General features: G+C 35.5%; 2 protein-coding genes and 3 pseudogenes across 2 annotated transcripts; 4 read left to right on the top strand and 1 right to left on the bottom strand.

The window, feature by feature from the left end:
* Positions 1–7,886: 7,886 nt before the first annotated feature.
* LOC114079350 (olfactory receptor 8B3-like) lies at positions 7,887–8,819 on the top strand. The gene has a single exon (XM_027920589.2). The coding sequence runs from the start codon at positions 7,887–7,889 to the stop codon at positions 8,817–8,819; it is 933 nt and encodes a 310-aa protein (XP_027776390.2).
* An 18,048-nt stretch (positions 8,820–26,867) lies between these two features.
* Positions 26,868–27,910, top strand: LOC139707003 (glyceraldehyde-3-phosphate dehydrogenase-like; annotated as a pseudogene).
* Positions 27,911–30,404: 2,494 nt separating this feature from the next.
* Positions 30,405–33,133, bottom strand: LOC114079351 (olfactory receptor 8D1-like; annotated as a pseudogene).
* A 14,008-nt stretch (positions 33,134–47,141) lies between these two features.
* On the top strand, positions 47,142–48,080 carry LOC139706909 (olfactory receptor 8B3-like). Its single transcript, XM_071616801.1, has one exon. The coding sequence runs from the start codon at positions 47,148–47,150 to the stop codon at positions 48,078–48,080; it is 933 nt and encodes a 310-aa protein (XP_071472902.1). The 5' UTR covers positions 47,142–47,147.
* A 13,210-nt stretch (positions 48,081–61,290) lies between these two features.
* On the top strand, positions 61,291–62,113 carry LOC114083899 (olfactory receptor 8D2-like; annotated as a pseudogene).
* The last annotated feature ends 9,976 nt before the right edge of the window (positions 62,114–72,089 follow it).

Consider the following 72,089-nt stretch of genomic DNA (forward strand, 5'->3'; position numbering starts at 1 on the left):
TTGCTGAGTAAAGTTCCGTTGTGTATATATGCCACATTTTATTTTATCCATTCATCTTTTGAAGGGGCATCTAGGTTGGTTCCACAGTTTTGCTATTGTGAATTATGCTACTATAAACATTGATGTGGCTGTGTCCCTGTAGTATGCTGTTTTTAAGTCCTTTGGCATTAGACGGAGGAGAGGGATAGCTGGGTCCCTAATTTTCCAAGAAATCTCCATACTGCTTTTCATATTGGCTGCACCAATTTTCAGTCCCACCAGCAGTGTATGAGTGTACTTTTCCCCCACATCCTCACCAACACTTATTATTGTTTGTATTCATAATAGCTGCCATTCTGACTGGAGTGAGATGAAATCTTAGCGTAGTTTTGATTTGCATTTGTCTAATTGCTAGAGATGTTGAACATTTTTTCATGTATTTGTTGATTGATTGTACATTATCTCTGAGAGGTGTCTCTTCAGGTCCTTGGCCCATTTATTGATTGGGTTATTTATTTTTAGTGTTTAGATTTTTGAGATTAATGCTCGATCTGATGTGTGAGGGGTAAAGATTTGTGCCCAATATGTAGGTTTTCTATTCACCTCACAGATTGTTTCTTTTGCTGAGAAGAAACTTTTTAGTTTGAGTCCATCCCATTTATTGATTCTTAATTTTAATTCTTGTGCCACAGGAGTAGTATTAAGGAAGTTGGGGCCTAATCCCATGTGATGGAGATTAGGGCCTACTTTTTTTCTATTAGACACAGGGTCTCTGATTGTAATCCTAAGCCCTTGATCTATTTTGAGTTGAGTTTTGTGCATGGTGAGAGATAGGGGTTTAATCTCATTTTGTTGCATATGGATTTCCAGTTTTCCCAGCATCATGTGTGGAAGAGGCTATCTTTTCCCCAATGCATGTTCTTGAAACCTTTGTCTAATATAGGATAATTATAATTTTGTGGGTTAGTCTCTGTGCCCTCTATTATGCACCATTGGTCTACCAGTCTGTTTTCGTGCCAATACCATGTTTTATTTGTTACTATTACTCTGTAGTATAGTTTAAGGTCTAGTATAGTGATGCCACCTGCTTCACTCTTCCTGCTAAGGATGACTTTAGCAATTCTTGGTCTCTCATTTTTCCAGATAAATTTCATGATTGCTTTTTCTATTTCTATCAGGTATGTCATTGGAATTTTGATCAGAATTGCATTAAATCTGCATAGTGCTTTTGGAAGTGTGGTCATTTTGATAATATTAATTCTGCCTATCCATAAGCAAGGTTGATCTTTCATCTTCTAAGGTCTTTTTTGATTTATTTTTTAGGGTTCTGTAATTTTCATTATATAAATCTTTTATCTCTTTTATTAAGTTGATACCCAAGTATTTTATGAAGCTATTGAAAATGGGTTAGTTTTCCTCATTTCCATTTCTGAGAATTTGTCACTGATATACAGAAATGCATTTGATTAATGGGTGTTGATTTTATATCCTTTTAGTAGCTGAATTCTTTTACTAGTTCTATAAGTTTTCTGGTGGAACTTTTAGGGTCTTCTAGGTATAGAATCATATCATAAGCAAATAGTGCCAATTTGCATTCTTCTTTCCTATATACATCCATATGTAAATCCATTTAATTTCTTTCATCTGCCTACTTGCTCTAGCCAGTCTTTCAAGAACTATGTTAAATAGAAGTGGTGAAAGAGGGCATCCCTGTCTTGTTCCAGTTTTTAGAGGGAATGCTTTCAATTTTTCTCCATTTAGAATGATGTTGGCCTGGGGTTTAGCATAGATAGCCTTTATGATGCTGAGGTACAGTCCTGTTATCCCTAATTTTTCTAGTGTTTTGAACATAAAGGGGTGCTGTATTTTGTCAAATACTTTTTCTTCATCTATTGAGATGATCATATGATTTTTATCTTTAAGCCTATTGATGTGATTAATTACATTTATTGATTTCCATGTGTTGATCAACCTTGCATTTCTGGTATGAATCCCACTATATCATGGTGCACGATCTTTTTGATGTTTTTGTAATCGATTTTCCAGAATTGTATTGAGAATTTTTGCATCTATGTTCATTAGAGATATAGGTCTAAAGTTTTCTTTCTTCGATGTGTCTTTGCAAGGTTTTGGAATCAGAGTGATATTGGCCTCATAGAATGAGTTTGGAAGTGCTGCCTCTTTTTGTATTTCCTGAAATAAATTGAAGAGTATTGATATTAGTTCTTCTTTAAAGGTCTTGTAAAACTCGGCTGTGTATCCATCCAGTCCTGGGCTTTTCTTGTTTGGTAGACTTTTGATCGCATCTGCTATTTTGTCACTTGAAATTGATCTGTTTAGATTGTGCATATCCTCTTGATTCAATTTGGGCAAATTATATGATTCTAGAAATTTGTCAATGCCTTCCATATTTCTTATTTTATTGGAGTACAAGTTTTCTAATTATCTTCTGTATTTCTGTAGTGTCTGTTGTGATATTTCCCTTTTCATCATGTATATTAGTTATTTGAGTCTTCTCTCTCCTTCTCTTCATTAGCATGGCTAAGGGCCTGTCAATTTTATTTATTTTTTCAAAGAACCAACTTTTTGTTCTGTCAATTTTTTTCAATTGTTTCTTTTGTTTCAGTTTCATTGTTTTCAGCTCTGATTTTAATTATTTCCTGTCTTCTGCTTTTTTGGGGGTTGATTTGTTCTTATTTTTCTAGTGCTTTGAGATGTAGTATTAAGTCAATTATTTGTTGATTTTTTCTTCTTTTAAGGAATGAACTCCATGTGATGAACTTTCCTTTTAGAACTGCTTTCATATTGTTCCAGAGATTTTGATATGTTGTATCTCTGTTCTCATTCACCTCTAAAATTTTTAATCTTCTCCTTGATGTCTTCTGTAACCCATTGTTAATTCAGTAGCATATTATTAATTTTCAGGTGTAGGAGTTGATTTTATTTATTATTTTATCATTGGTTTCTAGTTTCATTCCATTATGATCTGATAGAATGCAGGGTAGTATGTCCACTATTTTATATTTGCTACGAGTTGCTTTGTGGCATAGTATATGGTCTATTTTAGAGAAGGTATTTGGCATATATATGGTCTATTTAGATCCATGTGCTGCTGAGAAGAAAGTATATTCTCTCGTTGAAGGATGGAATATTCTACGTATGTCAGTTAAGTCTAAATTATTGATTGTATTATTGAGTTCTATAGTTTCTTTGTTCAGCTTTTGTTTGGAAGATCTATCTAATGATGAAAAAGGTGTGTTAAAGTCACCCAAAATTATTTCATTGTGGTCTATTTGACTCTTGAACTTGAGAAGAGTTTGTTTGATGAATGTAGATACTCCATTGTTTGTCTTGTTGGTGTATGGTAACTTTGAGCAGTATGTAGTGTCCTTCTTTATCCTTTTTGATTGACTTTAGATTGAAGTCTACTTTATTTGATGTGAGGATGGAAACCCCTGCTTGCATTCACAGTCCATGTGAGTGGTATAATTTTTCCCAACCCTTCACCTTCAGTCTGTGAATGTCTGTTCCTTTGAGATGATTCTCTTGGAGGCAGCATATTGTTGGATCTTTTTTTTCTGATTCAGTCTGCTAGTCTTTATCTTTTGATTAGTGAGTTTAGGCCATTAACATTCAGGGTTATTATTGAGACATGATTTGTATTCCCAAACATTTTTGTTTATTTTTGGTATTTAATGTGACTTGGTTTCTCCTCTGATTAGATTTTCCTTTAGTGTAATTCCTCCCTCTGTTGATTTTCATCATTGTTTTTTATTTCATCTTTGTGGAATATTTTGCTGAGGATGTTCTGTAGTGCAGGCTTTCTAGTTTCAAATTCTTTTAACTTTTGTTTATTGTGGAAAGTTTTATTTTATCATCAAATCTAAAGCTTAGATTTGCTGGGTATACAATTCTTGGTTGGCATCCATTTTCTTTCAGAGCTTGGTATATGTTGTTTCATGATCTCTTGGTTCTGAGTGTCTGAGTTGAAAAATCTGATGAGATATGAACTGGTCTCCTCCTGTATGTGATCTGATTCCTCTCTTTTGCAGCTTTTAAGATTCTATTCTTATTCTGTATGCTAGGAATCTTCATTATAATGTGACTTGGTATAAATCTGTTCTAGTTTTGTACACTTGGTGTCCTGTAAGCCTCTTATATATGGTTTTCCAATTCATTCTTCATGTTTGGGACATTTTCTGGTATTATTTCATTGAAGAGAGTGTGCATTCCTTTGGTTTGAAACTCTGTGCTTTCCTCTATTCCAATAACTTTTAGATTTGGTCTTTATATGCTATCCCATAATTCTTGGATATTCTGTTCATGATTTCTTACTATCTTCTCTGTGTTATCAACATAATTTTCCAGACTCTATACTTTATCTTCAGTATCTGATGTTCTTTCTTCCAAGTGATCTAGTCTGTTGGTTATGCTTTGTATTGAGGTTTTTATTTGGTTTATTTTATCCTTCATTTCAAAATTTTCTGACTTTTTTTTTGCAGAATCTCTGTCTCTTTCATGAAGTAATCTTTTGCTGCCTGTATTTGCTCTCTCATCTCCTTCTTGGAGTGATCAAATTTTGCCTATATTTGCTCACTTAGGTCATTCTTTAATTCACAGATCAGTTTAGTTATGAATCTTCTGAACTCTTTCGCTGACATTTCATTAACTTCACTGTCCATGGGTTTTTAAATTTAGTTTTAAATTTGTTTGGGGCACTTTCCTTTCTTTTTTTTTTTTTTTTTTCATTTTGTCTATATGTCTTTCTTTCTTGCAGTGTGGATCCTGGACCTGGTTCATTGCAAGCTGCTGAGAGCAGATCTGGTCTGGGCCTGATCCCCTGTGGTATTCTGCTAGTCAAAAGGAGTGGTCCCCTGCTGGAGGCTGTGCTCTGATGGGTGTCTGCCTGTGGCAGAACGGACCAGGGCCTACTATGAGCCTGGATCCCATGCATACAGGTGTGGGCAGATCTGGGCTAGGCCTACACTCCTGCTGTAGTCTGCTAGTTGGAAGGGGCAGTCCAGTGCTAGAGGCTGGGCTTTGGTGGGGGTGTCTACTGGTGATGGGAAAGACTTGGGCCTACTGTGAGCTTGGGTCCCGCGCAGGCTGGTGTGAGCAGATCTGGGCTGCTGAGCCTGCCCTCCCTTGGTAGTCTGATTGTCGAAAGCGTCCTCCTGTGCTAGAGGCTGTGATCTGGCAGGTCTCTGCAGGTGGTGGAATGGAAGGGGCCTAGTGTGAGGTATGATATTCTTGCAATGCCCAACTGTAGGCTAATGTAAGTATTCTGAGCACATTAGGCAGGTGTTATGCCAAACTAGGATGTTTGGCAGGTATGCGTACAAGCCAGTATTTTTGACGTAGGATATTCTAAATTTATGAGAAATTTATCTAGATGTAGCCCTTTAATTATTCAAGAAGGATCTGTATCCACAGTTTCCATTTGACTACTTTTAGATGCAGCATTTTATTTTACCCATTTTTTAACCTAATTATCATAATAATCTAAACAAAGAGATTCGGTTTTTACCATCCTAAACAAAAATGAAACTGTGGCACAAATAAGTCACTTTTCCAAAGTATGACATTTAGGAAGTACAGGGATAGGATTCAAACACAGACACTCTAATTGTTTAGCAAGGGACTTTTCATGAGCAATTTGAATTGCTGGCCTCATTTCTGAACTGTCACATTTAAGAACTCAGCAGAATACTCTGGTAGTAATTCCCAGTAAGTGGTCTGGGGGTGTAGTTGAGTGGTACAGTGCTGGAGAAGCATGTGTGAGGCCCTGGGTTCAATCCCTGGTAAACCTGCACCCATACACCCACAACGAAGACAAAAAGAAAAGAAATTTTCATTAGGCATTGAAAGCTTAAAATTTTAGTAGCAATTTAACACAATAACATTTATTTTGCAGCTATTTCTGGAGAGATAACCCTGAAGTAAACTCCTACAATCCTTGAAAACTTTCTGAAACTTCTTAAAAAAAGGTAAGGTAGCCTGGGGGTAGATTCCGCAGAATATTTACATTGAAGATGTGGGAACAAACAGAGCAAGAACCCAAAGAATAGATTTCTCTTGAGAGATCAAGGTGCTGGGAAGATGGAAATTTTAATTTGGCTCTACCATGGGATATGTTCAGTACTTAAGGAGAAGGAAAAACCCAAGTAAAACATTGAGTCCCTAAGGAACCAAAGGAGTATCATTATTTAATTCCCTCACTTCCTATTTATACCTAAAATTTGTTCCCTAAGAAGAAAGTAAGCTTCTATCCTTCTTATAGTCAGAGCACAGTCTCATTGAGTGCCAGATATAATAATAAGGAGGGTGTTTATTTTTCTCTGATGCTTCGCAGGACCTAGAATTATTATTATAAATTATGACTAGCAGTTCAGAATGATTTCCAGGGAATATGAGAAATTCAGTCTAATACCACCCTTCCAAGACCAGAGGGATAAGTAACAATGATGAGGAAGCACCAAGGTTTTCTCTCCTGTGGAAAATGAGTGGTTTTGTGTGTGTGTGTGTATGTGTGTGTGTGTGTGTGTGTTGGGGTCATCATACTGGGGACTGAGCTTAGGGGCACTCAACCACTGAGCCACATGCCCATCCCTATTTTATATTTATTTAGAGACAGGACTCTCTGAATTGTTTAGTGCCACTCTTTTTGCTGAGGCTGGTTTGAACTTGTGATCCTCCTACCTCAGCCTGGGATTTCAGGAGTGCACCACCACGCCTGGCCTGTTTTGGAAAGTAAGTTTTTAAGTGTATGTATATTAATGTTTTTATTTTCATTTAACCCTTTGGGATATCATTAACATATAAAATTGCATCTCTATGGTATACAACTTGATATTTTGACATACATACACATTATGAAATAACTCCAACAGCGATCACCTCTACCCTTTGTGTGTGTTTTGTGCATGTGTATCCATATAGTGAGAACATAATTTTAAATGCCATTCTGTTAGTAAATATCACATATACAATGCATTATTATTAACTGTTATTAACATGTTGTGCATTAGATTTCCGAAGCTCAATCATTTTGTTATATATTATATTTTCCCTCTCCTTGGCCTCTGGCCACCAGTGTTCTATATGAATACAATTATTTATATTTCCCATTCAGATGAAATCATGCACTGTTTCTCTTTCAGTGTTTTTTTATTTTTAGCAGAATGTTCTCACATTTTGTGATGAAGACCAGGGATCTAAGACATATCATTTTCTTTCCATTTTGTGCAATCCTAAGACTCAAGTGACAGTGGTAGAGGTAACTCTTTGAAAAGGAAACAGAGAATTTCAGAGAATTAATAGACACCAAAGTTGTGCATTAATCATTAATTTCCTTCTCTGTAGACTGATATCTCATTCTTCTAGATTAATGGTCTTTTGTGTGACATGGGGCAATAACTTAATCATTCCTAGACTCATGTTTTGTTTTAGATTAGGAAGAACATTCATGATTGCAAACCCACTAGTGTGTAATCTGCACTGAAGGTCAGCACCAGGTTGCTAAGATATTTGCCTCCAAATTTACTAGTGATAGGAGGCTCAAGAAAAGGGGGAAGTAAGAGATAAGAGGACAATTTACTCTGATTCAGCTTTCTTCTTTTTTATTCCTGGGTTTTTCTGACAGTCATGTTTGTGTATGCTTGCACCAATCTTACTAATGTAGGCTAAGTGTGTGATGTTCTGAATTTAGTTTTAAGATTCTAATAAGAATTTTATATTAGTATACTGGCAACACAAAAGGCAGGTTATGTGGATTCAGGTTGATTAGTTTCAGATATTTCTGGTGCAAACCTCACTGGTGGGAGAAGATGTTCTTGGGAGAGTTGGGTTGTCTTTTAATGTAACTCTTTTATTTTTCTCCTTGTGTCCACAGATTCTTTTGGAAAAGAATGGCTCCTGAAAATACCTCTTTTGTGACAGAGTTTATACTGGTGGGATTAACAGATTGGCCTATTCTCCAAGTCCCCCTGTTCATCCTATTTCTAATAATATATATGGTCACTGTGTTGGGAAATCTGGGTTTGATAACTCTAATTGGTCTGAACTCACATCTTCACATCCCCATGTACTTTTTCCTCTTTAACTTGTCCTTTGTAGACTTCTCTTACTCTTCTGTGTTTACACCCAAAATGCTGGTGAATTTCATTTCAAAGAAGAATGTTATCTCCTACAGAGGTTGTATGACCCAGCTTTTCTTTTATTGTTTTTTTATAATTTCTGAGTGCTATGTGCTGACATCAATGGCCTATGATCGCTACATGGCCATCTGCAATCCACTTTTGTACAACATAGCCATGTCCCCTAAGGTATGCTCCAACCTTATGCTTGGTTCATACTTGATGGCACTTTCTGGTGCCATGGCCCACACTGGATGCATGCTGAGACTGACCTTCTGTGATGCAAACATCATAAACCACTATTTCTGCGATGCCCTCCCTTTGCTCCAGCTGTCCTACACCAGCACCTATGCCAATGAGCTGGTTATATTTATTGTGGTGGGCATCAACATCATTGTGCCCAGTCTCACCATCTTTATCACTTACGGTTTCATCCTCTATAGCACACTCCAAATAAGCTCCACTAAGGGCAGGTCCAAAGCCTTCAGCACCTGCAGTTCCCACATAATTGCTGTTTCTCTGTTCTTTGGATCATGTGCATTTATGTATCTGAAACCATCCTCTGCTGGGTCAATGAATGAGAATAAAGTCTCTTCAGTCTTTTATACCAATGTGGTTCCCATGGTGAACCCTTTGATCTACAGCTTGAGGAACAAAGATGTTAAAGTGGCCTTGAGAAAAATCCTGAGCAGGAAAATGTTTTGATCAGAAACAGCACCACCCTATGTGCAGTTCCAACACAGACAGATTCTCTGTGTTTACTTGAAATGTTTTTAGTGACATCTTTCTTATATTTCTTTTTTACCATTGGGGAGGGAAATTTGAAATGCGTTTCTCAATGTTTTGTAGTAGGTTTTCTTTGTTCCCTCACCATTTATAGTTTCTTGTCGCAGGCCGGCTGGCTGCAAAATAACCGGGGGGTGACGAATAACTTGTGTACGTTGATACAGCAGGAGTAGGAGCCGTTTATTGCAGGACAGGAGCAGTATTTATGCATTCCACACAGCTTATCTAATTAGCATAAACTAGATACAGCAGTCAACCAATCAGGAATCTCCACACTTAATGGCTTGCTTTTGTTACTTCTCAATCCACTCCCTCTGGCATTTTGCCAGGCACCATCCAGACTTGTTTACGAACTTTAACATTCCCCTGGCAAAATGCCAGGTGTTATTTTGACTTGTTTACAGACTCTAACAGTTTCTCCTTTCACCATTTTTGCCTCTTTAAGAATAACATTAAGAACTTTTTTTTAAATTGCCATATGCAGTCCACTTTTGTACAACACAGACATGTCCCATAAATTGTGCTATGAAGAATAGACTTTATTCTAAGAAATGGTGAATGGTTCTGCACATGACTAAATAATGCAATGCCACATTGATATTATGCCACTGGGCTGGAGAATTCTTGTTTGCTACTTTGATGAAGCAACAATTCTGTAATCTTTCTACTCTAGGTTTTAATCTTCCTGTGGAGATATATATATATCATTTGCAACCACAGTGTAGCTGTAAACACTATGCATTAAACACCTTTATAAGAGATGTTATATTTTCCTTGTATGGTTTAACAAACACATATTATATTATCAATATATATATTTATTTTAGAGTTAGAATACTGAAGTTCAAAGAGGATGATGATTTGCTTAAAGTCCTACAGCAACTTAAAGATAAAGCCTAGAATAAAATCTTAGCAACATGATTTCAAGTTTATTGTTCTTTTTAAAATATTTCTGTGATGCCCTCCCTTTGCTCCCTTTGCTTTTCTATTTTATTTTCTTAGTTTTATTTCACTAAACATGAGATATGAGAAAGCTGACTGTGCTTTGTTCTAGGATGAGACAGGTTTTTGTATTATTACTACTATTATTACTGTTGTTACTTTTGTTTAGAAGATCAATTTCATGGTTCTTTTAGTTGGGAAGAGGAGTCTTTGGGGGGGCCAGTGTAGATGTAAGATGATTAGTTGAAGTCAGGAACAGACTTTTAATTTTTCTTTTTTGAAATAAATTAAAAATTTTAGTGTCTTTTAATTGAGAGAATAGGAAGAAATTAGAACTACAATATCAGGACCCAAAGAGACAATATGACCATGAAATAAGAGATCTATGCATGGAACATGATCAATGAAAGTTTAAACATCAGTTAAGTTTGCATTTGTAACCTGTTCGGTAATTATTCTCTACTTTTAATAAAGCCTTGGTAAAACTTCTGAACCATAATCACCTTATGTTAATAGTATTTGGGGAAATGAAAATCACTGTATATTTGTGGGTTGTCAGGAAGGGAGTACAACTTCAGGATACAAAATAGTGAATTGTAATTGAAATTCAAGTAAGGAAGAAGGAATTTAGAAAGTAAAATAACAGGAAATGAAAGCTACTGCTTTCTCTTTTCCAGAAGACCCTAGAAACATGATGATAATAGGATTCTCATGGATAGGACACAGGTTTATATCATTTGACTTTGAAGAATTTAGTCCCAGAAGCCAGTAGTACCTTGAAACAACTAAAGCACTTGTGTTTATGTTGACTTTCATAGACTCTTCCTGTATGGAATTTAAGGTATGAAAACCCTATATTCTAGCTGGTAGAGCCATAGAATTCAGAAGGTCCATTTGGTGAATAAAACAAATGTGACAGTGTCTTTTTGAGGGTAGGACAATGGATAATTTTCCTTTTGAGTAAACAGGCAAAGAGATGACAATGCTGAAAATTCTTAACCTGATATAAAAATTCATTATTTTCTAAGATAACTGTAATAAAATATATTATTTTCTCATTTTTCTACTCTCTATTCACTGTTTATGTATTGAAATGTATCATAAGTTGTTGACTTTGTTTTAGATGGACCACATTGCTAAAATTGTTTTAAAATATAAACACATTTTTACTTTATTACTTTTTTGATGTACAAAATTACAAAAATATTTTGTATGGAATGTTTTCTATTTTTATTATAAATTATAATGATAGTATTAGTAAAATTTTTTTAGATTTTGTCACAAGAATGACAATGGAGTAGTAATTCTCCAATACTCTGCAAATTGTAGCTCATTATTACATCATATTGTCATTTTTCCTTTCCTTTTTTTAATTGGTGTACATTAGTTACAAAGAACAATGACTTTCATTGTGGCATATTCGTGCTTGCATATAACATAGTTTGATCAGTTTTACTCCACACTACTTCCATTTGCCATCCCTTCCTCTCTCTCCCTGACTTCCTTCCTCTGTTCTCAGAGTCTCTGTTGTACTTTCATGATGTCCTTTTTTTTACCTTTTAGTTTCCACATATGAGAATAAAACTTCTCTTTCTGAGTCTCACATATTATGCTTAACCTGCTTCTGTTAGCTCCATAAATTTCCTGCAAAATATAATTTTATTTTTTATGGCTGAATAGAACTCCCTTGTGTATATATTCTGTCTCTTCTTTATCTATTCTTCTGTTGAGGAACTCCTAGCCTGATTCCATAACTATTGTGAATTGTGTGTTGTGATAAATGTGAGTATACTTGTGTCTCTGAAGTATACTGATTTAATTCTTTCAGATAAAAAATGAAGAGTGATAGAGGTGGATTATATGACAGTTCTATTTTTAGGTTTTGTTGAACCTCCACACTGATTTCCATTATGCCTTTGTTACAGAGGCAGAGCCTGCAGCAACACTGAGATAACCATGGTGATCCTTGGTTACCAGTTCTTGCAATTATGCCAAAAAAAAAAATCAGACATGTTGTTCAAATAGTCATGGGCTAAAATGGAAAAAAATGGACACTGTTAATAGAGAAAGCATGACCTTTAAGAGGAGAAGTATGGTATGCCTCTTGCTCTATGGTTATATTGGAGGTACCAGGGAAGTTTCCAGAGAGCACTGCCCAGGTCCACCTCTTGATTTTCAACTGTCAACAGGACTGCATCAGACTTCCAGTTCCTCACTATGCATGGTAAAGTACAGGTTCCTTTGGCTCATGCTGACTGTTTCTAATTGGAACTTGTTCTTACAGATTTTATGATTAGGGATAATTAATAAGTGAAAATTGATGAATGGGAGGTATTACATCCAACAAATGGAAACATCTGACCTCAACAACTTCTGCTAGTAGACTGTGAATTTACAGAAGACTATTGTGGAACATGGAATGGACACTCATCCCCTTCTCCTGATGTTTCCTTCCATGTGGAGGACATTAGTGCCATCACCTGGCTGTGCTCTTCTCCCTACATGACTGGGGATAACTTTCCCTTCTCCTTTTTCTTGAATAATGGTGGCTGCCTATGGGAAGCAAGTTCTCTCCCACTATAGGGACTGGTGAGCCTGTTGAACAGATCAAAAATTGTTAATCACATCGTAGGAAACATTAGAAAATCCATTTTTATGTTTGTGCCTTCATCACAAAATTCATGTATTAAAGTGTGACATTTTGTCTCTGATTTATCTTATTTCTCACTGTATAAGGACTCAGAAGAGTCTGATATTCTGTATTATGTTGTTCATGACTATTAGAGATTGAAAAAATGTTTAAAATAATTCTAGCTACAAAAGAAGGTAATGAGACTAATGATATTAAAACACCATAAAATGACATAAAGATTTTAATTAGAAGTAAATAGAATGTCTAGAAGGTAATGTGTAATCATTGATATTAAAAAGTAAATAGATAAAGTACATTGACAGAGTTGTAGAGATAATAGATAGAAAATTGATCTGAGTAAATTATAAAATGTTCAGCAAAGATGAAATGAGACAATAAGGTGCTGAGAGCCACAGCCGAGTTGGAATTGCCCCTGGCATTTTGCCAATAGTATTGGTTGACAGACGAGGCATTACTATCCGCCTCGGCCACTACTTTGGAGTTCTTATGCTACTTTGGAGTTCTCATGGGGATTTCTGGGGATTCCCAGAGAGTTTCCATTGGTTGGGGAAGTGCAGGAAGAGGGATTTTCGGAGGAGATATTTCTGGTGGCTGGTTCCTGGACTAGCCGCGTGGGGTTCAGGATAGGGGAGCGTGTGGAGTGTGCTGTTGGAGTTCAGAAATAAAGTTTGTTCCTGCTTCAGTGGCTCATGATTTGTGCCCAGCCAGACTGTGGCATTTGGCGGCCTGTGCGGGGGAACACCTGAAGCTCGGGGGTAAGTGAAATTGCTCGCCCCTAAGGGAAGGCGAGAGAATGGGTGACCATTTCAAAAAACAATGTGTTCTTGTTTTGATTTGTTTTGTTTTGTTTTCGAGCTGCCTATCCCACAGGAGTAAAAGGACCTCTTCCCCAAGGAACAGTAGGCTTATTGTTAGGATGCAGTTCTTCTACTCTAAAAGGACTTATGATAAGTCCTGGGGTATTTGATCCCCATTATGAAGGTGAAATAAAAATTATAGCTAGTTCTCCAAGGGTATATCAGTAATTTCAGCAGGAGATAGAATAGCACAGTTATTAATAATACCCAGCCTACATGATAAATTTTCCAGTAGTAGTATAGAAAGAGGTTCCAGGGAATTAGGCTCCACAGGTGTAGATTGGACTATTCTGTCTTTGTATTTAGATTCTCGCCCAATGCTAAAACTAAATATTCAAGGACATGAATTTAATGGGCTACTGGATATAGATGCAGACCTTAGCATCACATCTCGTCAAGAATGGCCAAAACATTGGCTGTTACGACAAGCTACTCAAACGCTTTGAGGCCTAGGAGTGGCAACTAATCCCCATAGAAGTGCAATGGTATTAGATTGGAAGGATCCTGAAGGATGTGAAGGAACTATACAGCCATATGTATTGGATCATCTTCCTATAAATTTATGGGGACGAGATGTCCTAGTCAATTAGGTTTGACATTAACAAATAACATCAAGCCAAATGCACCCACTATTAGGGCTAGACAAGTTTTCAGGAAAGAAAAAAAGATTAGGAGAACAAGAACAAGGTATAGCAGCACCAATTCAAATAGATCAAGGAATAAATAGACATGGATTGGGTTTTCAGAAGGGGTCACTGAGGCAATAAAAATTACTTGGAAATCAGAAAGAGCAGTATGGGTTCCTCAGTGGCCCCTGACTAAAGAAAAGATACAAGCAGCCCATGACCTGGTCATACAACAATTAGCGGAGGGACATATACAACCTTCCATATCTCCCCATAATACTCCTATTTTTTTAAAGAGAGAGTGAGAGAGAGAGCGGTAGAATTTTTAATATTTATTTTTTAGTTTTCGGCGGACACAACATCTTTGTTTGTATGTGGTGCTGAGATTGAACCCAGGCTGCACGCATGCCAGGCGAGCCCACTACCGCTTGACCCACATCCCTAGTCCCATGATACTCCCATTTTTGTCATTAAAAAGAAATCTGGTAAATGGAGATTATTGCAAGTTTTAAGAGCCATTAACAATGAGATGGTTATTATGGGACCTGCTCAATTGAGGATTCCTCAATTATCTGCTTTGCCAAAAACCTGGTATGTTTTAGCTATAGATATTAAAGATTGTTTTTTTTTTTTCAATTCCAATTCATCCTGAGGATAGTCCATGTTTTGCATTTACTATCCCTGCACTGAATCATGAAGGTCCAGATCAGAGATATGAATGGAAAGTACTCCCTCAAGGGATGGCTAACAGCCCAACTATGTGTCAAATTTATGTTAACAAAGCAATCCAGCCACTTAGAAATCAAAATCCTGAACTACAAATATTTCACTTATATGGATGATGTATTATTAGCACATAAAGATAAAAACACATTGCTAGAATGTTATGCCACACTTACAAATTTATTAAAAAATTATAATCTAGAGATAGCAATAGGTAAAGTACAATTAAATTTTCCAATTAATTATTTAGGAGTTCTATTATCCTCAACCATGGTCTGTCCACCCAAAATTCAAATACGAGTAGGTCAACTCAAATCACTTAACGACTTTCAAAAGTTATTAGGAGACATAAATTGGATAAGGCCTTATCTAGGCATACCAACAGGAGAGTTGGGACCTTTATTTGATATCCTAAAAGGTCCATCAGATCCAAATTCACCCCGCATGTTAACGCCTGAAGCAAGAAAGGCATTAAAAATCATTGAAACATATATGGAAAATATGCATTTGGATAGAATTGATATAAGTTTGCTTTTATTATTTATCGTACTACCAACAAAAAAATATTCCTACAGGAGTAGTTTGGCAAGAAGGTCCATTATTGTGGATACATTTATCTTATTCTCCTAATACTATTCTTACTAGGTATCCTGAGGCTGTAGGACAATTAATACTCAAAGGAATAAAAGCAGCAAAGGGAGTGTTTGGAATTTCTCCCAATAAAATTATTGCTCTATATACTATGGATCAAATTGATGAGTTAGCTAATGAGTTAAATACTTGGGCAATAATTGTGTGTAAATCTAATGTTTCAGTTGATAACCACTTACCATCTAATCCTTTATTGTCTTTTTGTTCTTCGCATCCTGTAGTTTTTCCAAAAATGACAAGAAAAACACCTATCATGAATGCTCCAAATGTATTCACTGATGGGTCAAATAATGGTACAGCAGCAGTAGTTACCCCTGATCAAACTTTTACATTTTTAGTACCCAAACAATCAGCTCAAAAGGTAGAGCTTAATGCAGTATTACAAGCTTTTGTGATGTTTAAAGATTCTGTATTTAATTTATTTTCTGATAGTACATAGTTAATGCTATAGTATCCCTTGAAGACGCTGGTAGGATTTCTCCTTCCTCTACTGTTTTCTCTTTGTTTTCCACTATACAAAGTCTAATCTGGGACAGAAAAGATCCATTCTTTATAGGACATATCAGAGCACATACAGGATTGCCTGGAGCCCTTACTTTGGGCAATGATTTAGCAGATAAAACTACACATGACATACATATTTTCTCTACACTAGAAGCTACAAATTTTCATAAAAGGTTCCATGTCAATGCCAATACTTTACAAAAGCATTTTAAAATAACTAAGGAACAAGCTAGACAAATAATAAAACAATGTCAAAATTGTGTGACCTTTTTACCACAAGTTAATCTTGGAGTCAATCGTAGAGGACTGATACCTAACCATATTTGGCAGATGGACGTCACACACTTGCCAGAATTTGGAAAATTAAAATATTTGCATGTTACAGTTGATACTGCTTCCAGATTTTTGATGGGCTCCCTTCATGCCGGAGAAAAATCTAAAGATATTGTAGCTCATTGCTTACAAAATTTTGCCGCTGTGGGCGTTCCAAAACAGTTAAAAACAGATAATGCCCCTGGCTATACCTCTACCTCTTTTAAACAGTTTTGCTCATCATTTGGCATTATTCACATAACAGGAATTCCATACAATCCACAGGGACAAGGCATAGTTGAAAGAGCTCATCAAACTATTAAAATGTACTTATTAAAGCAAAAAGAGGGAATTGGGAAGGGGTATATATCCCCCAAAGATAAACTTAAAATAACCATTTTTACTCTAAACTTTTTAAATTTGGATTCATCAGGGCTTAGTTCTGTGGAAAGGCATATGTATCCAAAAAATGTACACAAGCCCGAGGTATTTTGGAAGGATATTCTAACAGGATATTGGAAATGTCCTGACCCAGTGATTGTCTGGAGTTGGGGTTCTATTTGTGTGTTTCCACAGGGAGAACAGCAGCCGATTTGGATTCCAGAGAGACTAACCAAAGGGATTTCTACAGACCAAAAAGAAGATGATTTGACTCAAATCCATAACAGCGGATATCCAGAGCTCCAGCTTGGCTATTCTTACATCTGCGAAAATGATTCTCCCACACCTGGAGGGTAATGAATAATGAACACCATTAAGGCCTATTTCAAATGTAAAAAACCTTGAGGCTTGCTTGTGGGAATACCTTCAGTCCCATATGCAAGTTATAGGAAAAAGGATGGGATATCCAAATAAGAGTCAAACCCAGGTGGTAACCAGGATGCTATTTCAATATCTATTTTATTATTGTCTTTTCCCACATCATGAAGTTCTATTTTATTTTTTGAGCTCATACAGACCTAGGTTAATGTTTTTCTGATCAGTTCTATTTTTTGACTGTAGAGTTTTTCAACATTGCAATGGAGATTTCACCTGTGTAAAGCTACAAAGCCTTTACTATTGTCTTATGTGTTGTATGTTATGTGTGCACACTTCTGTTTTGTGTTGTATGTCTGTATGTGTGTATGTCCATATATATGAGAAGAGCTCATGAAAAAATGGATCCAAATATTTTTTTTTATTCACATGATTTAAATGGTTTAATTTAAATTGGGTAAACAGCTGTTGAGGATTGTTTTAACATGTGAACAAAAAAGGAGGTTAACAGATCTGTTTGTTTACTTTCACCTTTCCTTTTCATTATATTTAATAATTCTGTTCAGGATAATGTAAATTTTCAGAAAATTGTTTTCTTAGTGCCTGATGAAATGTTACATAATTTTTTTTTTTTTAGCCATCATTGCCAGAATTCCTATCTTCATCCTAGTGCCGGTGAAGACAAAGATAAAACCAAACTACAGCTTCTACGATAGCTATTACAACAAACTGTATAAACTGATGCATCAGTGAATAATAATTCAACAAGTGATGCTCAATCAAGGAGTCGATTTACTTTGGGAGGAAATGGACATATTGATGAATTCCTCTGCTTTGAACTGCTTGCAGAACTTTCCTGGACTATGTATCACTTGTATGCATTGTGAACTATCTGTTGGTGCAGTGAATTATGGTAGTGCTGGCGTATCTTTGCAGATGGTGTCATCGGTGGTACAATTTTTCCCAAAAGGGCCGTCATTTGGCTTGTTGTTGTGGCATTTTGCATCCTCCTCCCTTCTGCTAGTGATGGTCTAAAATTTGGGGGCCAACAGAGGTGAGGCAAAGAACCTCACCCCCCACTGGCACCAAGGCCAAATTTGGGGCCAACAGTTGTGAGGCAAAGAACCTCACCCCCCCACACTGGTGCAAAGGCCAAATTTGGGGGCCAACAGAGGTGAGGCAAAGAACCTCACACCCCCCCCCCCACTGGTGCATAGGCCTATCCACAAGTATGGCTGTATGCTGGATCGGTAGTCAGTGACGGGTAAGGACCATATGTAGTATTGGACAACCTAAGACAGGCATGGTCCCTAAGCCACACTGCTTGTTGTTTAATTAAACAGAAGGGGGGGATGTTGAGGGCCACAGCCAAGTTGGGATGACGCATGGCATTTTTACCAGAAGTAGTGGTTGTGAGTTGACACCAATGAGCCATTAAGATGATGACTTTTGAGTTCTCGCGGAGTTCACGTTGAGTTCTGGTTGAGCTCTCCTGGGGATTCCTGAAGAGTTCGCGTTGGTTGGTGAAGTTCTGGTGGTGGTGGTGAGAGTTCCGGTTGGTGTGTGGTGTGTTCCTGGAGGAGCCGCGTGGGTGGTGTTTGGTAGAGTTCCCGGGGAGTGTGCTGGTGGAGTTTGGAAATAAAGTTTGTTACTGCTTGAGTGGCTCGTGATTTGTGCCCAGCCAGACTGCGGCACTTACCGGCCAGGTTTTTATCACCTCTCAATCAGGGGGTCTGGGTAGGCTTATTGGGGGTATCCCGGACGAGCCACCATATGTTATGCTTGAATTCGGACCCCTAAAAGACCACCAGAGACCAAGATCAATGTAAACAGCAAAAAGATGTTTATTGCAAGCTAGCTCCGTCCTCTGCGTGCACACACAGCAACTGGTGACGCTGAGAGGTCCTGAGCCAGGGTTTGCAGCAGGTTTATACATTCTTTGGAGAAGGCAGGGACCCCCACATACATTATAGCATCTCTTAGCAAATCATAACACACTGCGGGAAAATCAAATAACAACTTTAAAACATGATTAACACATTCACTGGCAGGAAAAGTTGGGTAGGGGTGATTGGTTACTACAAGAGGGAGATTCATTTGAACTGATTGGTTTAAGCCAAGAGGGGTGTTCGTGCTGAACTACATGGTTTCCCAACAAGTTATCAACCACCAAAAACTACTGGGAGGGTCATCTGGCATCCCAGGTATTTCCCTGTCTCATGCTGATTGGTGGCTGCTAGGGGGTTGCTATGGAACCCCACCTAGCCTGACTGAGTCAGGGACACCTGGTGCAGCTGATCTCTCCTGTTATTTGTAGATAAACAACTTAGAAGGGTGGGAATGTGCCTAGGAGTGCTCTATGGGTCTTTCCAAGGACAAAGGTCATGTCCCTTCCTTGGACAGGCTTTGCTCTGAGGCAGAGGCTGTTTTTTCAACAAGCCTTGAACAATTCACAAAGCCTTATAGTTAAACTTCCTGATTATAAGACCCTATATAATAAACTCATGGGGCTAGCTCTGGGTCTCTGTGACTCTATCAGAGTGCAGAGTCATACCTGGCCCCAACTTTGCTTAAAAATGTCTCTGTGTTTTCTTTGTCTCTGTGTTTTCTTCATCTCCTGATGCCCCTATTGGAGATGTTTTGTTGATTCTGCATGGGTCACAGCACTGGAGATACACTGCAGTTACTGCAAACTCTCAAAAGGCAAATTTTGTCCATAAAATGTATAAGGAAATCCAGCTGGGAAATCTCATCATAGTAACAGTAGTAAAATCAGTCTGCATTGTAGTTGTGGCTGTTGCCTGGCAACGGGCAAGGTGATGCATTCTGAGGAAGGAATGTATTTTCACCTGGCAAGGAATGACATTAACAAATGTGCTCATTTATCAAACTAGTTGTTATGCACCCTTGATATATGTTGGTTTCATTGAATGTAAATAATCTGAAAAAAAGTACAATAATGAAAATTGATTTCCTAATTTAACAACTGAACAAAAATCAATAAATTAGAAAAAAATTAAAAATATAAAATTAATTATTAAATTAATAAATTAGAAATAAAACAGACATAATTTAAAAATCAAAATCCTGAATTTTAAAAAAAATCAACCAAAAGGCAAATCTTTAAGTAAATTAAAATAAAAGATAATACAGCAATGTACAAGATATGAAACAAATAATACAAATAAGCCAGTGAAACAGAAATGTAAACTAGGAGAAATTAGTTTGAGATCTTTGTGGAGATAAGCCTTAAAATTTAGTTAAAAAAGTTTCCTAGGAAAATATGGTTTACTAAGGTTATACCCACCAGCAATTGGAAGATTTAACAGATTAATTTCCATTAAGGATGCAAGTTAAGATTCTATCCCAAAGAAAAACACAGGCCCAGAGGGTTTCAATTGACAATTCCACAATAAGTTCAAAGACAAAATTGGCCCAAAGCCTAAAACAGAGTAAAATATCCCAAAGAATAAAAAATAAGTACAATCTTCCAAATTCCTTTTAATTAGAAAGTATAGCAGGAATCATTATAGACCTATAACATTCAGAATATCAAAGCAAAAACATTAAATACAGTATTAAAAGATTAAACAAAAACATTAAATACAGTATTAGCAAACTGAATCTAGTACTTGAATAAGAAGATAGTGGACCTTGACCATGTGGGATTTATCATAGGAATGGACAATGTTTTGACATTAGGATTCTATAATCCTATTATAAATCAAAGGATAAATGAAAAATATATAATATGATTAAAAACCCATTGACCAACTCAAATTTTAATTACTTATTTTAAAAACACTGTATAAAAGAGAAAACAGATGTTTACTTTATAAATATAATGGAATATACCATGATTCAACAAATAATATATCACTGAGGAAAACATTGAGTTATTCCTACTAAAACACAGAAAAGAAAGAAATGTGTCAATGCAATAGACGTGAGAAACCACGTAGAAGCATAAAAATTAGGAGAAAAGAAAAGAGTTACCTTTAGTTTCAGATGATATAAGAAAATACCTCAAAATTCTTGGAGATTCAGTGATAAAACTAAGAATTCAGTCATGCAATAAAAAATTAACCTTCAGAATTAAAAAAATGTAACTACTTACAGCATATAAACCTCCTTTACAATAACAACAAAAAGTTAAACTACATGCTATTATTTTTAATACAAAATGGAAAAAAAAACTCTATGAGGATGTAGCAGGAAATGAGGGTCAGGATACCAAGATCTGGAAGCAACACCTTATTAGTGCTACCGTGGCCCAGAGGGATAATTCCCAAAGTCTAAGACCTAAGTGCAGCAGGTGTTTTACTTTTATACAAAAGCAATTTTGGGGTACATCAAGGCAAGGGAATTCCTGCAATTCCATTGGAGAGTGCATTCAACATTCCTTATATGAGTACAAGCTTGTCAACAGCCTAGTGACTTTTAGCTCATACAGGAATTGTTCTGTCCCAGCTATTTTGTTTCCTGTTTCTGCTGCTGCTATGAAGTTGTTACAGGTACTTGTTAACTGCTGCAAGCCCCTATGCTTAAATGTCAGTAAGTAGAGCTGCTGTGTGCCAATGTGTGAAATCACAGCCTGTCAGCTCTTAAACTGCTGAAGTTTCCGTTCTATTCTACCACAAGGAAACATTTAAGTCATTCTGAAAGATACAAAAGTAGATTTAAACAAATTAAATGATACTTATTGTTTTTGGATAGAACAACTCAACATTCAATAACATTAATTCTTGAATTAATTTAAAAATTTAACACAACTCCAATAAAAATACCCAAAAGATCCTTTTGTGTTTCTAGGAAAGTTCTTCAATTTTACTGAAGTGTCAGTATATGTAAATTAATTGGTACAGGTCAAGTACATGAAACCACACATATATAAAATGTACAGCTTGATTAGCTTTAACACGTATGTATACTTTTGAACCATCACCACACACAGGATAACAAACTTTTACTTCAGTCTCAAGAGTGTTCTTTTGACTTCTACAAACAGGAAATAGCTAATATGAATTTTTGTGATAGTGGATTGTTTTTATTTGCTATAATTCCATGTAACTGGAATCATGCAGTATACATTTATTCATTCCTGGCTTTTCTTCATAGGGATTTAGATATCCATCCATGAATTCATCTTTATTGTTTAGTAGAATACTTTTGGCTCTATCACAGTATATTAATTGTTGATGATCACTTAAGTCATTTTGGGCTATTACTGAAAATGTTGCTATGAAATTTCCTGCCTTTGCATGGACATATGTTATTTCTTTTGAGTCAGTAACTGAAAATAGCTGGGTTGTGTGATAGGTATATGCTTAACTATTTAAGCCACTGTCAAGCTTTTATAATGTGGTAAATTTTAAAACTTCAACCATTATGCAAGAAAGTTGCTATTGATCTATACTGTAGCCAATAGTTCATTCCATATATTTTGTTATCAATTTTAGCAATCCTAATGTGTATTTTGCCCATTTCATGGTTTTCATTTGCTTTCCCTGCTGACTAATAACACTAAACCTGCTTTCATGTACATTATTGTTCATTTATTTTATTTGTGAAGAATCTGGTTAAATTATTTTGTTCAGTTTATTATTCAATTTTTGAGTTATTATTATTGAATTTTATGAATATTTTGTAATAGCTGAATTCTGTTTATGGACACAAGTCCCCTATCAGATATGTGTTCTGCAAATATTACATCCCCAATGTTTGACTTGCTTTTCCATATTCTCAATGTTTTTCAAAGAAAAAATCTATTTCATTTTGATGTTCAATTTATTGCTTTTATTATATGTATATTCCTTTTAAAATCCTTTATATATTTTTAAGTTGCAAAAAATTCCTTCTGTTAGGTTTTCCTCTAAATTTTTTATGTTTTTAAGTTTTACAATTAGGCCTGTGATCCATTTTGACTAAAATTTTGTGGTTAGTTTATTTGCTTTTATCAGCATTCAAACAGTTGTTTTTTCATGCTGTCCAGACTAATTGTATTAATTATTCTATTAATTATTATGTAAGTAGAACAAGTTAACTATAGGGTGTAGTGAGCTTATATAGCTACAACAGAGGTGTGGCAAAGCTGGGTGATTTAGTACTAAAGTTCAAAAAGAGAAACCCCATGCAAAAATAATTATAAGACAATTGAAAATTAAAAAAAAAAAAAAACTACAGGGAAAATTAGAACTACCACATATTAAAACACTATAAAACTTGTAAATTTAAAAAAAAGTGCTACTACTGCATCAAAAGACAGGAAGTGCAATGGAATATAACATACAAAATATGATTTAACACATATAGAAATTAAGGGTTGTTTTAGTCAGCATTTTCACTGCTGTGACTTAAAGACCCAACCAGAACAATTTTCGGGCAGGAAAAGTTTATTTGAGAGCTCATGGTTTAAGAAGTCTTACTCTGTAGGAGTCCAGCTTCATTCCTCAGGACTGGGATGAGGCAGAACATCATGGTGGAAGGGTGTAGCAGAGGGAAGCAGCTAACATGGTGATCAGAACCAGAGAGAGAAGTTTCCACTTGCCAGACACAAATATATACCCCAAACCACACTCCAATGCCCTCTTCCTCCAGCCACACCCTACCACTTCAGTTACCACTCAGCTAATCCCTATCAGGGAATTAATTCACTGATTGGATTAAGATTCTTACAACCCAATCATTTCTCCTCTGAATCTTCTTTCACTGTCTCACATGTGAGATTTTTGGGGTTACCTCACATCCAAACCATAACAAGTATAATAAAAAGTAGCATCTAAGGAACCTTTTATTTAGTAATGCTAACAATCTAAAATATCTATTCAGGAAAAGAATAAATGAGATCTATATCTGCACTTAGCAAAAGAATGAACTCCAACACTAAATTTGAAAATTGAAGTGTTTAAAGTTAAAAAAAAATGCAAGGGGGTATTCCTCTATAACCTGGATGTATGGAGAGGTTTTCTTAATATTGCATAAAATCCTAACACATTTAAATTTTTTAAAATTTTAATGGTGAATTTTTAAATATCACAACAAGAAAAATAAAATCACTACAAACTACTCTGCCTCTTTGTGGTACTTCAAGCTATCTTCCCATCTCTGCATGTTGATAGAGTCTTCAAATGCTCTAACACATATTCTGTCCTCATTTTATACCTTATTTTATAGTTAGTTCAGTGGGAGACTAAAATTCCAGTAGCTTAATCTTACCTGGAACCATCTAACCTACAACTGAACTTCATATTTTATTTATATGAACATTTTATAGGAAGATATTAGAAACAATATCAATATTCATAGATGGGATTTTATTATAATTTCCAACTTTATTTAATTACAATAGCATTTACACGACTATATTATCCATCTACAAAAAGAAGTTTCACGTTTAAATAATTTACATTACTTATACAGTCAGTAAAATAAAATAAAATCCACAGCGATAGGAGAAAAATCTCTGAAAAGGAATGTGAATAGAACAAATTAACTATTTACATTCATAATACAAAAACAGCAAAGGAGGAATAGCTTTGAATTGTAATATAAAAAAAACAAAATTTTGAGTTTAAACTATCAGGCCAAAGAAAAATAATAACCTTTTCAATGAATATTATACTCTCCTAGATGGTTTTGTTGTTTTTTTGAAATTGTAGATTTGCAATGATCTTAAATAACTGACATAGCTCTACCTTAAAAACTTGAAAAAAAAAATAAGAGTAAATGAAATCCAAAGAAGCAGATGAAAGGAAATAATAAAGAACAGAGCAGAAATAACTGAAATATAACTTAATAAATCAATAGGAGAAGATTCAGTTAAACCCAACTAAATAAAAATCAATCAAAATCAATCAGAAAAGAAAAACTTACTTTATTTTCTGAGATCAATAGAATCAATACATCTATAACAAGTTTGATTAGGAAAAAAGGGAGCATAATTACCAATATCAGAAATTAATTGATAAAAATTATGAAGCTTGAATGAACATAAATGCCCAAAATTCCAGAACTTAAATATAAGTGGTAAATACACAAAAAACCCACAAACTACCTAAGTTTACTCTACAGAAAATTCATAACCTAGATTTTTCCTTTTATTTTATTATTATTTTTTTAAATTGAATCAGAAAATCTTCACACAAGGGAAAATCCAGATGCAGATTTCTCTGGTAAATGATATTAACCATTTAAGGAAGCAGAAATTTCAACTCTATATGAACACTTCAAGAACTTTCAGGGAGAGCAAATAATTCCTAACTCATTTTATAATGCTAAACCACCCCTGTTACTAAAAATCTGACAAAGATATCACATAATGGAAAACTGTAAACAAATATCCCCCTTGAATAGATGCAAAATTCTAAACAAAACAAATCTCTTAGGAAGATAACATATCATGTCATGTAAGGGTCCGGCGAGGCGTCATAGGAAGAGACCACCAAGAGACTGACTCATGCAATTGCAGAAGGGGATTTATTGGGGATCCATTCCAGTGTGCTGGGGCTCCATGCTCACTCAAGAAGGGAGAGCAGCCCAGAGCCCAGAGCAGGGGTTGTGCAATGCTTAAGTACACTTTTGGGGGAGGGCGGGGACTTTACATACATCACAGTCTCCTTTAACAAATCATCATACACTGCGGGAAAATCAAACAACAATTCCGAAACATGATTAGTTCATTCATTGGCGGGAACAGGTCGGCAGGGGTGATAGGTCAGTTCTAAAGGGGGAGGCACATTCAAACTGATTGGTTTAGGCCCTGCGATGCCTACATGTAAGATTGCACAGGGCCCTAAGTTATTAAACAACCAGGCGGTCAGGAGGTATTGTCTTAACAGCTACAGGAATTTCAGGTTTTGCGAGTAGCATAGGAACTTAACAATACCTGGTCCTTTACATTTTAACTCAGGCCTTGCAGCTTAGAAACTTTACAATGCCTGGTCTTTTACACTTTAACTTCAATTTCTTTTACCCTTATAGTCAAAGTAGGGTTTTTTCCAAGAATTTAACAGTTTTAACTTTTGATAATCAATGTAATCAACAATAGTTTTTAAAAAAGAAAACATCTTTCAATAATTTAGAAGAAACATTGACAAAATACAACCTTATATTCTCATTTAAAAAGTCCCAAATTCTCAACAAACCAGGAATAAAAGAGAAATTCCTAAATCTGATAAAAATTCTATGACAAACTTACATCAGACTTGTGAATAACTGAATGATTTCTTTCTAAGATCAATAATGTCAAAAAGGTATGCACTTATCACTTCTATTCAATATTTTATTGGAAGTTTCAGGTGCTACAATAAGGAAAAAGAAAAATGACACTGAAAGGAAGTAAAATTGTCTGCATAAAATTTAGCAAAGCCTCAGAACATCTACTATGGTGTATATATTTAGTAGGAGTTTCAGGTGAAGTATTTTTATACAAAAATTTAATGTGTTTCTATATGATAACAATGAGCAAAACAAAATTGAAATAAAAATAAGGTAATAGAGAATCAAGCAAGTGAGAAATAAGAATATACCTTAAAAAACATTTTTTTAAAAGAATTTCTACACTAAAAAAGGAAACTGAAAATATTGCTAAGGGGAGACCTAAATAAATATTACAGCATTTTTAACTAGGTCTCTGGTTTAGAAATCTCATTATTCAAACAATGACAACTCTTTTCAAATTTATCTTTATATTCAATGCAATAAGAAATTATTCATCAGACTGTGTGTGTGTGTGTGTGTGTGTGTGTGTGTGTAAAAGTTGACATCCTGATCTCAAAATATTAATGGAAAAACAAAAGACCTAATATAATCACAACATGGAAAAGATGAAAAATAAAGAGAAAAAAATCCAATATCAAGACTTATTATAGGCTCTATGATCCTCTCCGTTTGACAGACAACCACATCCTCTCTTCTCTTGCAGTGCCAGCCATGACCATGACACATGATAGTGAAGTTCAGAGTGAACAGATTTGGCCGTATGGATGCCTGGTCACCAGGGCTGCTTTCAATTCTGGCAAAGTGGATCTTGTTGCTATCAATGACCCCTTCATTGGCCTCAAATACATGGTCTACATGCTCCAATATGATTTTACCCAGGGTAAATTCAATGGCACAGTCAAGGCTGAGAATGGGAAGCTTGACATCAATGGAAAGTCCACCTCCATCTTCCAGGAGTAAGATCCCACCAATATCAATAGGGTGATGCTGGTGCTGAATATGTGTGGAGCTCACTAGTGTCTTCATTACCATGAATAAAGCTGGAGCTCATCTGAAGAGCAGTGCCACAATGGTCATCATCTCTGTTCCTTTTGCTGATGCCCCCATGTTTGTGATGGGCGTGAGCCATGAGAAATATGACAACTCCCCCAAGATTGTCAGCAATGCCTCCTATGCCACCAAATGCTTAGCTCCCCCTGGCCAAGGCTATCCATGACAACTTTGGCATTGTGGAAGGACTCATGACCACAATCTGTGCCATCACTGCTACTCAGAATACTGGTCCCTTTGAGAAACTGTGGCATGATGGCTCTGGGAGTGCCCAGAATATTATTCCTGCATCCACTGACTCTGCCAAGGCTGTGGGAAAGGTCATCCCTGGACTGAAAGGGAAGCTCTCTGCCATGGCTTTCCGTGTGCCCAACCCCAACGTGTCATTTGTGAATCTGACCAAATATGATGACATCAAGAAGGTGGTGAATCAGGAAACAGAGGGCATCCAGGGCTACACGGAGGACCAGGTCATCTCCTAAGACTTTAACAGTGATAACTCACTCTCCCACCTTCAATGCTGGGGCCAGCCTTGCTCCCAACCACCACTTTGTCAAGCTCATTTCATGGTATAAAAATGAATTTGGCTACAGCAACAGGGTGGTGGATCTTATGGTCCACATGGCCTCCAAGGAGCAAGAGCCTCTCGACCACCTTCCCAGAAAGAACACAGAGGAAGAGAGAAGCCCTCAGCTGCCAAAGAGTCCCTGCCCCTAACTCAGTCCCTCAATACACTGAGAATCTCCCCTCCTCCCAATTTCCATCCCAGACCCCCTGAAGATGGGGAGGGACTTAGGGAGCCCTACTGTCACATACCATCCATAAAGTTCACTGCACCCCTCCCCCCCAAAAGACATTATAAAAATGCTATAATATACAGAAATAGATCCAAGTATTTATGAAAATATTTTTTTGGATAACAATGAAAAGGCAATTCAGTGAAAAAAAAAGGCTTTACAACAAAGAGTATGAAAACAAATAAGTTTATGCACAAATTGAACTTGAATATGCACTTCATAGCATATATCCAATAGGTCATATACCTATATGTATAACCTGAACTTGTGAAAACTCTAGAAGATATTTAAGTCAATTTTTGTTACCTGGTTTTAGGCAAAGCTGTGTAGGATATAAATAATCTATACAAAAATATATTGATAGACTGAACTGGATTAAAATCATGAATTTTATCTCTCAACAGAATGTAAAAAGAATTTAAATAATGCATAGACAGGGAGAAAATATTTCAAACCAGTTATCTCATGAGTGACTTTATATAGAGAAAATATATAAAGATATAAAGAGCTTTCAAAATAATAGTAAAAAAGAGTAAAAAGAGATGCAAAATATTTGAACAGATATTTTCACTGAAAATATCCATATAACATTAAGAAAAGAAGCTTAGCATCATTAATCATAAGGAACATGCAAGTAAAATCACAATGAAACACCACTAACTACTATATGGAGCAGTTAAGCCTAACAATAATAAGAGTGACTACATCAAATGTTTCAAAAACAATGGAGGAATTGACATCCTGAAAAATTGTTATAGAGAATGTAACATGGTGCAGCCACTTTGGAAAAACAGTTTTCAGTTTCTAAATCAAAAAATGTATACCTAATACATGGGCCACTCTGATGTGCTTATCCATGAGAAATAAAAGCATATAAGCCTATGCTGTCACAAAGACTGGTACACCGCCCTTAAGCTGGACAAAAACCAATGTCCACCACTAGGCAAATGAATTTGGTGTACACATACCATGGAATGTTACTGCAATAATAGTAGATATTGTTACATGTAACAACATGGACAAAATTTAAAATAAACTATGCTGGGTAAAATAAGCCCCATACAAAAGAGTAATTACTATGATTTAATTTGTATGAAATTCTTGAAAATGAAAACAAATTTATAGCAACAGAAAGCATCCAGGGGTAGATTACAAAGGAGCATGAGTAAACATTTAAGGATGATGAATATATTCACCAAATTGACTGTAGTGATGGCGTTGTGTGTACAATTATCCAATTGTATATATTTAATGTATACAATTTGTACACATTTAATTTGTCTCTTATGCCTCAATAAAGCTATTAAGATAAGAAAGAAATGAAGAAGAAGTATAGGAGCTGAGCTTGATCAGTTTTTAAATTGTTATTCTTATTTTTACAAGGAATATTGAGAAAAGGGTGGGATGCATGGACAGAGACGTTATCCCATGAGTTCCTCCATGGGAAAGCATGGGCCCTGCCAATGGAGTTTCCCTTTCAGCAGTGGAGGCTGGAAGAGGAACAGCAGGAAACTTAGGCCTTGAGTGGATGAAGTTGTTTGGCATGATCCTTACCTACCCTGTAAGTCATTCCCACAAGAAATTAGTTATCACACTGGACATAACATCTGTAAATGGAGTAGGAGGAAATGGGGAGCAGAAGAGAATTAGTTAGGCTGCCTTCTAGGAGCATGCCCATGATTCAGTCTCTTTGAGATTAAGGAAAATCTATCACCTATGAAATTAAATTTTTTAAAGGTCAAATTGCTTGCGTAATTTGCTAGGATATATATTCCTTTCTGAAAACAACCTCCCTGGCCTACTATGAACTTATTATTTTGCTATTTATGTCTGCTTTTAAGTTTTTATGAAGGTTCATTAATTTGGGAATTGATTCCCTGATTAATTTTCATAAGATACACAGCAGAACAATAAAAGGGAGAGGACCCACAAGGAGACTTCAAATTAGCAAAGTATATACCTAGTTTTTGAATTTGTCCTATGATTAATTGCTAAGATTACTACTGTGTTAAGCCTAATCTGGTAAGACTTACACTGAATGTTACAAAGCTAGTTATGTGAGACAGAAGGTGATGAATGCAAACTCACCCCAACTAAAGGAAAAAAAATTCTACTCCAGATTTTCTCAATAGGGAATGAAATAGAATGTGCAAATTTAACTCAGAAGAATATTTTTAAGTACACATGTCCAGGCTTATCAAGGACCAATGACTCCTTATATTTTGGCATAGTTGGCTCAAGAAATAGTAGTGTGTGTGTGTGTGTGTGTGTGTGTGTGTGTGTGTTTGCACAAACTTCATAAACTGGGCAACTGTTAGAGGAAATGGGAAAAGGGAAAATTATTGAATGTTAATTTTAAGAAACAAGGAAGTTAGTTTTAAGAAAAAGAAGGGGTCGAGTGGCCACCATAATCCTTAGTGGTTATGTCCACTAACTCTGGAGTAGGCCACATCTCTTTCTCTTACTTTGCTCAGAACATATCTTACATCCTTATTCCTTAAGCTGTAGATCAAGGTATTCAGCATAGGGATCACTGTGGTATAGAACACAGAGGCCACCTTCTCCTGGACCCTGCTGTGGCTAGATGTTGGCTTGAAATACATAAACATGATGGATCTGTAGAAGACCCCAACAGCTGTCAAATGAGAGCCACAGGTACTAAAGGCTTTGGACCTGCTCTCACTTGAGGGTATTTGAAGAATGTTGGTGAGTATGAAGGTATAAGAGATGGCTATGGGCCCAGTTGTTGCCAACACATTAAATCCACCCATGAGTGTCACTAGAAGCTCATTAAAGTAGGTGCTAGAGCAGGAAAGCTGTAGGAGGGGAATTATGTCATAGAAGTAATGATGGATGACATTCTCCCCGTGGAAAGAAAGCCTGATCATAGAGGAAGTGTGGGCTACAGCTCCAAGAGATGCCATGATATAGACCCCTGTTACCAGTATGCTGCATGCCTTTTGGGACATGTTGACATTGTAGAGCAGTGGATTACAGACAGCTGCATATCTATCATATGCCATTGCTGCCAGCATATAGCCCTCAGCAATAGCAAATGTGCAATAGAAAAAGAGCTGTGTCATGCATCCAGAATATGAGATAACAATTTGTTCCTGTATAAAGTTTCCTAACATTTTGGGGGTAACAACTGAGGAATAGACGAGATCTATGAATGACAAATTACCAAGAAAAAAGTACATGGGAATTTGGAGCTTGGAATCAACAGTGATTAGGAGGATCATACCCAGGTTTCCCACTACAGTGATCCCATAGACCACTAGAAACAGGAGAAAAAGGGGCAGTTTGAGTTCCCGTTGGTCTTGTTAATCCCTGGAGGACAAATTTAGTCATGGTTGAAAAGTTGCATCGATCTTTTCCTCTAGGAAACAGGGTATAAACCTAAAAAGAAAAAAAAAAAAAAAAAAAAAAGAAACCTTAGAAAGTAAGAAAGCTCTATTTCCATGGTGGGAAGGTGTTTTATTACTAGTGTGACAAAAGAAAAGAAATCCTGATCATCAAATGTAACAAAAGAAGAGGATTATATATATTTTTTTCATGTCAGATTTGAGTTTCTTTTACTCAAGGAATATTATAAGGTGTATAGAAATAAAGAGCATGTACTATATGATCTTAAAATGATTAGAAAGTATCTGAACAGTTCAAGGCTGCCGCAGTCTGTCTGGGTACAAAATAACCAAGCCGCCACAAAGCCTGCGAATATACTCCCTCCATGCGCCAATTCTCCTGGAACTCTGCAAGAACTCTATGGGAATTCCAAAGTAGAGGGCGCCCCAGGCAGCAGGATCCTCCCTAATCCTGGAGCTGCCCTATTCCCAGCAGGATCCGCCCTAATCCCAGAGCTGCCCTATTCCCAGAGCAGGGTCACCTTTCAACCATTCCCTCTAGCAAAATGCCAGGCATCATTCCAACTAAACTGTGGCTCTCAACAAAGGCTGCCCCATTTTTATCCTCAGAGACCACCCTAGTGTCTACTATAAATGGATACTCCATAGTTACAGCTGGAGCTGGAAATCCATCTGACCTCTGCATGGCTAATGCCTGCTGGGATGCTCCACGCTGCTAACACCAAGGTTCAATTGAGTGCTAAGAAAGTAACTTCTGGGGCTGGGGTTGTGGTTTAGCAGTAGAGATCTTGCCTCCCATGTGCAAGGGCCTGGGTTGGATCTCTAGCACCACATAAAAATAAACAAATAAAATAAAGGTACTGTGTCCAACTACAAATAAAAAATAAACATTTTTTAAAATGAAAGTAACTTCTGGGCTACTAACAGCCTGCATGTGCATTAGGTAGTTGTTTACTGTGGAATAAACAAGAACTGGGGAGAAAAATGCATATTTTATGGCCACAGTTCAAGGTCACAGAGGGAAGCACAGTGAATTTGATGCTCCAAGTTAAGGTTTTCAAGTTGATTCTGAAGTTCTGTTATTCAAATAAGAGAGTTTGTTGTCAGGCAATTTTACTTCTAGAAAGAGCTTTGGGATATATTCTGGGTGCATCTTAGGACATTGATGGAATAAAGAGAAAGAGAAGAGCCATCTTTCCGTGGTTCTATCCATTGCATGTTACAGGCAAGAGTAAATTTGTTTCCTCCAACTCCAGTTGTATTGGGTGAACTAATATCCACATGTATTTGATCTAACTAGCTCTATTGAACTACAAATTTGCAAATATCCATAAGTAACCCTATTTTACAATGAAAACTTTAAGGAAATGTGGCTTTTCCTAAGTGTACACTTACATGAGTGCTGTAAGGAGTAGAATTGTTGCTCCAACTTGGTTTGTTTGTTCTCTTTCAGTGTGAAATGAATTCACACAGTTGGCTTTATGGAAAATATGCCCCATCCAGTGCCCTGCTGATCTTGTTGGAGTGTAATTGATGAACACTGAAAATCAAATGAACATTATTGAAAAAGAAAAAAAAATAGAGCATCTTCTGGCCATCTCAATGCTTACCTCATGCTCCAGCTGTGTCACCAAGTCACTGTATGACTTTGGGAAAGTAACTTCACCTTTGCTGTCCTGTGAAAGAATGAATTTGGGATGAGGCTTTCCATAGTGTACTGGATCTCTGAAACTTAATGACACTGGGTGAGCAATTATAAGATTCCCTTTCACCCCCATAACATGAACAGCCTTTTCTAAGCAAGGAAATATTTTGACTCATTGTTTGTGGGTGTTTGGTCTCCAAGGAAATGAATGACAAGAATATTCTCTAAGAACCAAAGATCCACGGAAGATGATGAAATTCTCCTGAGAACCAGAAACACGATAAAGTCTATTTGCTCTTAGATTGATGATGTGCACAGAATGTTGGCATTACCAGTGAATGTAATTAAATTTTTGATCTTACTTTTTGGAAGAAAACAATGTGAAAGATAATAATAGTTCCCACCTGGGATGGTTGTAGGATTACCATAAGCAGATGTATAGCAGTTTAGCCTGGAGAATCTCACTTCAAAAAAGCAAGTGTCTCTGACCTCATGACTGAGTTCCTAAAAGAGCATAGTAAACCTGACTTTTAGATTTTTAAATATATGTGTTATAATTAAGGTTAATTAATCTTTCTATTCCTGTGATAGTGAGTAAATATACTACCAGTATCAATGATGAGCCACTTGTGTTACAACTGGAGTTCTGTGATTTGAATGAATATTCCATATGTATTTTTATTTATAGGAAGAGATTTAGGATATATAGTGGATATATTTTACTAGCAAACGCAATATTGAAGGGGAAGAATAGTCAGAAGATTGGAAGTATCTGACTTCAAGATTAATGCAAAGCATTAATACTCAAGAAGGTGACATAAAAAGAATAGACAAAGAGATGAGCAGGACAGAGGGCCCAGACATAGACCCTCATAGATATAATTAATTGATTGTGGATAAAGGAGAAAAAAAAATTAATGGAGAAGGACAGTCTTTTTTAACAAATGATACTGGAACAATTGCACAATACATATAAAAGAATGAATCTAGACACAGGTCTCACATGTCTCACAAAACAAATCAAATGAATTACAAATCTAAATGTAAAATCATACACTCCTAGAAAAATGACCTAGAGAAAAGTCTGGGTAATTCTGATATTGCAGCACTATTGTTTGCAATATCAGAATTACCCAGACTTTTCTCTAGGTCAGGGGAAGGGAAAAAAAAAGAGAAAGAATTAAATTACAACAGATGGGGTAGAGAGAGAAGATGGGTGGGGAGGGGAGGGGGGATAGTAGAGGATAGGAAAAGTAGCAGAATACAACAGTTACTAATATGGCATTATGTAAAAATGTGGATGTGTAATTGATGTGATTCTGCAATCTGTATTTGGGGTAAAAATGGGAGTTCATAACCCACTTGAATCGAATGTATGAAAAATGATATGTCAAGAGTTTTGTAATGTGTTGAATAACTTTTAGACACAACACCAAATACACAATATATTAAAGAGTAAAGAAAAATAAGTCAAACTTTATTAAAACCAAAAACTTTTGCATGTGTGAGGATAACTGCATTACTTTTTATTATTTAGTTTTGTTATTTCTATTTTTTAATTGATTTTTTTAAAAAAATAAATGACAGCAGAATGCATTACCAAAAGGCATTATTTAAAAGAAGAAAAAGGCAAGGTTCAGACTGGAGGAAGAGTCTGCAAAATGCATATCTAATAAAGTGCCAATATCCTAAATTTACATAGAACTCTTAAAAAATCAACAAAAACTTCAATTTAAAAATGGGCAAAAGTCTGAATGAACATTTTACCAAAAAGAAGATAAAGGGCTGGGAAGTAATCTTATGAAAAGACATTTAAGGTAAGTTATCATAAAATTGTAAATCATTGTATAGGCTCTCTGTTCACCTCACTGATTATATCTTTTGCTGAGAGAAAGCTTTTTAGTTTGAATCCATCTCATTAATTGATTCTTGGTTTTAATACTTGGACTATAGGAGTTTTAGTAAGAAAGTCGGGGCCTAGTCCAACATGATGAAGATTAAGGCCTACTTTTTCTTCTATTAGACTCTGGTTTAATTTCTTTCATTTTTCTCTTCTCAGAATAAAATTGTTTTCAAACTAAGGTTAATTTTTAATCCTGTAAAAAACATCAGTGATAGTTAAATAAAATCTTAATTCTTTTTTTCCCAACATTTTTAAAATTATTTTTTAAAAATACACGGCAACAGTGGAATGCATTTCAATCCTTATTACACACATAGAGCACAATTTTTTCTAGCATTAATGTATATAAAGTATGTTCACATCAATTTATTCCATTATACATGTACTTTTTTGGCATTACACTTCTTAATACACATATATACCACAATTTTTCATATCTTTGTTTGTATATAAGGTATGCTGACTCTGGTTTAATTTCTAGGTTCTTGATTCACTTTGAGTAGAGTTTTGTGCATTGTGATTGATAGAGGTTTAATTTCATTTTGTTATGTGTGGATTTCCAGTTTTCCTAGCGCCATTTGTTGAAGAGACTATCTTTTCTCCAATGTACGTTTTTGGTGCCTTTGTCCAGTAGAAGATAACTGAAATTATGTGGGTTAGTCTCTGTGTCCTCTATTGTGTTCCATTGGTCTACAGGTCTATTTTGGTGTCAATACCAGGCTGTTTTTGTTACTATTGCTTTGTAGTATAGTTTTAGATCTGGAATAGTAATGCTATCAGCTTCACTCTTCTTGCTAAGGATTGCTTTGGCTATTCTGGGTCTCTTATTATTCCAGATGAATATCATGACTAATTTTTCTATTTCTATAAGAAATGCCATTGGGATTTTGGTTGGGATTGCATTGAATCTGTATAGTGCTTAATACCTACAACAACATCTGTTTCTTGCAGTAATACATCATGATTCAATTTGAAAATATTTTCAGTTTTTAAAAAATTGTAAATCAAAGCAAATTAAAATGTCTGAAATTCAAAATACAACACCAAACACTGTTGAAGATGTGAAGTGACAGGATTGCTCATTCATTGCTGGTGGGAATGCAAAAAGGTGCAGCTATGGTGGAAAACAGTTTCTCAGGTTTTAACAAAACCAAACATACTCTTACCATGTGACTGAGCAATCAAGTACCTTGCTATTTACCATGATGAATTGAAAATAAGTGTTCACACAGAAAATGCATGTGTGCAGAGGCTTTATTCATTATTATCAATAGTTGAAGGTAAAAGAAAAGTGAATCAATAAACAATGTGCAGTGAGTCCAGACAATGGGATATTATTAGTTGATTTTTAGAAATGAACTACCAAACCACATGCAAAAGAAAAGCATACATGTATTTTGATTTCAACTATGGGACATTTTGGAAAAAGTAAAACTATGAAGACAGCAAAAAGATTAGTGGTTGCCAAAAACTTGGGTGAAGGGAAGAGATATGGATAGATTAGCACAGGCAGTGAGGCAAATTTGTGTGGTACTGTAATGACAGATACATGCAATTGTAGGCTTGTCAAAATTGTAAAATGTAGAACATAAAGAGTGAACCCTAATGTAAATGATCGGCTTTCGTTAGTAGTAAAATACCATAAAAAATATTACTAAAAGGGGAAACTACACTGGTTGTTGGAGGTCAGAAGTGGTATGTTAAATCTCTGTATTCTTTGCTCTGAAAACCAAAATCTCTCTTTTTTTCCCCCTTTGTGTTTTGGATGTTTCCTTTGTTTATTCATCCAGGACACTAAGGAACATTTCAACACCAGTGATTCTCTTCTTCAACTTATTCACATTGTTTTCTTTCCAGGAGATTTTAAAAAATATATTTTTAGTTGTTAATGGACCTTTAATTAATTTATTTATATGTAGTCCTGAGAATCATACCCAGTGCCTCACACATAGTTGCTCTACCACTGGGCCACAACCACAGCCCCTCCAAGAGATCTTTATCTTAATGATTCACTTAATATTCAGTGTGGTAAAATTTTGGGAGCTAATACAGAATTTGTGTACAACATGACTGATTTCTTGGCTTACCAATCTGAAAACAAAACAAAATACAGCAACAAGAATTACCACTTCATAAGCAAATTACAATTAAAATCAGTGAAGCAGAGAGAAGCCATCCTATTCTCTGTTGTTTAATTTCCTGGTATTCTGCTCAGGGAGTAGATGACTGCTTTATAGCACTTTACTTTTCATGGTCATGTTTATCATTTAAAAGGCTTTTCATAATCACTTTATTTTTATGAAAACAATGTATGACAACTTCAAAGACATTTAAATGAGAAAAGTAAGTGAAACAGAAGAGAAATAAGGGTTATTTCGTATTCAGCTGATCCCCTCCCCCATGCAAAAGCATTTTGACTTTTTAAAATTCCATGCAACCTATTTTTTTTATGCTACACTTAATATTCAGTGGCATGAGAACCAGAATAAGGATCTTCCCTGAGGAGATAAATATATCTAGGAGTTTGGCTCTACACATCTTCTCTATTTTATTTTTCTTTGAAATTCTTATTTATAAAAATTCGTTTATTTATTCATCCAATAAATATGATTTGAGCAACTATGCATCATTTATGTTTTAGGAATTGAAAAGAAAGATGTACAAGACAGACATGGCAACTGTTTTCCAAGATCTTACATTTTAGATATGGTCATATATTACCCAGATATTCTTAGAATTCAGTGTTAAGTTTCAATTACAATGAGTGTCCTGAAGGTGATACATAGGTTTCTATGAATTCATATGCTACAAGACTGTATCCATTTTGTTCCTAGGAACCTGGAAGAACACAATTCATAGAACTTAAAGAAACTGCATCCCAGAGAACACAGAAAACTTATTTGTCCAGATTTTCTAAATCTCAGTATAATGGTTTTCTTCTGATATCTTTCAGAGTGAAGAGCCAACATACTAAGGGGACAGTGATATTATTTCAACTTCAACTCTCCCTGCTGTTTTCCACACTGACCTACCTTCTTGTTTGCAGCTTAGTTTTGGTCTCAGTATAACTGTAGAAGAACTCTATATTGATGTGAAAGCTACTTAGGTAATATATTTCCCTTAGAAATGTGTGAGTGTAAGTGTAATTGGGGCCGACCTTAGCCAGGATTCAATTTTTTTAAACTGTTCTTTGATTTTCTTCCTGAAATCTAGAATCTATTTGCTTTATTTCTTGAACAAAATTTTTTTCAATAATATGTGTCCATATACAAACAAAATATAGACACTGTTCTTGAAATGGTGTTTTATAGTAAAAAAGTCATGATTATCAACATGGATTGAATATATCCTCACCCAAACTGAATCCTCCCATGATTTTCCATAGCTTTGGCTATTGCAACCCTATCTTTTCTATGGCTAACATGAAAAGCTTTGGAGAAAATTTTCTTCTCTTTCAATTCATATCCAAGCTATCCATAGATATTAATACTTGATCCTCAAGATGTATCTGGAATTCTGCCTCTTCTCACTGCCTTTGCTGTATCCATCCTGGTCCATATAACTTATGTCTTTCACCTGATTCTTGGAATGACTTCCTAATTGTCCTCCCTGCTTCTAGTCATATTCTACCATATCTCATTAGCTGACAAACACACAAGTGATTATTTTCTCTTCTTTTTTAAAAAATTTATTTATTTATTTATTTATATGGAAGCAGAATGCATTACAATTCTTATTACACATACACAGCACAATTTTTCATATTTCTGATTGTATACAAAATATATTCACACCAATTTGTGTCTTCATACATGAACTTAGGATAATAATGTCCATCACATTCCACCATCATTTCTAACCCCATATCCCCTCCCTTTCCCTCCCACCTTTCTGCCCTATCTAGAGTTTATGTATTCCTCCCAAGCTCCTGCTCCCTACCCCACTATGAATCACCTTCCTTATATAAGAGACAACATTCGGTTTTGGATTTTTGTGACTGGCTAACTTCACTTAGCATTATTTTTCTAACCCCATCCATTTTCCTGCAAATGCCATGATTTTATTGTCTTTTATTGCTAAGTAATATTCCATTGTGTATATATGCCATATTTTTTAATCCATTCATCTACTGAATGGCATCTAGTTTGGTTCCACAGTTTAGCTATTGTGAATGTGCTGCTGAAAACACTGATGTGACTGTGTCCCTGTACTAGGCTGTTTTTAAGTCCTTTGGTTTTAGACTGAAGAGAGGGATAGTTAGTTCAAATGGTGGTTCCATTCTCAATTTTCCAAGAATCTCCATATTGGCTGCACCAATTTGCAGTCCTACCAGCAATGTATGAGTGTACCTTTTCCCCCATATCCTCCTTGTTTGTATTCATAATAGCTGCCATTCTGACTGGAGTGAGATAAAATCCTAGAGTAGTTTTGATTTGCATTTCTCTAATTGCGAGAGATGATCAACACTTTTTCTTATATTTGTTGATTTATTGTATATCATCTTTTAAGTAGTGTCTGTTCAGGTTCTTGGACCATTTATTGATTGGGTTATTTGTATTTTTGGTGCTCAGCTTTTTGAGTTCTTTATATCCCCCAGAGATTCGTGCTCTATCTGATGTGTGAGGGGTAAATATTTGCTCCCAAGATGTAGGCTCTCTATTCTCCTCACAGACTGTTTCTTTTGCTGAGAAGAAAAATTTTAGTTTGAGTCCATTCCATTCATTGATTCTTTATTTTAATTCTTGTGCCACAGGAGCCTTATAAAGGAAGTTGGGGCCTAATTACATGTGATGTTATTAGGGCCTACTTTTTCTTCTATTAGATGCAGGGTCTCTGGTTTTATTCCTAGGTCCTTGATCCATTCTGAGTTGAGTTTTGTGCATGGTGAGAGTTAGGGGTTTAGTTTCATTTTGTTGCATATGGATTTCCAGTTTTCCCAGTTCCATTTGTTGAAGAGGCTATCTTTTCTCCAATGCATGTTCATGGCATAATTTTCTTATATAAGACAATTTTAATTTTGTGGGTTAGTCTCTGTGTCCTCCATTCTGTACCATTGGTCTACCAGTCTGTTTTGGTGCAATACCATGCTGTTTCTGTTACTATTGCTCTGTAGTATAGTTTAAGGTCTGGTATAGTGATGCCACCTGCCATCCTGTTAAGGATTGCTTTAGTTATTCTGTGTCTCTTAGTTTTCCAGATGTATTTCATTATTGCTTTTTCTATTCTATGAGAAATATCATTGGGATTTTAATTGAAATTGCATTAAATCTGTATAGTGCTTTGGTATTATGGTAATTTTGATAATATTAATTCTTCCTATACAAGAGCAAGGTAGATCTTTCCATCTTCTAAGATCTTCTGTGATTTCTTTCTTTAGGATTCTGTAATTTTCATTATATAGATCTTTCACCTCTTTCGTTGATTCCCAAGTACTTTATTTTTTTTAAAGGCTATTGTACATGTGTTAGTTTTCCTCGTTTCCATTTCTGAGGCTTTGTCACTGATATACAGAAATGCATTTGATTAGTGGGTGTTGATTTTATATCCTTCTAGTTGCTGAATTCTTTTACTAGTTCTAGAAGTTTTCTGGTGGAACTTTTAGGGTCTTCTAGGTATAGAATCATATCATCAGCAAATAGTGCCAATTTGCGTTTTTCTTTTCCTATGTACATCCCTTTAATTTCTTTCATCTGTCTAATTGCTCTGGCCAGTGTTTCAAGAACTATGTTAAATAGAAGTGGTGAAAGATGTGGCTCAAGCGGTAGCACACTCACCTGGCATCCCTGTCTTGTTCCAGTGTTTAGAGGGAATGCGTTCAATTTTTCTCCATTTACAATGATGTTGGCCTGGGGTTTAGCATAGATAGCCTTTATGATGTTGAGGTACTTTCCTGTTATCCATAATTTTTCTAGTGTTTTGAACGTAAAGCGGTGCTGTAGTTTGTCAAATGCTTTTTCTGCATCTATTGAGAAGATCATATGATTCTTATCTTTAAGTCTATTGATGTGATGAATTACATTTATTGATTTTCATGTGTTGAATCCACCTTGCATTCTTGGGATGAATCCTACTTGATCATGGTGCACGATCTTTTTGATATGTTTTTGTATTTGATTTGCCAGAATTTTATTGAGAATTTTTGCATCTATGTTCATTGTAGGTATTGGTCTAAAGTTTTCTTTTATTGGTGTGTCTTTTCCAGGTTTTGGAATCAGAGTGATATTGGCATCAGAAAATGAGTTTGGAAGTGCTGCCTTCTATTTCCTGAAATAAATTGAAGAGTATTGATATTAGTTCTTCTTTAAAGGTCTTGTAAAACTCGGCTGTGTAGCTTTCCGGTCCTGGGCTTTTCTTGATTGGTAGACTTTTGATGGCATCTGTTATTTAATCACTTGAAATTGATCTGTTTTGATTATGCATATCCTCTTGATTCAATTTTGGCAAATTATATGATTCTAGAAATTTGTCGATGCCTTCCATATTTCTTATATTATTGGAGTACAAGTTTTCTAATTATCTGCTGTATTTCTGTAGTGTCTGTTGTGATATTTCCTTTTTCATCATGTATATTAGTGATTTGAGTCTTCTCTCTCCTTCTCTTCATTAGCATGGCTAAGGGCCTGTCAATTTTATTTACTTTTTCAAAAACCAACTTTTTATTCTGTCAATTTTTTTTTCAATTGCTTCTTTTGTTTCAGTTTCATTGTTTCAGCTCTGATTTTAATTATTTCCTGTCTTCTGCTGTTTTTGGTGTTGATTGGTTCTTATTTTTCTAGTGCTTTGAGATGTAGTATTTTGTAGTTATTTGTTGATTTTTTCTTCTTTTAAGGAATGAACTCCATGTGATGAACTATCCTTTTAGAACTGCTTTCATATTGTTCCAGAGATTTTGATATGTTGTATCTCTGTTCTCATTCACCTCTAAAATTTTTAAAATCTTCTTGATGTCTTCTGTAACCCATTGTTCATTCAGTAGCATATTATTAATTTCCAGGTGTAGGAGTAGATTTTATTTATTATTTTATCATTGGTTTCTAATTTCATTCCATTACGATCTGATAGAATGCAGGGTAGTATGTCTACTTTTTTTTTAAAGAGAGAGAGAGAGAGAGAGAGAGAGAGAGAGAGAGAGAGAGAATTTTTAATATTTATTTTTTTTAGTTTTCGGCAGACACAACATCTTTGTATGTGGTGCTGAGGATCGAACCTGGGCCGCATGCATGCCAGGCGAGTGCAATACTGCTGAGCCACATCCCCAGCCCAGTATGTCTACTTTTTTATATTTGCTAAGAGTTGCTTTGTGGCATAGTATATGGTCTATTTTAGCGAAGGTATTTGGTATATATGGTCTATGTGCTGCTGATCCATGTGCTGCTGAGAAGAAAGTATATTCTCTCGTTGAAGGATGGAATATTCTATATATGTCAGGTAAGTCTAAGTTATTAATTGTATTATTGATTTCTATAGTTTCTTTGTTCAGCTTTTGTTTGGAAGATCTATCTAATGATGAAAGAGGTGTGTTAAAGTCACCCAAAATTATTATGCTGTGGTCTATTTGACTCTTGAACTTGAGAAGAGTTGGTTTGATGAATGTAGATACTCCATTGTTTGGAGTATGTATATTTATAATTGTTATGTCTTGTTGGTGTATGGTTCCTTTGAGCAGTATGTAGTGTCTTTCTTTATCCTTCTTGATTTTCTTTAGATTGAAGTCTACTTTATTTGATGTGAGGATGGAAACCCCTGCTTGTTTTCGCAGTCCATGTGAGTGGTATAATTTTTCCCAACCCTTCACCTTCAGTGCGAATGTCTGTTCTTATGAGATGAGTCTCTTGGAGGCAGCATATTGTTGGGTCTTTTTTTTTTTCTGATTCAGTCTGCTAGTCTATATCTTTTGATTGGTGACTTTAGGCCATTAACATTCATGGTTATTATTGAGACATGATTTGTATTCCCAAACATTTTTGTTTATTTTTGGTATTTAATATGACTTGGTTCTCCTCTGATTAGATTTATCTTTCTTGTAATCCCTCCCTCTTTTGATTTTCATCATTGTTTTTTATTTCATCTTTGTGGAATATTTTGCTGAGGATGTTCTGTAGTGCAGGCTTTCTAGTTGCAAATTCTTTTAACTTTTGTTTATCATGAAAAGTTTTTATTTTATCATCAAATCTAAAGCTTAGTTTTGCTGGGTATACAATTCTTGGTTGGCATCCACTTTCTTTCAGAGCATGGTGTATGTTGTTTCATGATCTCCTGGTACTGAGTGTCTGAGTTGAAAAATCTGATGAGATATGAATTGGTTTCCCCTGTATGTGATCTGATTCCTCTCTTTTGCAGCTTTTAAGATTCTATTCTTATTCTGTATGCTAGAAATCTTCATTATAATGTGCCTTGGTGTAAATCTGTTGTGGTTTTGTACATTTGGTGTCCTGTAAGCCTCTTATATTTGGTTTTACAACTCATTCGTCATGTTTGGGACATTTTCTGATATTATTTCATTGAAGAGATTGTGCGTTCCTTTGGTTTGAAACTCTGTGCTTTCCTCTATTCCAATAAGTTTTAGATTTGGCCTTTTGATGCTGTCCCATTATTCTTGGATATTCTGTTCACGGTTTCTTACTGTCTTCACTGTGTGATCAACATAATTGTCCAGACTGTATACTTTATCTTCATTATCTGATGTTCTTTCTTCCAAGTGATCTAGTCTGTTGGTTATGCTTTGTATCAAGATTTTTGTTTGGTTTTTTGTATCCTTCATTTCAAAGGTTTCTGACTTTTTCTTTTTTTTGCAGAGTCTCTCTTTCATGAAGTAATCTTTTGCTGCCTGTATTTGCTCTCTCATCTCCTTCTTGGAGTGATCAATTTTTGTCTCTATTTGCTCACTTAGGTCATTCTTTAATTCACAGATCAGTTAAGTTGTGATCTTCTGAACTCCTTCTCTGACATTTCATTAACTTCACTGTCCATGGGTTTTTAAATTTAGTATCCTGGTTTGTTTGGGGCACTTTCTCTCTTGTTTTTTTTTTTTTTTTCATGTTGTCTATATGTCTTTCTTTCTTGCAGTGTGGATCCTGGACCTGGTCCCATGCAAGCCGGTGAGAGCAGATCTGGTCTGGGCAAGATCTCTTGTGGTAGTCTCATAGTCAAAAGGAGCAGTCCCCTTCTAGAGGCTGTGCTCTGACAGGTCTGTGGCAGAATGGACCAGGGCCTACTATGAGCCTGGATCCCATACATGCAGGTGTGGGCAGATTTGGGCTGGGCCTGCCCTCCTGCTGTAGTCTGCTGGTTGGAAGGGGCAGTCCAGTGCTAGAGGCTGGGCTTTGGTGGGGGTGTGGTGGTGGGAAAGACATGGGCCTACCGTGAGCTTGTGTCCCACACAGGCTGGTGTGGGCAGATCTGGGCTGCTGAGCCTGCCCTCCCTTGGTAGTCTGATGGTCAGAAGGGCAGTCCCGTGCTGGAGGCTGTGATCTGGCAGGTGTCTGCAGGTGGTGGAATGGAAGGGGCCTAGTGTGAGGTATGATATTCTTGCAATGCCCAACTGTAGGCTAATGTAAGTATTCTGAGCACATTAGGCAGGTGTTATGCCAAACTAGGATGTTTGGCAGGTATGCGTACAAGCCAGTATTTTTGACGTAGGATATTCTAAATTTATGAGAAATTTATCTAGATGTAGCCCTTTAATTATTCAAGAAGGATCTGTATCCACAGTTTCCATTTGACTACTTTTAGATGCAGCATTTTATTTTACCCATTTTTTAACCTAATTATCATAATAATCTAAACAAAGAGATTCGGTTTTTACCATCCTAAACAAAAATGAAACTGTGGCACAAATAAGTCACTTTTCCAAAGTATGACATTTAGGAAGTACAGGGATAGGATTCAAACACAGACACTCTAATTGTTTAGCAAGGGACTTTTCATGAGCAATTTGAATTGCTGGCCTCATTTCTGAACTGTCACATTTAAGAACTCAGCAGAATACTCTGGTAGTAATTCCCACTAAGTGGTCTGGGGGTGTAGTTGAGTGGTACAGTGCTGGAGAAGCATGTGTGAGGCCCTGGGTTCAATCCCTGGTAAACCTGCACCCATACACCCACAACGAAGACAAAAAGAAAAGAAATTTTCATTAGGCATTGAAAGCTTAAAATTTTAGTAGCAATTTAACACAATAACATTTATTTTGCAGCTATTTCTGGAGAGATAACCCTGAAGTAAACTCCTACAATCCTTGAAAACTTTCTGAAACTTCTTAAAAAATAAGTAAGGTAGCCTGGGGGTAGATTCCGCAGAACATTTACATTGAAGATGTGGGAACAAACAGAGCAAGAACCCAAAGAATAGATTTCTCTTGAGAGATCAAGGTGCTGGGGAAATGGAAATTTTAATTTGGCTCTACCATGGGATATGTTCAGTACCTAAGGAGAAGGAAAAATCCCAGTAAAACATTGAGTCCCTAAGGAACCAAAGGAGTATCATTATTTAATTCCCTCACTTCCTATTTATACCTAAAATTTGTTCCCTAGGAAGAAAATAAGCTTCTATCCTGCTTATAGTCAGGACACAGTCTCATTGCTTGCCAGATATAATAATAAGGAGGGTGTTTACTTTTATTTGATGATTCAGAAAACCTAGAATTATTATTATAAATTATGACTAGCAGTTCAGAATGATTTCCAGGGGATATGAGAAATTCAGTCTAATACCACTCTTCTAAGAGCAGAGGGATAAATAACAATGATTAGAAAGTACCAAGGTTTTCTCTCCTGTGGAAAATGAGTCGTTTTTTTTTGTTGTTGTTGTTGATTTTGTGTGTGTGTGTGTGTGTGTGTGTGTGCGTGTGTTGGGCTCATCATACTGGGGATTGAGCTCAGGGGCACTCAACCACTGAGCCACATGCCCATCCCTATTTTATATTTTATTTAGAGACAGGTCTCTCTGAGTTGTTTAGTGCCTCTCTTTTTGCTGAGGCTGGCTTTGAACTTGTGATCCTTGTACTCAGCCTCCAGAGCTGCTGGCATTGCAGGAGTGCACCACCACGCCTGGCCTGTTTTGGAAGGTAAGTTTTTAAGTGTATGTATATTAATGTTTTTATTTTCATTTAACCCTTTGAGATATCATTAACATATAAAATGCATCTCTATGGTATACAACTTGATATTTTGACATACATACACATTATGAAATAACTCCAACAGCGATCACCTCTACCCTTTGTGTGTGTTTTGTGCATGTGTATCCATATAGTGAGAACATAATTTTAAGTGCCATCCTGTTAGTAAATATCACATATACAGTGCATTATTATTAACAGTTGTTAACATGTTGTGATTAGATCTCCAGAGCTTAAGCATTTTGCATAACTGAGCCTTTGTAACCATTGACCAATATCATATTTTCCCTCTCCTTGGCCTCTGGCCACCAACATTCTATATGAATACAATTATTTATATTTCCCATTCAGATGAAATCATGCACTGTTTATCTTTCAGTATTTTTCTTATTTTTAGCAGAATGTTCTCACATTTTGTGATGAAGACCAGGGATCTAAGACATATCATTTTCTTTCCATTTTGTGCAATCCTAAGACTCAAGTGAATCTGGTAGAGGAAACTCTTTGAAAAGGGAACATAGAATGTTCAGAGAATTAATGGACACCAAAGTTGTGCATTAATCCTTAATTTCCTTCTCTGTAGACTGATATCTCATTCTTCTAGATTAAAGGTCTTTTGTGTGACATGGGACAATAACTTAACCATTCCTAGACTCATGTTTTGTTTTAGATTAGGAAGAACATTCATGATTGCAAACCCACTAGAGTGTAATCTGCATTGAAGGTCAGCACCGGGTTGCTAAGATATTTGCTTCCAAATTTACTAGTGATAGGAGGCTCAAGAAAAGGGGGAAGTAAGAGATAAGAGGACAATTTACTCTGATTCAGCTTTCTTCTTTTTTATTCCTGGGTTTTTCTGACAGTCATGTTTGTGTATGCTCGCACCAGTCTTACTAATGTAGGCTAAGTGTGTGATGTTCTGAATTTAGTTTTAAGATTCTAATAAGAATTTTATATTAGTATACTGGCAGCACCAAAGGCAGGTTGTGTGGATTCAGATTGGTTAGTTTCAGACATTTCTGGTGCAAACCTCACTGGTGGGAGAAGATGTTCTTGGGAGAGTTGGGTTGTCTTTTAATGTAACTCTTTTATTTTTCTCCTTGTATCCACAGATTCCTTTGGAAAAGAATGGCTCCTGAAAATACCTCTTTTGTGACAGAGTTTATACTGGTGGGATTAACAGATTGGCCTATTCTCCAAGTCCCCCTGTTCATCCTATTTCTAGTAATATATATGGTCACTGTGTTGGGAAATCTGGGTTTGATAACTCTAATTGGCCTGAACTCACATCTTCACACCCCCATGTACTTTTTCCTCTTTAACTTGTCCTTGGTAGACTTCTCTTACTCTTCCGTGTTTACACCCAAAATGCTGGTGAACTTCATTTCAAAGAAGAATATTATCTCCTACACAGGTTGTATGACCCAGCTTTTCTTTTATTGTTTTTTTATTATTTCTGAGTGCTATGTGCTGACATCAATGGCCTATGATCGCTACGTGGCCATCTGCAATCCACTTTTGTACAACATAGCCATGTCCCCTAAGGTATGCTCCAACCTTATGCTTGGTTCATACTTGATGGCACTTTCTGGTGCCATGGCCCACACTGGATGCATGCTGAGACTGACCTTCTGTGATGCAAACATCATAAACCACTATTTCTGCGATGCCCTCCCTTTGCTCCAGCTCTCCTGCACCAGCACCTATGCCAATGAGCTGGTTATATTTATTGTGGTGGGCATCAACGTCATTGTGCCCAGTCTCACCATCTTTATCTCTTATGGCTTCATCCTCCACAGCATACTCCAAATAAGCTCCACTAAGGGCAGGTCCAAAGCCTTCAGCACCTGCAGTTCCCACATAATTGCTGTTTCTCTGTTCTTTGGATCATGTGCATTTATGTATCTGAAACCATCCTCTGCTGGGTCAATGAATGAGAATAAAGTCTCTTCAGTCTTTTATACCAATGTGGTTCCCATGGTGAACCCTTTGATCTACAGCTTGAGGAACAAAGATGTTAAAGTGGCCTTGAGAAAAATCCTGAGCAGGAAAATGTTTTGATCAGAAACAGCACCACCCTATGTGCAGTTCCAACACAGACAGATTCTCTGTGTTTACTTGAAATGTTTTTAGTGACATCTTTCTTATATTTCTTTTTTACCATTGGGGAGGGAAATTTGAAATGTTTCTTAATGTTTTGTAGTGGTTTTCTTTGTTCCCTCACCATTTACAGTTTCTCCTCTCACCATTTTGCCACTTTAAGACTAACATTAAGAAAGAAATTTCTTTTTTTTTTAAATTGTCATCTGCAATCCACTTTTGTACAACACAGACATGTCCCCTAAAGTGTGCTATAAAGAATAGACTTTTTACTAAGAAATGGTGAATGGTTCTGCACATGACTAAATAATGCAATGCCACATCGATATTATGCCACTAGGCTGGAGAATTCTTGTTTGCTACTTTGATGAAGCGACAGTCCTATAATTTTTCTACTCTAGATTTTAATCTTCCAGTGGGCATATATATATATATATATATATATATATATATATATATATATATATATATATATATATAAAATATAATTTGCAACCACAGTGCAGCTGTAAAGACTGTGCATTCAACACCTTTTTTAAGAGATGTTATATTTTCCTTGTATGGTTTAACTAACAGATATTATATTATCAATATATATATTTATTTTAGATTTAGAATACTGAAGTTCAAAGAGGATAATGATTTGCTTAAAGTCCTTCAGCCTCTTAAAGATAAAGCCTGGAATAAAATCTTAGTAACATGATTTCTAGTTTATTGCTCCTTTTAAAATATTTCTGTGATGCCCTATCTTTGCTCCCTTTGCTTTTCTATCTTATTTTCTTAGTTTTATTTCTCTAAACATGAGATATGAGAAAGAAATTCCACTCTGAAAGCTGACTGTGCTTTGTTCTAGGATGAGACCAGTTTTTGTATTATTATTACTATTATTACTGTTGTTACTTTTGTATAGAAGATCAATTTCATGGTTCTTTTAGTTGTGAAGAGGAGTCTTTGGGGGGGCAGTGTTGATGTAAGATGATTAGCTGAAGTCAGGAACAGAGTTTTAATTTTTCTTTTTTGAAATAAATTAAAAATTTTAGTGTCTTTTAATTGAGAGAATAGGAAAAAAGTAGAACTACAAGATTAGGACCAAAGAGACAATATGACCAGGAAATAAGAGATCTATGCATGGAACATGATCAATGAAAGTTTAAACATCAGTTAAGTTTGCATTTGTAACCTGTTTGGTAATTATTCTCCACTTTTAAAGCCTTGGTAAAATTTCTGAACGATAATCACCTTATGTTAATAGTATTTGTGGAAATGAAAATCACTGTATATTTGTGGGTTGTCAGGAAGGGAGTACAACTTCAGGATACAAAACAGTGAATCATAATTGAAATTCAAGTAAGGAAGAAGGAATTTAGAAAGTAAAATAACAGGAAATGAAAGCTACTGCTTTCTCTTTTCCAGAAGACCCTAGAAACATGATGATAATAGTGTTCCCCTGGACAGGACGCAGGTTTATGTCATTTGACTTTGAAGAATTTAGCCCCAGAAGCCAGGAGTACCTTGAAACAACTAAACCACTTGTGTTTATATTGACTTTCATAGACTCTTCCTGTATGGAATTTAAGGTATGAAAACCCTATATTCTAGCTGGGAGAGCCATAGAATTCAGAAGTTACATTTGGCGAATAAAACAAATGTGACAATGTCTTTTTGAGGATAGGACAATGGATAATTTTCCTTTTGAGTAAACAGGCAAAGAGATGACTATGCTGAAAATTCTTAACCTGATACAAAATTTCAATATTTTCTAAGATAACTGTAATAATATATATTATTTTCTCAGTTTTTTCTACTCTCTATTCACTGTTTACCTATTGAAAATGTATCAGAAGTTGTTGACTATTTGTTTTTAGATATACCACATTGCTAAAATTGTTTTAAAATATAAATACATTTTTACTTTATTACTTTTTGATGTACATTTCATTTTCTTTGGAATGTTTTCTATTTTTATTATAAATTATAATGATATTATTAATATAATTTTTTTAAAGATTTTGTCACAAGAATGACAATGTAGTAAGAATGACAATGTAGTAGTAATTCTCCATATACTCTGCAAATTGTAGCCCAATATTACATCATACTGTCATTTTTCCTTTTGTTTTTTAATTGGTGTACATTAGTTACAAAGAACAGTGACTTTCATTGTGGCATATTCATGCATGCATATAACATAATTTGATCAGTTTTACTCCTCACTACTTCCCATTACCATTCCTTCCTCTCTCTGCCTATCCTCCTTCCTTTGCTCTCAGAGTCTCTGTTGTACTCTCATGGTGTCCTTTTTTGTTCCTTTTAGTTTCCACATATGAGAATAAAACTTGTCTTTCTGAGTCTGACATATTGTGCTTAACCTGCTACTGTTAACTCCATAACTTTCTTGTAAAATATAATTTTATTCTTTATTGCTGAATAAAACTCCCTTGTGTATATATACTGTCTCTTCTTTATCCATTCTTCTGTTGAGGGACACCTAGCCTGATTCCATAACTATTATGTATTGTGTGTTGGGATAAATATGAGTATATCTGTGTCTCTGAATTATACTGATTTAATTCTTTTAGACAAAAAATGAAGAGTGGTAGAGGTGGATTATATGATAGTTCTATTTTTAGGTTTTGATGAACCTCCACACTGATTTCCATTGTGGAAATTGCCTTTGTTACAGAGGCAGAGCCTGCTGCAACACTGAGATAACCATGGTGATCCTTGGTTACCAATTCTTGCAATTATGCCAAAAAAAAAAATCAGACATGTTGTTCAAATAGTCATGGGCTAAAATGGAAAAAAAAATGGACACTGTCAATAGAGAAAGCATGACCTTTAAGAGGAGAAGTATGGTATGTCTCTTGCTCTCTTGTTTTATTGGAGGTACCAGGGAAGTTTCCAGAGAGCACTGCCCAGGTCCACCTCTTGATTTTCAACTGTCAACAGGACTGCATCAGACTTCCAGTTCCCCACTATGCATGGTAAAGTACAGGTTCCTTTGGCTCATGCTGACTGTTTCTAATTGGAACTTGTTCTTACAGATTTTATGATTAGGGATAATTAATAAGTGAAAATTGATGAATGGGAGGTATTAAATCCAACAAATGGAAACATCTGACCTCAACAATTTCTTCTAGTAAACTGTGAATTTACAGAAGACTATTGTGGAGCATGGAATGGACACTTATCCCCTGCTCCTGATGTTTCCTTCCATGTGGAGGACATCAGTGCCATCACCTGGCTGTGCTCTTCTCCCTACATGACTGGGGATAGCTTTCCCTTCTCCTTTATCTTTTTTAAGAGAGAGAGAGAGAGAGAGAGAGAGAGAGAGAGAGAGAGAGAGAATTTCTTAATATTTATTTTTCAGTTTTCGGTGGACACAACATCTTTATTTTATGTGGTGCTGAGGATCGAACCCAGCACCCTGCACATTTCAGGCAAGCGTGCTACCGCTTGAGCCACATCCCCAGCTCCCCGTTCTCCTTTTTCTTGTATAATGGTGGCCTGCCTATGGGAAGCAAGTTCTCTGCCACTATAGGGAGTGGTGAGCCTGTTGAGCAGATCAAAAATTGTTAATCACATAGTAAAAAACATTAGAAAATCTATTTTTAAGTTATGTTTGTGTCTGCAGTCTGCATCACAAGATTCATGTATTAAAATGTGACATTTTGTCTCTGATTTATCTTATTTCTCACTGTATAAGGACTCAGAAGAGACTAGCATTCTGTAATATGTTGTTCATGACTATTAGAGACTGAAAAAATGTTTAAAATAATTCTAGCTATAAAAGAAGGTAATGAGACACTAATGATATTAAAACACCATAAAGTGACATAAAGATTTTAATTAGAAGTAAATAGAATGTCTGGAAGGAAATCTGTAATCATTGAAGTTAAAAAGTAAATAGATAAAGTACATTGACAGAGTTGGAGAGATAATAAATAGAAAATTGATTGGAGTAAATTATATAATGTTCAGCCAAGATGAAATGAGAAAATAAGGAAGAGAACCTAAATGACACAAAAGACAGATATAGGTACAGAAACTCCAGAAAGAGATAATCCAGGAGAAGCCTTATCTGCATATACAATGGCAAAGACATATTCAGAATTTTTTTAAAAAAATGTATTCTTACAGAACAAATAAACTCAAATGAACACATAAAAATATTTGTAGAAAAGTTTTAATATCTGTTATGAAAATAGCAAGAGCATAGGAGTGGGATAGCAGCAGGGAGTGGGGGAGGGAGAAAGAGAGAAACAGGGAGGGAGAGAGGGAGGGAGGGAGGAAGAGAGAGAGTATCTAATTATATATAAAGAAAAAAAATAGTGATCTCAAGTTTTTAGCAGTAAATACAGAGTTCACAGGCAATGAAATAATATATTCTCAATGCCAAGGAAAAAAACTCTTGTCAATTTAAATTCTGTATTTAGTCATTTATGTATTTCATAAATGATGGTGAAATAAGAAAATTTCAGGTGGAAAATAGGGCATTTTAACTATTATATTCCCACTGAAATTACAGTCAACAGAAATGCTTTAGTATTAAGAATACAGAGATGGAATAAAGGGATGAGACCAAATACCATTGTGTGGGGAGAAATTATTCAACATATTGGTTGATTTAAACAGACATTCATTATAAACAAATCAAATGACAATAATAACTACATTAAGAGCATTTATGATAAGGTATCATTAACTTACCAAACAATAACATGCAAAATGGGGTAAGGTTAGAGCTAAAATAGTTTATGATTTTTTAATTCTTTGAGAAGAGGTTATGTATTCTGACTACTTTAGACATTGTTAATTCAAGGACATGTGCTCAAATTTTAGATTGTCCTCTAAGATAGTGGGAAATATGTAATTTTCAAATGAGAAAAGAAAGAACAGGAAGAAAAAATTTTAAAATGTAGCAAAAAATGTATAATAAATAGAAGAAACAAATAATAGCAGAAATCAATTTAAATATGTACGTAACATTAGCAAATGCAAATGAGACAACTCCATTATTTAAAAGAGGGGGCTTTCAAATTGGGGGTCAAAAGGCTCAACTCGCAACCCTTATGTCAGTACAGCCATGCTATTCAGAGGGAACAACTATAAAATTGAAGGACAAATATAAATTGAAAATAAATAAGTAAAACTGAAATACCAGGAACAAAGCTACCAACACAAACTGCTATAACTAAATTAATACAAAGATAAAATGACTTTAACTATGATTAGCAGAGATAAAAAAAGCCACTTCAAAATCATAAAGATAATAGCATTTAATAGCTTCAAGCCTGTATTTACTTACTGTAGGTATTACACCATTGACAATGCTCTCAAAAGTGAAGTCCATGTGTTTTTTTAAATATATTTTTTAGTTGTTAGTGGACCTTTATTTTTTTATTTATATGTTGTGCTGAGAATCAAGCCCATGTTATTTTTAAGAACACATGGAATACAAATTATACTTATGAACTAGTCCTTAAATTCAGTCTCAATAAATGCAAACCTGTAAATGAAGACCACTTTCTCTAATTACCATGCATTATTATTAAAATACAAAGTTCTCCACCCTTCTAGATTTAAAATTTACTTATGAATTTTCTGAACTCCTTCTCTGATATTTCATCAACTTCGCTGTCCATGGGTTCTGTTATTATAGTATTATATAGTACAGTATCCTGGTTTGTTTGGGACACTTTTCTCCCTTGTTTTTTCATGTTGCCTATGTGTCTTCCTTTCTTGCAGTATGGATCTGAGATATTACAGTTTCTTCCCTATATTCTTGTAGTCCCCATGCAGATTGTCTGTACCTCACCGTGATGTTGTACTTCCAGACCCTGCTGGTGTTCCTCAGTGTATGTTACTGCATGTAAAGTTGGTGGTGGCAATAGCCGAGGTAACTCGAGATAATAGTTGAGGTGGCCCAAGATGGAAGCAATGTCTTACAGAAATGGGTCTGAAAGGTGGGCCTCACACTCCCTTTGGGATGCCTGCTCTGAGATGCAGCTGCTTCTAGGCCCTGTCTGCTGTCAAAAAGTTTCAGGTTAAATGTATGATATGTCAAGATCATTGTAATGTTTTGAGCAATTAATAAAAAAAATTTTAAAAAAAGTTTCAGGTTACTGCATGGGGAAGCTATGGAGATGACTGCAGGGTCCCAAAATGGAAGTGGATTAGGCTTAGGCTCCAAGGTCGGGGGGCAACTCAGATATACCCTGGACCTGGGTCCTGCGCAAGTTGGTGTGGATGGATCTGGGCCGGGCCTGGGCTCCTGAGGTAGTCTGCTGGTTGGAAGAGGCAGTCCTGTGCCAGAGGCTAGGCTTCCATGGGTGTCTGCCCAAGGGGTGAAGAAGGAATGGACCCAGGCCTACTGTGAGCCTGGGTCCCGCACTGTCTGGTGTGGGCAGTCTGGGCTGGGCCTGGGCTCCTGCGGTCTAAATTTAAAATTTATGAAGCACTTTCAAATATTTTACACGGTAAAAACAAATTCAAAATGAAATAAGAATATATTTAGAACTGAATAAACATCATAGGGTGTTAACATATACTAAAACTTATAAGAAATCGCTACAGTAGGAGTAACAGGGAAACTTTGTCCTACAATTAATTTTATTTTAAGATAAGATAAAATATTTTGAAATTAATGTGCTAAGGATTGAGAGCAAATAGCACAGTAAACTCAAATAGTAATAATGCTTTACTTATAAAATATTATTAATATTATAGTGTATTAATAGTAAGTACTTCCAGAAAGAATAACATAATAAGAAATGATAAAACTGTAATTACAAATTCAAAAGCTGGCTATGCACATGATTAAAGAAATAGAAAATAATCTGGAAAAATCAATTGAATATAGGAGAAAATCCCCAAAACTTTAGAATGGAAAATGGGCACACAATTCAGAGTGTCAGATACAGAAAAATACATCCTGAACATACAATGTATTTGAGAAATTCGATTAAATAAAAATCTTTTTGAAAAACCACTACTTATCAAAACTTGATTTTTAAAATCTTCTGACAAAAGTATAATAAAGAAATATAATCAGGAGTTCAAAATCTCTATTCCCTCTAAAAATGCTTGAGATAGTATGTAAATTCTAATGAAACTGAAAACTAGCCCAATTTATGTGAACATTTTTATGGAGTAGAAATAGCCCTCTTCAATTGTTAAGAAAGCACTTATAAAAGCTGGCGATGGTGGCACAGTACTGTAATCCCAGCTGCTCAGGTGGGAGGATTTTGAGTTTGAGACCAGCCTGGGCAAGTTGACTATTTATTCAATAATAAATAAATGAATAAATAAAAAGAACATTTGTATCTCAACAAACAAGGAAGCATAAAAAAGGTATATTAATATGGCAGTATAACATACTTGGAAGGGTCAGTCATGGTAATATGCTACAGAAATATGTAACTTTTCTGATATCATACCAGATAATACCTTTAATGTAATGTAGATAATGTAATCATCTAGTATAATCTAAGATCACATATTAAAAAGTAGGACTTTAAACAGGTAGCCTAAACTAATTAAGATATCAAATTCATGTTTTCCTGAAAAGGATATTTTAATTACATTTGTTACAGTAATAACTGTAGTTAAAACCCTAGGTTCCCTTATGGATTTCATAACAGAAAACAGTTGGGCTTTTAAATAGGAAAAGCTCAGTAGCTTTCCAGATATCAAATTTCTTGGGGCTGCCTGAGATAAACTTCAGTAGAGATTCAGATGAAAAGTTTTGATAGGAAGTATGTTTGAAGAACAAAATATACTTTTTTATTGATTCTCTCTGAGATCTATCCCTTGGGTGAGTAACTGTTTTTAAGAATATGTGGAGCTCTATTTTGATTTTTTTTAGCTGTATATTGTACAGGGAGACAAATATTGGGAGATTTTTGTATACCTTTGGGAAACAATAATATATTTCTAAGCAAATGCAATATTTACAAATAATATATGATTTCATTTTTATGGTAAATTTTGTAAAATAAATGGGTGTCAATTTCTCACAAGGTTGTACAAATCTATGTTTTTGAATTTGTTCTGTTTAAATGCTATGTTTAAATAGTTCTTCAAGATAATGCATCAAACTTAATATGTAAAAGCTATTACAATTTTTTTACTTTGACTCATTTTATTCTCAAAAATAAATCGTATATGAGGAGTTTTATATGTGAGGATATTAAATCACAGGTATTATAATTTTTCTAAAGTTTCATAACTGGTAAGTAGCAAGGTCAAGGTTTCATTTTGGCTGTTCTTGATATAGAGTGGTATAAAGATTTGTACTGTGAATACTATGATATTGTATTCATTAATTTTTTGAGATTGTATTCACTTATTTTTTGAGACTCCAAAACAAGCATTGCAGAAAAGATCAACCATACTTAAAATTTTTGACTGGAAAAGGGTAATACTTATTTTCTGTTCACATGTACCCTGGATGGTTTAATCTCCCGGATTGATCTCCCTTTATCTGCATTTCAGTGTCAGTATTCTTTTCAGAACCACTAATGAGTGAAGCAAATCTTGCAAAGCTGAGAGTTCTAATGTCCTGCTGTCCTAAAACTGCTACATTAGGGTACCTATAAGTTCTTGCTTCTGTAGATGGCTTTTCCTATTTCAACCATGTCCCATCAGAGACCCAATTGATAAGTGGGTCACAGCCTTGAGTTGTAACTGGGCTCTTAACCATCACTGACTGTCAATATTGAAGACATTCTTGGCATTATTTTAGATGTGGCAGATCCACAAGCCTGGTTAGGATGACAGCATTCAATATCCCCACACTCCTGTTGTTCCCAATGCTTTTCAGAACAGCTTACTGCCATAGATGTTCCTGACAGCAGAAACAGCTCCTTCTTAAATCTAAATCATTATGTCATGCTATTCGTGGTCTACAAAATGCTCCCAAATCTTGATAGTTTTTCAAATGTCACTGTAGGAACCCCAGGGATCTTTTGATCTCTGTGCTTCTTGAAACCTGACCAACGTTTTTGTTTTCTAATTGAAAGACTGTCCTCTGCTCCATGATAGCTGGGAGTAAAACTGCTTCTTCCTCTGTTCTTGAGCAACACATGCTGTCATCTGCTTTCCCATTCATGTCCCTGGTTGAGGCTACTTGCTGTTTTGGGAAGCCTTGGAGAGTCAATTGGAGAGCAAATTCAGAAACCATTTTATAAATGTAAAAAAAAATATTAGGAAGAGTTGCATAGTGATTTAAAATTTGCAGAGGTAAGGCTGGGCTGTATGTAGCTGAGTAGCAGAGTGCTTGCCTAGCAAGTGTGAGGCACTGGGTCTGATCCTTAGCACCCACAAAAATTGAACAAATAAAATAAAGGCATGCTGTCCATCTACAAGTATAAGAAAAGCCATGCAGAGGTCTATACAGACTTTGTCTTTATAACTATTGGTCCTATTCATAAGGAAATAGATGCCAAGAAATGACCTGTCCTGTCACACAGACTCTATGACAAGGAGTGCATGCAGTTCTGCTTTCAGCCCACTCGTCTGCCTCCAAACAAGAAGGTTTTCTATCTATATCATTAATCATAGGGGACAGGAGTTAGGATTTGAATGAGCAAAGGTTTCATTCTGATTAAAGTCATTTAGATGCTATATAACATTTGTTTGAGATAAGTTAATAAACATTGAATATCTCCTTTCCATTGTATTTGAATCCAATGAAGATTTGACCTCATTCTCTACCCAGAACACTGAACTTCATGAATTCCATTCTCTAGACAAAAGACCAACTTTATCAGTTTCCAAAGGTATCACTGTAGTGTTTGAAATTCTGATGTCTAGCCAATTTTAATCTTGTCTCTTGAATGAAATTACATCACAAAAATGAGAATAGTGCGATTTCTTCAATAACTTTATATTCTGTAGGCCTCAAAATACTAGTTTAGGTACATTTTTTATTAAATTCCATCTTTTCAGTGCAAAAAATAACAGATTAATACCTACTCTAGATAATCATCTGTTTAAAAAGTGAGGGTTTTAAATAAAGCATTGTCATAAATTTATCTATGTTAAATGAAATAGTGAATAAATATCAATTTTTAAAACTTTTATCTTTATTCTAATTAGACACACATATAGTAATATACCTGTATATAACTTGTATCATTTATTCACTGAAAATTCCATGGGTGACTTGTAGGCTCCTGGTGACCTGCATGGACTCTTACATTACTTAATGGCTGATGGTACAAACAACAAGCTACTTTTCTTGGATATGCATTTATGTTTCTCAAGAGTAGGAACAGACACTTTTATGTCTTATAGTATGGTTGAATTGTAAAGCTGTAAAGGCAGTAGAATTGTAAGTCACCAAACATGAAATAAGATTTGGAAGAGAAATAAAACAGTATCTTATTGGAGAAGATCACATCACCTAAGGTCAACAGTCCCGCAGGAGAGTATATCACTCATGCAAATAGTAGCTGTTTATTTTCAGTTTCATTTGATGTAATAGTATCTCATTTTCAGTAAAATCTCACATATGTAAATACCTTACATTTGTTCATCTACCAAGTGACTTACTGAATTACTTTGGAAATTTAATTATTGTATTTTATGCTACACTGATTTTTTGAGTTGAAAATAAATAGATGCACTTTTGATGGTGATTCAAGGCAATAATTTTTATGCACATGACCTATTTTGTGTATTTTTTCCCACATGACCAGACTTTGGAGTTTAAGAGAGCTTTGCAGTTTGGGGACATTTTTTTTTAATGTTACTAGTTTTCAAATGATTTACAGGAGGCTGTTTAAACTGCTTTGCTTGCTACTTTTACCTTTGATTAACAGCTTTCTCAGATACTCCTCTCTTTCAGATTTGGTGACTTCATTTTGATTTCTTCAGGTATGTTAAAATTATTTCTTAAAACAATGATATGGGGCTGGGGTTGTGGCTCAGCAGTAGAGCATTTGCCTAGCACGTGTGAGGCCCTAGGTTCGATCCTCAGCACTACATAAAAATAAATAAAAGAAAGGTATTGTGTTCAACTACAACTAAAAAAAATGAATTAAATAAAAAACAATGATATGGCACTAATAGCTGGTACATGAGCTGGTTTGTGAATGAACTTTAATAAAAGGATATTGTGATACTTAGAATGGTTTCTTTAAGGTGTAACTTACATTCATTGATTTTATAATATTGGGATTTAAAATCACATGATAAATATCTATAAATAGTGAAATATTGCTGCCCATCAGTTGTTTTCCTCAATCCAATGGGCTCTATCAAAACATAAACTGATAGATTTTGTTTACTTTGACAGATCGGCAATTTTAGTCTTAAAAATTCAGAAAGAACATCTCTTCAGTTTCAGAGACAGGTCCTCTGTGGTTCTGACCTCTGGACAACACTTCCCAATGGCAAAGGTTTTTATAATAATTGGAATTGTAAAAGGAAATTTAATCAGTGCTGTGTAAGTCTATCAAAACTTATGGTAACCACTAAATGGATCTGAACCTAAACTGCCCCATTTCTGTCTCTTCTAGCTTTCATACTATGTTGGCTTCTTTGTGAGTAACAAAAATATGTGTCTGTCTGATTCTTATAGTTCATTGAACAACTTCAAAACATACTCCTGAAGATGGTCCAGTTTCATTGGTATTATCAATGGGGCCGTTTGGAGTTGTGCCTTGGCAACTCTGATTCTCTTTCTCTTAAAGTATGAGCTCATTTCCTGAATTCAGACCATGGCTCTTTTCTCATACATTCTTGGAGAAAACACCCCATCTAGTTCAGTCTTTAAATCAACACATATATTGATTATCCTTAACATGTTGTAGAAGGTTTATAGAGAACATATGTTGCAGCAAATTTTTAAATCTTTTGTTAGAAAGGCCACTGAGTATTTGACTTTGAATAAAGGACAGGAGGAAGATGTAGGAAGGGAAATGGCAATGTGTTGATGGTTTAGGTGTTCACCTAAAGGTTAGCTCGACTTCTTTGCTGTTTCTTGAACAGAAATATCTAAATTCTAATCTAAGCATGGCCTTTGGGACCACAATTCGGTCAGTCAAATCCACACTAAAAGGAACAAATGTCTTGGCCCACTCAGGTTTTCCTTCAGAAAACAGACATGAGAGAATGAGTGTTGGAAGTGATTAGAGCCATTTCCATACATTCTTTTCTGTATTTCATAGATATCTGTATGTTTCATGGGCTTTTACAAATTGTCAATTATGCTGATTAATGGAGGTAGGCTGGGAACTGAAATGGGCATTTCTCACATGGTCACAGCTAGATCTGAAGCCATCAGGTCACAAGGTCTGAAGGTTCTATTGGCATATGCTGAGATAAAGAGGGTAAGAGTTCATACTTTATTGGTATGAACAAAAGACTAGTTTGGTCTGGAAAAGTTTCTGCTTTTTCTCAAAGTGTTGTAGTTGGAGGCTTAAACCTGGCAACAAAATGAAAGGACATTGACTTCAAGAGGAGCTTTCAGGGGAGGGGAAAGGGGAAAAGGAAGGACAGAAGAATAAAATAGACATTATTATTGCTGAATATATATATGTGCCGGCATGTGATTCTGCAGCCTGTACACTCAGAAAAATGAGAAATTATAACCCGTCTGATTCAAATGTATGATGTGTCAAGATCATTGTACTGTCATGTGTAACTAATTAAAACAAATAAAAAAACTTTCCAACACACACACACAAAAAAGAAAGGAAAATTTGCTGAACTTTTTCTTTTTTTACTTTCCAATCTAATAGTGGGATTAGTAGTAATTTTAAGGGAATATTTTAAAAGTGATAGTATACACCAATACACCACTTTTTCAAATTATTTATTTGTTCTAATTAGGTATATATGACAGAATGCATTTCAATTCATGGTACACAAATGGAGCACAACTTTTAATTTTTCTGGTTTTAAAAGATGTAGAGTCACAGCCTTAAAAAAAAGGAGGAGCTTTCAGCATGGTTGGGTTTGAGTGGAGCCATGGTTCTGTGTTATAGTTAAGAGTCTCTGTCCTCAAACTTTTAAGAGGTCTTTGGAAAGGATGAAGTCATGAGACACATGAGGTTGTCAGGAATGGAAATCACCAAAAAGGACATGAAATTCTGCTTTGGAAATCAGAAAATTAATACACCCTTTTCTCTTATCTATTCCTACAGATAATATTTTATAAGAAATGGCTACTTGAAATCATTCTTCAGGGACTGATTTTATACTGGAATGGTTAACAAAATGACCGGAGCATCAGTTTCCACTCTTCCTCCTTAGAATGTATGTGGTTACAGTGGTGTGGATGATCCTCTTAGTTGCCATCAGTTCTCAGCTTCACTCTTCACCCTTCACTCAGCTTCTTCTTTCTCAGTCATTTGTCCTTCATTGATCTCTGCTACTCTTGTGTCATTACCCCTAAGATGCTGGTGAACTTTGTGTCAGAGAGGAACATCATCTCCTTTCCAGAGTGCATGACTCAGCTTTATGTGCTCCTTTCTTTGGCCATTGCAGAAGGCTACCTTCTAACAGCCATGGCATATGACCGTTATGTTGCTATCTGTAGCCCACTGCTTTACCATGTTGTCATGTCCCACAGGGTCTGCTCCATCATGATGGCTGTGGTGTACTCCCTGTGGCATACTCCCTATACTCCAGCACTGCATCAATGAGGTACTGCTGTTTATTATTGTAGGAGTTAACATCTTAACTCCTACACTGGCCATCCTCATCTCTAATGCGCTCATCCTCTCTAGCATCCTCCATATTCATTCCACTGACGGCCAGTCCAAAGTCTTCAGCACTTGTTGCTCCATCTCATGGCTGTGGGCATCTTGTTTGGGTCTATAACATTCATGTATTTCAAGCCTCCTTTGAGCAGTGCTATGGACCAGGAGAAGATGTCCTCTGTTTTCTGCACCACAGTGATTTTCATGCTGAACCCCCTGATCTATAGTCTGAGAAAGAAGGATGTGAAGAACGCACTGAGAAGGGTGGTTGTGGGGACATAGTCGTCCTGATAAATAAGCAATCAAGAAAAAAATAGGAAATCAAGAAAAAATTAACAAGATGATAAGTTGTCAGAGGATCTTTGAAATTTCTGTCTTGCAAGGAGAAAACTCATCATCATTTGCAAAATTCATATTCATATGCTTAAGAATAATTGAGAGTTTTGTGGAGTTTATTAAATAACAGTTTTCTGATATGTTTCAGGGACATAAGGGTCGGCAATACAAAATATGGGAAGGGAAACAAACATTATGAATTTTATCATTATGACAACAATATTTTTATGCCTGTTAGAAACTAGAGAAGTTATTTATATGTGATGGAGTGTCTGAGTGTTGGAACAAGAATGTGCATAAGTGAGTTTATATGCATCTTCATTAATATTTCAGTTTGTGTGGACATGAACATACTTTCCACATATTGTGTTTTATCCAGTGTAAAGAGACATTGTACAAAAGTATCTGGTTTAGTTTACTTGGGAAACTCCTTGGCCTTAATGCTCTCATTTCTTAAAAAAAAAGATTAATTTAAATCTCTTTTCTGTTTCAGTTTAAACATAATTTGATGAAATTGTCAAGCTGCAGAGTACAGGACATAAGTTAAACACTGTAAGAACTCTAAGACACCAGTCCAGAGATCAACTGAAAATGTAAAATATTCTTCCTTGTAAGTGAAGAATTTATTCCAGTGGTCTAATTTCAGTTTTTCACAAAGACAAGCATGGCTAAAGATGACCTTCCAATTTTTACTGCTCTGTTCTTTCCCCATCTCTCACACTTCCGTCCTGTCACCATGTGGGTTTAGGATGAGATCCCAGGCTGCCTCCAGTCTCAGCTTTTCAGTCTCTCTATTTACACACAACTTCAACCTAGGGCTGTGTGATGAGTGGGAAAACTCTTCTTTGTAATAAAATATGACAAATGATTGTAACTAGTTTCATATGGTGGTTGTAACAAATTTCCACCAAGTGTAGTGGATTAAAACAATGGATATTTATTCTACAGTTCTAGAGGTTAGAAGCTCAAAATTTCTTTTAATAGGCTCAAATCAAGGTTTCAGCTGGTCCTTGTTCCCTCTGGAGGTTTCAGAGTAGAGTCCATCCCTTGCTTTGCCTAGATTCCTGGGGCTGCTGGCTTCCTTAGCTTGTGGCTGCATTGCTCCAATTTCTGCCTTGTGCTCTATGATATCTCTTGTCAGGATATACCTGATTTCATTTAAGGCCAACCTGGATAATATCTGATAATCTCCCTTTATCAAAGCCTTAATGTAGTCAGATTTGCAATGTCTTTTTAAAAAAATTTTCCAGATAAAATCACATTAAAGTGTACCAAGAACACTGATATGAATGTCTTTAGGGAGACATTTTTTCATCTACCACAATCCTCAGGGACACAAGGACCTCTGAGATTAATATGAATGTTACACATTGTCTCAGGGATTCATAGAGTGTTGACTGAGGCAGTAGCTTGGAAAAATAATTCCAAAACTGTCTTAAAAACTCAAAAAAGTACTTTAACTCATTCTTGGAAAAAGGATGTGTTCTGCTCAAGTTATTGCCAGTGTCTGTCATTACATAAAAATTGTACATTTATTCGTTTCATATGCAACATCCTGAAGAGTCACAGCCCACCACTAATAACTTATCTTTTATGATCAACTCCAGTACCATGGCCAGCTACAATGATTTCACTTTATTTTACTTTGAGAACTGTGTGTTTCTTTGGCTTGACTAGAAGTGAGTGGAACCTCTTCTACATTTTCTGAGCTTCTCTATTTTAATCAGATACTTTCTAAGCTGGAATAGTGCAGAGTAAGTCCTATATAATTTTCCAGTCATAATTTTCCACCTCCACCATCACCTATGCACAGAATAATTTTGTCCAGAAAGATATCTGCATAAATGAGAGAATAGATATGAATGCAGAACAGTACTTCCTGGGTTGTCTTTGGGGCAAATGGTGGAGCTATTATTCTTTACTTTTTAAAGTGCCTCAAAATTTTTAAGTTGCACTTCCATTATATATTAGATATTTGTATGGCTTTCTGTGAGATAGATGGAGCTATTTTTCAGATAGGAAAATTAACGTTGACCATAGATAATAAATATAAAACAAAGTGTAGAGTCTCAGTCCCTTACATGTCAGTCCAGGATTCTTTCTACCTTTTTATCATGAAAAATTCTTGGATCAAATCCAAAGGATTTTTAACATGACTTCTGAATTAAAGAATAATTGAGTCACAAAGATAACCCTTCTGCTTCTGGTATAATTTTTCCTATATAGCACTAAGAAATTTTAAAAAATAATGTACTTGAATCCTGTTATTTTATAATAGATGAGAAATATGAGTCTCAGGGTCACAATTATTTCCTCAAATATTTTGATTAAAGGAATATTATATATATAAAGTGCCAAGGCCAAGGTCTTTTACATAATAAGCATCTATAAATATTATTTCTACTGATAGTAGTAATAATAATAGCAATAATAATAATAATAGCAATAATAATAATAATAATAATAATAATAATAATACAAAGACTCCTAGTTAGCATTACAATTGTAGGTAGGGAAGCTTTGGAACTTAAACTTGCTATTGAATAAATTTAATTTTAGTTGATTGTGTTAATATACTGTATGTGTAAACTTCATTAGAGATTATTGAATGCTTTTGAATTAACTTCATTAAAGAAGAGAGTTAACTTGTGATACTTTGGAATTTGTGGTCAGCAGACACAAGAAAGCTGAAGTGACTTTTAAGTGCACCATTTCTGGCTGTGGATCAGGAGACTGTATTGCTTACTTGTCCTGGGACAAAAAGTAGCTTCGACAGGTGTAATGATGAGAAACTGAGGAAAGTCACTTATGCCATTGAAAGACATTAACCTGAGGTCACAGGAAACAGTATAGGAGGAGAGGCAGAATAATGACAGGGTCCTGGTAATTAAAGATCAGTTCAGAGGGAGGGAGTTCATGGACAAATTTTCTCAGGGTCTTAGGATATTTCTTACTAAAGTCTTAGACAGGAAGGGCAAAGAGGACATTCTTTTCCTATGTTAACCTCTCCATACTTCAGAATTTGGATTTTCCAAAATAATACAATTCGAATGTGGGAAAACAAGTTCTCTAAAATTTGATTTGCTAAGTAAAATCAATCAAACACAATACACAAATAAATAAGCTAGCACACAATACACAAATAAGTAAGGTAGCAATCAAAAAATATGTAACTTCTATGTACTCTCAGAAACATATCATAAAAATGAAAAAATATTTTGAATTCCCCCCAAAATTTTAAAAACTAACCATGAAAACCTCAAATAAGGACAGTCTTTATAGTGATAAACATACTTTTAGGAAAAAATTACATTGTCTTTATCCTTTCCTATTTTTTTTAGTAATTAATGAAATCATTTTCAAGAATAAGCATCTGATTTCCAACTTGTTTGGGGGAATCATTGTTCTAATTTTTCTGTGTTACAGAATTCTCATTGAAAATTTACAAATATAAAGTGAGGAACTTCTTTACTCTTGGGACAGAAAGCAATAGGGAGCTCAAAGCATGACATGTTAATTTTTGCAAAGAGTTATTAATATTGAGGACTCCAGTAATCAGTGGGCTATAGAGGTCTTTAGGGATTTGTATGTGCAGGAGTTTGTTTTGTATTTCTAATGAGGTCCCGAACATCAACCTCAGATAAAAATTGTGTTTCATATCACCCTCATGTTTTTAAGCTAGGGAAATCTAGATACTATGACTAGCTTAAACGAGTAAGATTTGGCATGAAGTAAATTTTGATGCTTTATTATTATCCTATGAAATATTTCATTCTTTGATATCATGCCAGAGAAATGCATTGCTTTTTGTTAGATGAAAGAGGGATCTTTAACATGAGCAAAGCAAGCAGTTTCTAAGAACATCATTCTCTGTGCAGGATCCAGCTAAGTGTCCAGTTTTATTCAATTTGGCCATCTTGTCATGTCTAACAGGAGGGCAGTTGGTGACAAGCAAGAGGGGCCACATACAATATTTTGGCTTTACCCAGGAGCACTGGATCCACCATTCTCTCCAGTTGGTCATGTCCTCCCATCTAATTCTCTCAACCCTGTTTGTCACTTCTTTGTGACTCAGGTCACACATTCTTGAGATGATTCTGTGTCTAAATTCAAGCAGCCCTGGTGTAGAGACCCTCACTGGGGTTTTAATTAACTGTAAAGCACTTACTTCCTTTAAGGGTTTCTGGTTTACAAATTCATTAATGTTCCTTGTATTCTTGTCCACCACCCTACACCCACAATTCTTTAAGAGATAAAGATATTAAGGGCAGATCATATCCCAAGTAGATTGTTCAGTTTTGGACAGAATATTAAACATAAATTCCTACCCTCTCATGTATCTTCGATGAATATTCTTAAGTTATTAAGAGATAGACAAAGCTGCCATTTATTTCAAATAACCCTTTTTTACTTCCTTCCTACCTCAGAAGCCCTTGCCACAGGCATCTGCTTTGGATAAAGAGTCTCAGTGAGCCAACTTCAAAAAAGGCAAAGTCTTAATACTTGTGACTACTCAGAGTTTATGAATCTAGAGACAAGTGTTTAAATCTGACCAGCCCCAAATGTTTAAGATATTTTCATTACTCGAACCGAGGTGAAGGACCTGGGATGAAAAGAAGATATAGGAATTCATCTTCTCCTTACCGCATTATGAGCCTTTCTATGTTCAACCATATTTCAAAAATATGTGCCACATTAAATTTTGATTAGTGCTTTTATATAACAATCTTCACATTCATTATTTTAGTTGATCATGACAATCCTTTGAAACAGATATTTTCATTTCCACTTCATAGAGATTTATATCAAATGGCTTGCTCAATGTTGCAAGCTGGTCAGCAAAACAGTCAGCCCTTGAACTTAAGACACTCCTGACACCAAAAAATTTCAATTGGATTGCAAAGCAGACTATGAGTTCACCTTGTTAAACTCTTTCACCAGTTTTGTTATCAAGTAGAAATGACTACTGCACTGACCACATGGACACATTTCTTTCCAGGTGATTATTAAAAGTTCTTAATGTATAAATGCTTACTGTGTGCTTCTGTAAGGGGTGTGTGAAAATACTTACTTGAAAAAAAAGACTATGTGTTTTATTTGTTGCTTTTTTTAACAGGACATTATGCATACTGTCTGTGAATGTAGTCATGGCTATGGACACAGTGCCTCAGTGTACCCTTTAAGGATGACATGGAAAATGTTCTTTCAGTCATTCTTGTACATTTAATATTCTGTTGAATAGGTTCTTTGGAAGCCAAAAACATCTATGTTCCTCTTTCTGCATTTTCTCCAAGCCCCCATCAGCTTTAGGTAGAATTATGAGATACAGAAGTTTATGCTGGATCTCTGCTATTCCTGCTATGAACCCCTCCATGATGAGCAGTGTTCTCAGGCTGCTCACCCTGCATAAGCCTGAAGCCCTGTTGTTGCCCATCATCTATATTTTCGTCTTCCCAGAAGTGTGTTGAAATCTGGACTATTCTATAACATAGAAATGGTCACATTTCCTTGTAGGCTCTCATAGTCTGAGTTTTGAGACAAGTTAGAGGACAATGGGTATTAAAATATTCATTTATCCCTGAAGTAAAGTGGTGGAAGGGGACTCTGACATTATATTCCCTAGACTCTAGTCTCATCTCTGCTGTTCAACTCTTGGTGCTTGATTTCTTCACCAGTAAAGTACAATATAAATAATAATACTATTTCAAGTTATTGAAGAATAAGATAAGTGAACCTGTGGAAGTAATAAGCAATCAGTGAGTAAGAAAGAGTAGGCAGAGAAGGGGAAGAAGGAGAAGAAGAGAAAAAAATATTACCATCTCTAGCTGCCTTTTCTAAAAGGAAGAGCAGAATAACTGGTACCATGACAACATGTGCATTTATTCAAAATGGCTCCATCAGGAACTCGGTTTATGTTGGAAAGATATGTATTAACAAGATTCCAATGAATCTTATTGGAAAAATGCAGCATACTGTTAGTTGTTCAGATTGAGGTCCCAAAAACCATGAGTAGTGAATAATGGAAAGTTCACATGTAGCAATTCCATCTTTTTTGGGGGTGGCATGGGTTGGGTAGAGAGGGATGGTGATAAAATATGCTTCTAAGCTTTGTATCCATAAGCTGATTTCCCTCCTCCAAGGAGTGTTTCATTGAATTTCCACCATCTTAACTTCCATCTCAAATTGATTCTGTTCATCCTATATCACACATTAAACCAGTTGTGTTAATTGGAAGTTATTGAAATTATGTCTTTCTCCCTTTGTTTTTTTGTTGCTCTTGTTTTAGCCAATATACTTTAAGAACAAAATGCTTTAAATTTTATCTTAAGAATCATTCTAATTGAGACATGAAATCAGTAGGTTTTCATCTATAAAATCCCACTGTTCTAACAAAGCATATCTACCTTTAGGTCCTCCCTTTTATAATACCTCCCAGACTTATCTTCCCATCAAGTTGTTTACCCAGGTCCAGGACTTTAATCATGACATTGTCCACTTCTCCTTAATGAGTCTTCTCTGTACTTTAATTCATTTAGTTCTTCCATGAATATTTTAGGGTCCAGATAATTCTTTTATCTTTTCTAGCTCTCCTGTTCCTTATGACCTTTCAGCATTTGAGAGGACATGTATTATTTACTCTTTTTGCAACTCACTTTTTTATACCCCACATATAGAGATCTTGTGGTACTTGTATTTCTGTCCCTGACCTGTTTTACATATCTATTTACTCTTTTTACAACACCATTACTTTTTATAATTAACAATCTAGGAAGATTCTGATTTCTATCATGTAGATCTCTTCTTGGAATGTTCAATTTACATGTCCTTTATTTATCTGCAATTTTCTGCTGCTCCTAGTGGGATTTAAAACTGCATCATTTATCATTTATAAATCATTTCATTTACTAAACAGATTTCTAGAAATATAATGTTTTTGTCCATATTTTTAATCTTTAATTTTACTATACTTTTATTGAGCTACTTCTTCTTCCCTATAAGATGAAATATTCTTTTTTATGGTAAGGTCTCCTTCTTCATTTTTATTAGTTGTTAATGAAATCTATAATCTGCTACCCTTTTGTAGGGGAAATTTCTAGCTTAGGAGACAGATATTTGCAGTCCTGGAAAGAGTTTATGCATTTAACAAATCCAAGTTCAGCTTAAGCATGAGATCATTTGGTAGATGTTAATCCTCCTCCTCCTCCTCCTCCTCCTCCTCCTCCTCCTCCTCCTCCTCCTCTTCCTCTTTCTTCTCCTTTTTTCCTCTTTTGCAGAGGCTCAAACCCAGGGCCTTGCATATGCTAGGCAAACACTCTACCACTGAGTTGCCTCACTACCCCAGGGAATTAACTAAAAAATTAACTCCCTTAAAAATAGTGTGAATCTGCAAAATTACATATAAGATGGTGTGAGGGGGAAGAAAAAGAGAGAGAGAAAATGGTGTCACAGTTGATTGGGTAGAAAGAAGGGAAGGGAGGGGGGCATAGGAAGGGCAACACAATACAATAGACACTAGTATGGCCCTATGTATAAACCTGGCTGTATAACCAATGTGATCCTGCAATCTGTACACGTGGAAAAATAAGATTAAGATTGCGTATCTCATTTGAATCAAATGTATGATATGTCAAGATCATTGTAATGTTTTGAGCAACTAATAAAAAAAATAAGAGTAAAAAATAGTGTGAAAATAACAGATGATTGTTCTAATCCCTATTGTCCCCAAATTACTTTTTATAATTATTTTTTTCTTATAAGCAAATGATTACCTACTTGAAATGAGCTTTCTCTGTATATTTAAATTTAAGCTGAAACAATATTTTAAAGCATCTTGTGTAATTGCTTAGGTTTGCTCAAACTACCCAACCTACATTTTTTGAGTATCATAGAACTCTTAGTTATGTGAAGAAGCACTTAAATCATATTATTCAAAGGACTTAGTCTTTGTTGATGTTAGGGGACAGATTATTAAGGATGGTGGAAACACAAGGTAAAGAGAATAATTCTATAAAATGAACCCACTGTGCTTACCTCCACATGCTTTCTTTACCAAAAAGCAATTTGCCTGCAAATCTTTCTGGCCTAAGTGAACAGGATGTCACATTCCTCAGCAACCTACCCTTTATCTGAAAGGAAATGCAGGAAGGAAATCACCTTGATAAAAGGAAACAAGAGAGAGACATTTGTGACATTTTCACTGACCAAATTCTGGAAGATAAGGATAACTCCTCCTGCTAACCACTAAATCTATAAGGATGTATGAATAACAATTCAATTAGAACCAGTCAACATGGGCCAGTGGCATGTGGGGATTTGAAAGTCTGATGTCACCCTGCTATCAGTCAAAAGTCAAAAGATTGACCTGAATGGAATTCTCTGAAACTTCCCTGGGATCCCCAATAAAACTGGAAAGCAGGTGAGGCACATTGGACCTCTCCTCTGTGAGAGGACCCACTCTTTCCCTTGAAAGTGTCCCTTTTCCTAATCCCTTCAATAAACTCATGCCTATTACTGTCAGGGCCATGTCTGAAACCTTTATGACTTGGTCACAAGAATTTGGGTTTGAAGAGGAGGTCTTCACACTGCTTCAGTTTCTTGGAGGTCTCTAATTTTGTAACATTGAGACATTTGTCTGTGTTTAAGTCCTAGAACTAGCAGCGTGGTCACTGGAAAAATAAATTTTCCCTCACTAAAAATTACCTGTCTCTAAAAAGAAAGAAAGAAAGAAAGAAAGAAAGAAAGAAAGAAAGAAAGAAAGAAAGAAATTTACCTGTGAACAGTCCTGCTGTATATGCACCTGTGAAAATTAAAGTCTCACATCCTCAGCTGTTAGCATCTAGTTGCTGCTTCTTGAGATCTCAATAATTGGAAGCTATGTATAAACTGTAAACTATCAAATAATGTCAAATGAGTGTTACTTTATGACATTGAGGTAAAAATCCATTCCTATCTCCCTATTAAAAACATAAGACTCAAATGGTTAGTTTTGCATCTAACTCTCTTTTTCTTTTTAATTCTTTATACCCCTGGTCCAATGTACAAGGTATCATCTGTTTGGAGCTGCAATGATTTGTGTTCTGCACAAATTGAGAGAAAAAGTAAATGAGTTGTCAAGTGAAGAAGTAAAATATCTTTCTTGTAACTTTATTATTGCTAAGGTGTATTTTGGGTAAAGTCATCTTACAACTTTATTATTGCTAAGGTATATTTTGGGAAAAGTGATCCCTTTTTAAAATTATAGCTGTATTGTTATGCATAGTAGTTGGGTTCATCCTAACAAACTCATACTTACATGGAAATCAATTTCAGTTTGTGATCTTTCCCCTTTTCCCTCCGTCTTTTCTCCCTTCTCCCATTCTCCTTCTTCTACTCTACTGGACTTCCTTTTTCTCACCAAATAATTTATATTTGATTGTTTCTTTATGTTATCCTACTCACCAAACTCTAGAATTAAACAAAATTACCATGAATCACAGAAAGTGCTGAATCCACGTAGGTCTCTATTAGCAGTTGTAGGAATCATAGGCAACAGCAAAGATATATTCATTTATTTAAAAAAATATTCTTTATTATAAACACAATTACCTTTATTTTATTTATTTATTTTTATGTGGTGCTGAGGATTGAACCCAGTGCCCGACACATGCTAGGTAAGTGTTCTACAACTGAGCTACAGCCCCAGCGCTGAAAGATATATTCTTTATGAAAATATGCTAACTCATAAAATTTATTATTTTTATGAAAATAATATATTATTTAATATATAACATAGTATATCATATATTTATATATATATATATATATCTTGATAATATATTTTAAATGATATATTATTATTTATTATTTATATAACATTTTAATTTATTATTTATTATGAAAATATGCTAACTCATGAAATATAACACAAAAACGAACATTTTCC

Source organism: Marmota flaviventris, chromosome 9, assembly GCF_047511675.1.
Source record: "Marmota flaviventris isolate mMarFla1 chromosome 9, mMarFla1.hap1, whole genome shotgun sequence".
In the NCBI taxonomy this organism is placed as follows: Eukaryota; Metazoa; Chordata; class Mammalia; order Rodentia; family Sciuridae; genus Marmota; species Marmota flaviventris.

Excerpts from the sequence above, each read along its gene's own strand:
- LOC114079350 (XM_027920589.2), top strand. The coding sequence starts at position 7,887 with ATGGCTCCTGAAAATACCTCTTTTGTGACAGAGTTTATACTGGTGGGA.
- LOC139706909 (XM_071616801.1), top strand. The coding sequence starts at position 47,148 with ATGGCTCCTGAAAATACCTCTTTTGTGACAGAGTTTATACTGGTGGGA.